Source organism: Hemiscyllium ocellatum, unplaced genomic scaffold (genome assembly GCF_020745735.1).
Source record: "Hemiscyllium ocellatum isolate sHemOce1 unplaced genomic scaffold, sHemOce1.pat.X.cur. scaffold_585_pat_ctg1, whole genome shotgun sequence".
Taxonomy (NCBI): Eukaryota; Metazoa; Chordata; class Chondrichthyes; order Orectolobiformes; family Hemiscylliidae; genus Hemiscyllium; species Hemiscyllium ocellatum.
The window spans coordinates 198,282-258,028 of record NW_026869124.1 but is presented as its reverse complement, the minus strand read 5'-3'; the positions used below and the strand labels follow the sequence as shown (position 1 = coordinate 258,028).

Sequence of the window (59,747 nt, the reverse complement as noted above, 5' to 3'; positions counted from 1 at the left end):
ATTGGCCTTTTCATGTGGAAGGAAAGGTGTGTATTCTGTCCGTGGGTGAATATTCCAATCTCAGTGTGACTGGAAAAAATACTGAGGTACAGCCAAGTCCATGTTAGGGTGGTGACTGTGGAGAGTGAGTTCATTTGTTTTTGAAAGTCTGAAAAATCATGGCATGTTTCCCAGGAACAATTAAGCCATAGCTTTTCTTTGTAGAAGGACAAGTCTTTAATTAACCATACAACCAGAAAGACACAGGATACCTGCACCATGGGGAAATACTATGAAAACTGGATTGTTGTAAAGGAGTTCATTCTCGATCATGGATTGTAATCCATTGGCGTTGTCACGTTGGTTCCAGTGCCGTGGGAGCACTGGAAATATGATGAATGCAGTGTAGGTTTCAGTTATTAAACTGTAAGAAGTGCAGAACAATTTTAAAAAGGATGTTCTCAGGGCTCAGGGGTCTGAGTTATAGGGAGAGGTTGGACAAGCGAGGATTGTTTTGTTTAGAGCAGAGGAAACTGAGTGGGTACTGTTCTAGAAGTGTATAAGACCATGAGGGCATGGATAAGGTGAATGCATTCAGTCTTTTTCCCAGGGAATCCAGGACTGGAGGGCATCAGTTGGAGGTTAGGAGGGGGGAAAGAATAAAAGGGAAGCTGTGAGACACCTGTTTTACACAATGGGTGGTATGGATATGAATGAGCTGCCAGTGGAAGTGGTTGAGGCGGGTACATTAACAACAGGTAAAAGACATTTGGACAAATACATGGATAGCAAAGGGTCAGAAGCAGATGGGCCAAGTGCAGGGAAATGGGGTTAGTGTGGATGGACATTCTGGTCGGCATGGCCAGTTTGGGCCAAAGGGCCTGTCTCTGCTGCAGGATGCTATGACTCTAAGTGCATCTGCTATTTCTCCCACTAACTCTGTTGGTATCCTGGGATGTATTCCATCAGGGCAAGGAGACTTATCTACCTTTAGCTCCATTAGCTTGCCCAGCTCTAACTCTTTCATGATAATGGTTGTTTCTAGGTCCTCACCTTCCTCAGTTTCCTTATCAATTACTGGCATGTTCTTAGTATCCTCCACTGTGAAGACTGACTGCTGTGTACTCATATTCCTGAACCCTGCTGGATAGGAATAACTAGGCACAGAACTCTGAGAGGTCTTCTTAGAGTCTTTATTGATGAGACATGGCAGTTACCTGGATAGTGTACATGCAGAACACCACCAGGCAGCAACAGGTAAAGCCCCACCTGTCTGGTGTAAAGCTCCCATTCTTATACCTTTTGTGGTTTGGGACTTTGAATAGATTCTGTCTCTCAGTATTATCTCCACGGCAACGGTCAGTTAGAAAGTCTAGTTCAGTTTCGCACTTTGCCGTTAAAACATACCCCCTGTGGCTCCCTCAAGTATCTGACACGCACTTCAGTTTCAGTGGGGATGTCTATCAGGATTCAGATATGGAGGAGCTGGTGTTGGGATGGGGTGGACAAACTTATAAATCACACAACACTAGGTTATAGTCCAACAGGTTTATTTGGAAGTACAAGCTTTTGGAGTGTGCTGTGATTTGTAACATGATCAGGATTATCTCTATGGTAACAGTTAAGTGCTTCAACAATGAGAGGCCACATTTCCCCACACAATAGGTTCCCCTTACCAGTGTAAACTGCTATTTCGGCCCTGGGGACAGCTACTCATCACTTTTCTCCCCCAATCCATCTAGCTTTCTGTTGATCTTTAAAGTTTCTCTAATCTCCTAGTTTCTCCTTGGTCTTTGCCAATCTGTATGCCTTCTATTTCAATTTGATAGACTCCTTATTTCCTGAGCCACTCATGGCAGATTACTCCTTTTTCCTACAGTCCTTCCTTTTCACTGATATATACTTTTGCTGAGCACTTCGAAAAATTCCCCCGTTGTCTGTCAACTTTCCCACGGTAAAGTCTTTGCTTCCAGTCTACATTAGCCAACTCCTGCCTCATCCTATTGTAGTCTCCTTTGTTTAAGCACTCGATCTTGGGATTGGATTTAATCTTCCAGCTTTCCAGCTGTGTTCGAAGTTCAACCAGATTTATCAGAAGTCTTTTATCAGATTACGAGGTGAGGCAATGTTTCCTGGGTGTTTTGTGTTACATTGTCGAAGACCTTGGCTTTGTATTAAAGTACAGGATAGATATTCACAACAGAGTATTCTGGACGGTATGAATGTCCTCACAGTCTAAAACCATAAATCACTGTCTCCCCTGAGTTTAAAATTGCAAAATCATTATCTCCTACACGCTTCCTTACTATCTAGGTTTGGAACGCTAATCCACCTGACTATCCTGCTTTTTCCAAAAGATGAAGGTGGTGAGTTTTGGATGCAGCTTTCCAGTTATTACCGTAAGAAGATGAGCACTGGGCACAGGAGAGGCAATGCAGCACTTCGAACCAGCCCCACCATTTAATACGGTGATGATTGAGCTCACCTCAGTCTCAGCTGGGTTTTCCACCTGCTCTCTCTCACCCTTCATCTCATTGCAAATTCAACATCTGTATCTCTTCATTAAATCTGCTCATTGTCCTGGCATCCACCGCATTTTGAATAGGGAATTCCACAGATTCACAACACATCGAGATAATCATCCATGGAGTCCACACCAATACTCTAATGAGCATCCCATTCAGACTCACCCATTCCCTGTATTTCCCATGGTTAACAGTTTAACCGGCACATGCATGGATACTGTGGGCAATGTAGCATAGCCGATCCACTTAACCTGCACATCTTTCGACTGTGGGATGAAACTGGAGCAGCCAGAGGAAACTCGCACAGACACGGGGAGAACGTGTAAACTCCACACAGTCACCGAAGGCTGGAATCAAATCCAGGTCCCTGACGCTGAGAGTCAGCAATGCTAACCATTGAACCACCTCTGCTTAAAATCTGCTCCTCCTATTCACTTCCCACGCCCCAGTTGGCTGAATCTATATTCCTTACATCAGAAAATCAGGTTGTGGAAGCAGGTGTCTCAGTAAAACCCAGTGACAGCCCACAGGTCCTGTCTGTCTGAATGGGGATCCTATACACAACATCCTCCAGCCTATACTTTTCATTCACATTCCAGAGACAGGCTCCAGTGACTTCATGGGGGCTACAACTCCCACAGTACCTGTGGCAGGGACCGCACGTGTGTGGGGAAACCCTGCACGCTACATGTGCAGAATGTGAGCGGGTTTTGGAACATGTGCTTTGGGTAAGTATACTTTGAGGACGAACATATCGGTTGGGGGGCAGGAGGTCAAAGTGTCATTACACCCATGTGGGGCCAAAGGCCATCCTCAACTCGTCATAACACTGGGCATCGACCAATGGGAAACAAGGAAGGATCTGACCCATTCTCCCAGACTGAAGGTTCCTCTTCTGTCTAGGATCTGCCATCTCCCTTTCTGTTTACTTTTGTTTCATTCTGCTGTTACATTATTGACTTGCAGCAACTGAAGGGAAAGGAAGTGAACCCAGAAAGGGTGTAGTCTAACCAGGGACGGGAAGTGGTGGAATGGATCTGTTTATCAGTAACTCCATGAGAATGGGGAGGGTGTACATTAGGGGGTAGCAGAGTCAGAATGGTGGGAGAGAGAAAGTGGGTTGGCGGGTTACAGCTTCGGGGGAAGAAAGGGGTAAAAGATATTCCAGAGAAACTAGAATTGTCTGTTCTGAATTTCTAATCTGTACATATTCCTTTATACAGGGTGCTAGATGGTGAAGATTTGCAGACTGAAATCTCAAAGTCATGTGCAGATTGTGATTAAGTTAACCAGCATTTGAAGAACCAAAGATAGAGAATCACTCCACCAAAATCCTGCAACACTCTCCCTCCAGCATTGTCGGTCTCTCTGCACCAAATGGACTGTGAATGGTACAAGACAGCAGCTCACTACCATCTTCTCAAGGGTAACTAGAGATGGGGAATAAATGCTGGCTGAGCCAGTGATGCTCATATCCTGGAAATGGTTTCTATCTCTAGTTGCTGAAACCCGGTTGATGTTACTGCAGGATGATGAGGGATGCTGAGTGTATCCTCCAGGAGGCAGCACCATCACATTACCCCTGCCTACACCCACACAGTAACACCACAACGTCACTGGAACAAAAGGCAGTAAAACCAAAGGAGGACTTAGATATAGTTCTTGAGGTAGAGTCATGAAAGGGGATTGGAACACAGCAGAAACAGGAGACTGAGCTGGATGGTCAGCTGTTTCCCATTGAATGGTGGAGCAGGATTGAAAGGCCGAATGGCCTCCTGCTGCTATCTCCCAGGTATGTATATAGCCATGGAGCCCGGGAAGGAAGGAGTGCGCAGGGATTCTCCAAGAGATTGCACTTCCACAACAGGTTTTAGTGAGCGATGGTTTGATGGATTTTATTTAACATTTACAAACCTTGTGTTAAAGATAAATTTTGGTTTTAAAATGTTGTGAAAGTTTTTTGAACAGCAAATAAAATTAAAGAAAATAATTTGTCTGAATATAACAGTTTTAAAACTTTCAACCTCTGTAAAACAAAATCCTGTCTATTCCTGGACACCACCACTTTCCAGCTACTCAAGCTCCAGGGAAATATTCCCCCCTGTCTGAACCTTTGGTTTGATTTAACTGCTTTTCAGTTCTCATTCTGTGAGCTGTGAAGCGTTCTTTTTCCCCATTTCTCTGACCAGAAATATTATCACAGCAACCTTCCCACCATCAAAATCATCATTACGCCATTTTGCTTTTGATTAACATATAATCACCAGCAGTGCAAAAGTGAGGGCTGCAGATGCTGGAAACCAGAGCCTAGATTAGAGTGGTGCTGGAAAAGGGCTTTTGCCACAATGTTGATTTTCCGGCTCCTGACCTGCTGTGATTTTCCAACGTCACTCTAATCTAGACATATAATCATCTGCAGTAAACCATTTGTGTAACCAATTGAATATTTCCAAACAAAGCCCATTACGGGCCAAGCAAACCATTACAAGTGACAGAGTGAGAAAAGGACGAAATCAGAGTTGTGGGGAGGGGGCAGCGGTGGAGATAAAGCACTGTATCCCCTGCGGTGCCCACCTCTATCTAAAGGCATCAAGAGCATTGATACACACCACATGCTCCTTCTCCAAGGACACCCGGCTGTGTAGCCTTTATCCTCAATCATGGAATAGAATCCCGACAGTGTGGAAGGAGAGCATTGGCCCATCAAACCCCACCGACCATCCGAAGAACATCACGCCCAGAGCACTCCATCCCTGTAACACTGCATTTCCCATGGCTGGTCCACCTAGTCTGCACAATCCTGGACACTGTGGACAAGGTAGCACGACCGATCCACCTAACCTGCACATCTTTGGACTGTGGGAGGAAACCAGAGCACCTGGAGGGGACCCACACTATCATTGGGAGAATGTGGGGACTCCAACCTTGTAACTAGTGCTGTGAAGCAGGAGTGCTATTATCACAATTTAAAATAAAACAGATGATCCCTGCTCATTGTCCCATTGCTGTTTGTAGAGACATCCTGCCCAGAGGGACATCCTGAGGTTTAGACAGTGGCAATGTAAGTTCAGTCAACACCAGCCCAGTTAATGTGGTTAACAACAACAACATCAATACTGCAACAGTGTCATCATGTACAAGGGCCGCTCCTGAGTCTGATGAACAGTAACATCAGAATCAGAGTCCTGCAGTCCACGCGGAGCAGGTGGATGACCACTTCCCTGTGAGCACTCACTGGGCTCTCAATCGTGTTGAAGACGCAGCAAATCCATTGTCACACAGAGGGGTGAACAGCTCCTACCCAGTGTGAACCCGCTGGGGTCTCGGGGGCAGGATGAATCACTGAATCACTTCTCTCACACAGCATCTGAATGGCCTCTCCCCTGTGTGGGCTCACTGGGGACTCCGCAGGTGCTGCATTTGAGTGAATCTCCCCACACACTGGGAACAAGTGAATGATCTTTCCCCAGAGTGAGCTCGCTGGTGTTTAAGCAGGTCAGAGGACAGAGTGAATGCTTTCCCACACACTGAGCAGGTGAATGGCCTCTCCCCAGTGAGAATGCACTGATGTCTCTGCTGGTGAGAGATTTGAATGAATCCTTTCTCACACATGGAACAGGTGAAGGGTCTAAACCCACTGTGCCATCTCTGGTGCCTCAGCAGATTGTGAGATCGAGTAAATCCCTCCCCATACGTGGGGCAGGTGAACAGCCTCTCCGCAGTGTGACTGTGTCGGTGAGTGTCCCATTGGGAGGGTAAGTAAATTCCTAATTCTAATTGAGTGCATCCTACTGTTTGTCTCAGTTGTCATTGACAATCTCATTCCTCCCGCACCAGAACCTGTTCCAGAGAGGGTTCCAGAACAGGCAGAATGGTCAGCTGCAGTTGGTCACCTGACCGGTCACTGGACACGACCGGTTCACTCTCCACAGATGCTGCCAGACCTACTGAATTTTTCCAGCAATTTCTGTTTTTATTTCTGATTTCCCAACATTTGCAGATGTTTAGTTTTCCAATGCTCATCTTGCCTGTTGCAGATGAAATTAAAGGGTTTCAAAAATTGTACGTTAGGTCACACATCAGCTATGATCATCCTGAATGGCAGAGCAAAGTTGAGGGGCTGAATGGCCTCCTCCTGTTCCAATGAAAGTTGTCCATCTGCGGCTTTCGGCAACATTTCCCCTCACTGCTCACTTCACCCTCATATCGAACACACTGTTACTGACTGAACAAACCTCCTGTGTTTGAACTAAACCTGCTAATGCTCAGTGGCTCCCTCTCCTGCCACCCGGGTTTAACTCTCATCATCGAGTGCTGTCTCATATTACTGCAGGAATGCCGACAAGGATTAATCCTGGAGTCTGTATCCGCTGGGATTCACAATCACCGTTTATTTCCTTCTTCCTCTTTCATTGTGTCGATTGAACTCTCGGTTTCAATCCAATCTCCTGTTAAGCTCTTCAACATGTCCATGTGGGTGGACTAGAGGCAGCTGGGATTTAATGAAGGGAAGTGGGGATTAGGCGGAATCCCGAGGAGAGGTGACAGCAAAGATAGTTCTCATTGTAATGGCAGAGTTTCTCCGTGACACAGAGTGTGGTGAGGCACCTGAGTTTGTTGGGGGAGACAGATTCAATCAGGGATTTGGAAAAACACACAGACACTGACCTGTTCGTCTGATTGTTAACTCAGACAGATAGTAAGCAAGATGCACATTTAGATCGCACCTTTGATGATCTGGAACAATGAAGCATGCTTTCAACCCAATGATTTCAACCTCAAATCTCTGAAAACACAGACACAAAGCTTTCTACTCGTTTTCTCTGAGCCTCCTCTTTCCTTGAGAAAAGCGTTTTGAGCTGTTCAGCCTTTCCTGGTGATTATAACCGCTATGTTCCTGTAAGATTTGTGACTGAACCTTTATTTTCCTGTTCCTTGTGAGTGATGAAAGTAGCAAAAACAGTTCCTGACCTGTGAGGGGTTTCGGTTGGAGTATTTATATTTACAAATTCATTCCCACCCTCACAGTCAGTGTGAAATTGATGTAAAACTGAAGGAAGTGAGTGAGTGAGCACCCACAGAACCATAAAGGAAGCATATGTATCTGAGTTGAATAACCTACTCTAAGATCAAACTAACCAACACGCCCTTCATTTCCTATCATCCATGTGCCTATCCAAGAGTCGCTGATGGATCTGAATCTACTGCCACCACTGGCAGGGCATTCCACGCACCCGCCACTATCTATAAAGAAACTATCTCTGACATCTCCCCACAACTTCCCCCATTCACCTTAAAATTATGCCACTTTGTGGGGGGAAAACTCTTTCATTATCTACTCTATCTATGCCTCTCATCATCTTATAAAAATCTATCAAGCAAACTCTCACCCTCTTTCACCTCAATGACCAAAGCCCCAGCTCCCTCAACCTTTTTTTTCATAAGACAAGCCTTCTAGTCCAGGCAGCATCTTGGTAAATCTCATCTGCACCTTTTCTAAAGCTTCCTCATTCTATGTAAAATGAGGTGATCAGAACTGAACACAATATTCCAAGTGTAGTCTCACCAGGGATCCATAGAGCTGCAGCATAACCTCGTGTCTCTTAAACTCAATTTTCCTGCGAATGAAAGCCAACACAGCATATACCGTCTCAATAAACCTATCACCTTGGATGTCAGCCATGAGGGATGTATGGACGTGCACCCCACGATCCCTCTGTTCCTCCACATTGTCATGAATCCTGCATTTAATCCGAAAATATGCACTCAAATTTGAAATTCCAAAATGAATAACTTCACACTTTCCCAGGTTGAACTCCATCTGCCACTTCTCAGCCCAGCTCTGCCAATGTCCTCTAGCAACCTACAAAAGCCCTCCACACTATCGACAACTCCACCAACCCTCGTGTCATTGGCAAACTTCCTAACCCACCCTTCCACTTCCTCATCCAAGTCATTTATAAAAATCACAAAAAGCAGAGGTCCCAGAACTAATCCCTTCAGAATACTACTGGTCACTGTGCTCCAAGCTGAAAACTATCCATGTAATCTCACCCTGTCTTCTATGGGCCATCCAATTTATTTTCTAACTAGGCAGGTTTTCCTGTATCCCATGCTTCATTACTTTCTAAATGAGCCTACCATGGGGAACCTAATCAAACACCTTGCTAAAATCAATATACACCACATCCACTACTCTGTCTTCATCAATGTGTTTGTCACATCCTCAAATAATTCAGTAAGGTTTGTGAGGTATAACCTGCCGCTCGCAAAGCCATGCTGACCATCTCTAATCAATCAATACTTTTCCAAATAATCATAAATTCTGTCTTTCAGAATCCTCTCCAATAATTTTCCCACAACTGATGTAAGACTGACTCATTGATGATTCCCAGGATTATCTCAATTGCTTTTCTTGAATAAGGGAGTAATGTTTGCCACCCTCCAATCATCTGGTATGACTCCAGTGGACAGTGAGGATGCAAAGATCATTGCCAAAACACAGTAATCATTTGCCTCCCTTGCCATAACAACCTAAGTTATATCCTTTCTGGCCCAGGGGACATCTATCCCTGTGATTTTTCAATATGCTCAGCACATTCTCCGCCTTAGCATCGACCTGTTCCACCATATCAGCCTGTTTCACGCTGTCCTCACAGGAACAAGGTCCCACTCACTCGTGAATACTGAAGCCAAGTACTCATTAAGGACATCCCCTATCCCCTCTGACTCCTGGCACAAGTTTGCTTCACTATATGGGGTATAAATGTGGAATTATGTCTCAGCACTGAATTAATGTAAAGATATTGCAGTGTACAATCACTCGATTACTTTGAATATTGAGCTGTATTTTAACTGAGAAAACACAGTTGAATTGATTTGATTATATTTCATTTCACGCTAACATTTATTGTATTTCGAAGCACAATAAGAGCTTTCTTTTTACATATATATAACTTACTTAAAATTCCTCGCACGTTTATGTACAGAAAATAGAATTAACATCTGTTTGTTCCTTTCTTTATCGATGACTGTTCATTTTGAATTTGTGGAAGTTATACATTGTTGAAAGGAAGGGAAATTGCATTTTTAAATCAAAGTACAATGATCATGCAGTTTTATCAATCTGTCTTTCAAAGAATTGTCATGAGATTCCTCTTTATTTAAGACCACCATTGTAATGTTATTGTAAAATATTATTTAATTTCCAGTCCATTACACACAGAAACTACCTAATTAATTCCCATTCGAATACTGCAATAAACAGCTGATTAGTTTTCATTTGTGTAACCACATTAAACATAATATTACAATCCTGCCCGTCCTGGGTGGGAACATTATGAAAGGAGCTTGTGGAGCTGTGGCAGTGTCTATATTACTGGACTCGAGGGAAGGTTTCAAATCACACCTTCACCAGAAATATATCAAGAGCTATCTGAATGGTGATTAGAGAGCACCTAAGCACAGACTGAACTGCTTTTCAATTCAACATTAGATCTGCTTTTATCTATTACATCAATAATCACAAAATCTGATACTTATTTGTGTCAGGTTATCAAGAAATATGTGTTGGAAACTTCACTTTAGCCACATTGCTTTTACAAAAGACTTACATCTGTCCCTGTTTTCTCTAACTGAAAGAAATCTGAAGAGGATTTTCACTTTTACGAAAAAAAGGGGAGATGGTTCCCATTTAAATTAATGCTTCTTCGATTTGCCCCTTTTCAGCTTCTGTAAGGTTTCATAATAACGCTCTACTTTCGGATAGTGGGGATACCTGTATCTAATTCTGTTACTTATAAGTTCCTGGAGAAATTTGAAAATGTTGCAGAATTAAAGATAACGATGTCTAAGTAATGTGATCGATCTTTTTTTGTTACAAAGAGGCAAGTCCAAACAATTGAAACACATTAAACATTATTCTCTCATGCTATAAATTTGAAATAAAGTTGATATCTTCTTCAGTAAACTAACAAATGCAACCACTAATTACATGTCAGCCAGCTGGTTACCTACTTTGTAACTAAATGTTGTGATTCATCTCAATATTACTCTGTCCTTTTATCAAAGTGAACTTGTATTTGTTCGGTTTATGAATTGTCAGAAACTTGTTTTTATTTTTCCATTCACCTGTTCATTTTGACCGATAGATTGAAATGTTTTGAAAATATTGGGGTTTGTTCATTTAAAAATAAGGTTTGCACGTCTCTCACATATCTCATTTCTTGTATTATGATTCAAGAACGTTTCCTGGTGGAATTCGAGTAAATTCCAAACATTTGTTGACTTCAAATAAAATCTGTAACACCCAGTTATCAATCTGTTGTTAATGTTTCAGCTGGTTACATTGACATTGATTAGGTACTCATTCAGAGAGATCAATTAACAATTATAAACTATTTGCAGGACTATTGAATTGAAAGAGAGATACAGATGGGCAAACATTTTTTTGGAAGGAATTGCTTTTTCATTTGAATGTGTAAACTGTTCAAGAATTCTATATTGCCTTCCATTGGTTTTCTTGTCGAGAATGCAGATTTAAAGTTCATGTGAATTTTAATGTGTTCTGTATTTTGAGATTTGTATCAGATTTAAGAAGAAAAGGAGAAACAATTAACAGGAAAACTTTAGTGAATAGAAAGCAAAGTAAATTAAATTGACAGAGGCAACTTTTAGTATAATCTCTGAATATTCAGTCAAATTTTTCTAATGTCAAGAGCGTGGTGCCAGAAAAGTGCAGCAGGTCAGGCAGCATTCGAGGAGAAGCAGAATCAACGTTTTGGGCATAAGCCCTTCATCAGGAATATTTTCTGATTATGGCCTCAAGCCCAAAGTGTCGATCCTTCTGCTCTTTGGACGTGCCTGCCCTTGTCCAATGCCACACTCTTGGCTCTGATCTTCAGCTTCAGCTTTCTCACTCTCTCCAAATATGTTTAATGAACATGAACTGAAAAGGTTAGCATCAGCACTTGAACAAGACCAAGTTAACACATTTTTTGCAATATTTATAGAGAAAACCTGTTTGAGAACATGCAACAAATCAGATCCAACAACACTCTTGTCGTTGGAACCCTTGGCCATTCATAATAAAGAATAACCATGCTTTGAACAACCAGTGTGGTGTATAACGACTGAACTGAAATACCAGAGGACAACGATTGCATTTATTGGAGGGAATGATAACCAGATCCTTTCGGTGATAGTGGTGATTAATCTCAGAAACAAAAAGATATTTATTGTGATTATTCCACTGAACAGCAATTAGCTGGTCTTGAACATCTTTGTGTGGCTTCATGTGCAGTGTTCTGTTTGAACATTGATTTCAGTAACATTGAGATATTTTACAAGATTGACAATTGACGGTTAAAGATAAGTTTTAAAGGCAACATTTTTTTAAATGTCAGTTTTGTTTAGCGAAACACAATTCTATTTATACGGATTTCCTACTGTGTGGAAACAGGCCATTTGGCCCAACAAGTCTACACTGACGTTCCAAAGAATACTCCACTCAGCACCATTCTGTTCTCAGATTACTGGACATTTACCCCTGACTAATGCACCCAACCTACACATCCCTGAACAGATTGTGCAGCTTAGCATGGCCAATTTACCTAATCTGCACATCTTTGAATTGTGGGGAAAACCAGAACATGCAAACTCCACACAAACATGTGGCCGAGAATGGAATCAAACATATTTGCATAACACTGTAAGACACAAGTGCTAACCACGGATCCTCTGTTCTAATGCCCAGCCCCCTTGCAAGAAGTGAAATATGTAAGAGACGTGCAAAACAAAAAATAAAAAGCTCTAACAAATCACGAATGAACAATAATTAGAAAATTAATATGATCAAAGGACACAACAATATTCAGGTCAATTGCATTGTTTAATTACAAATTTGGAATGAGCTAACTAATGAATAACGGGAATTGACATTTGTTTATTTCACTGATGAAGAAATTGCCTTGCTTTTCATCTTTGTAACACTGTAGAATAGGATTTATGTGCCTGAAATGTTTGAATTAAGTTCTTTCTATCAAAAGAAATCAGTACAATCACATTGTTTTTTTCATCTTTAAGACTCAAACATTATCAAATACTTTCCAGGAATTTAGAACCAGTAAAATTAGTTAATTTGGTTACTTGGGAACTCGAAGCGAATAAACAGCAGATTCTGTGAATTATTCATTCAATGTGATTATTCAGCTGAAGACAACATCCCTTCTTTGCAAAAATGCTCAACTTCGAAAAATTCAAAATGCATTGTTTAATGAAACAATACAGACATGTTAACTCTTTTTCATTTGACTTATCAAAACGCGTGAATTTTACATGATTTTGTTGCATGAAAAATACTTAAATCTTATTGTGATTAGAAGTACAATAAATGTTTGCATTCAACTATGTTTCTTTGGGTAAAATAAGAGGAAATTCCACATTTACAGCAAATACTGGATTGAATGATTATTACGTATGAGCAACCTGATGAAGGAGCGTCGCTCCGAAAACTAGTGTGTTTCCAATTAAACCTGTTGGACTATAACCTGGTGTTGTGAGATTTTTAACTTTGTACACCCGACTCCAAACACCAGCATTTCCAAATCAGATCAACCATGAGTTCGTTGAATGGTTTGCAGACTCCTTGCGCTGAATAGCATACTTCCACTTGGTTTAACATTTCGTCTAACGCCTTATTTTATTCATAAGTTCAGAATTGTGAGGGGATGGGATGAAGTGACAGAAAAGGTTCATTAAACCGATCAGACAGAGCAGGAACAAGGCTCATAAACTCAGGAAGAAGAAATGTGCTGTGACCTGGGGGCAACAAATGACACTGGGCACAGCACAGGCGGCTGTGTACAGAAGCTGTGATTGCTGAAGGAAGTTGCTAGATCTTTTACAGTTGGCAAGTCAGTGATCACGCTGGATGTTGGATCGTTGTATAATTCACAGACAGCAGAAATTTCTGAAAGAATGAAATGTTTGTTTCATTGGAGAAATTTTCTGTGGCTCCAATGCCGACTGACTGTTTGAAATACTGATCAGATCTTTGCGTGAAGTGTTAGATTAAAATACTCATGAACAACCCAACTGGATAAACCTGTGCTCCCGATCTGTAGTATGTGAACGCATGTGATGAAAGCAGGAAGTCGTTCTCCAAGCAACTGGTCACTTCCTATTCATTATGTAATATCTTCCCTTCACAATAAATAAAAATCCACTCAGTTCAATTTACAATGCTTTAGGTGGAATATTAAGCCAAATCTTTCAAAATGCAGACTTTTGGAACCGAATCTTATTCAGCTGCACACATTAAAAAAATTTCTTTACATTTAAAGTCAACTAATTTAGACATTGTTTCCCTGCAACTTCCGACCGACTACACCCCATCCCTACACCTTTACCTACCCACACGCTGTGTCTCTCCTTGTGAAATTTATTCCTTGCATATCAACAAATGTGTCTTTCAAAATATTTTGAAAACCAGATTCTCGGAGTGACAGCGATTCTGCTCTCATCATTTCTTTCTCCTTCAAAGGTTTGATTAAAGGCATTGAACACCTGATATCTAGATGTTTACTTACTTGAAAGATGGAATTTTCCACCTATTTACTCTGACCAAACATTTCATAACCTACAAAAAAAAACATTAAGTCTTCCTTGATTAAAGGATAACTGTTCTCAGTTTTCCAAGAAGACAAGTGAATAAAATCTCATCTTCAGTACACCCCCATCAGCATCTTCTCTAATGGCTTTACACCCCAGTAAACCCCGTCATTATCAATTCATGGAATCACAGAACCCTACAGTGCGTAAAGAGCATTTCAGTTAATCGGGCCGGTATCGACTCTCTGAAGAGCATCTCACCTAGACCCACCTCCCTCCCTATTTCCATATATTTCACCTGAAGAAGGGGAATCCCTCCCCCCTTATGATTTCAAATAAACCTTTTGGAGTATAATCTGACGTCCTGTGATTTCTGACCTTATCCCCACATTTCCCATGGCTAATTCACTTAACTTACTTAATTCACTCCCTGGACAGGAGAGGGCAACTTGCCAATCAACCCAACCCTCCCTCTGAACACCAGTGCGAATTACTGAGACAATGTTCCATCATACTGATTAAATGCTGTATCATTTTGTAATGGTTTTATACCCTGGTAACAGCCTCATCAGAATAAATGAACCCAAATTCAATGTATCGAAACGGTACTCTGTCCTTTACAATTTCATTCGTGCTGCGGGAAATGCTTCTGCACTCATATTTGAATGTGTTTACGTTGTTTCTTCCTCAGCTTCCTGCTTCTAGTAAACACTTGAATCCGGAAGAAGTCTGTCAAATACTTTTCATTCCAACACAGTCACAAGGTGAAGTTTGCAGAAGGCACGTGTTTGGCCGTTCACTGACACACAGCCTTCCTGAGAGCTGCAGTCCTTCCCCACCTTCATTCAGGCAGCACTGTCCTTCCTGTGACATGCCCCATCTAGAATAGAAGGACAGGTATCAATACCCACACTTGGGAATGGAACGACAGTTTTAAAATATTTACACTGTCCCCAGTGGAGAATTGAGCCCTGTGACAGGCGGGGATACTAACTACTATACTACCGAGAACAAGAGTGTCAAAGGAGGCCCTTCAACCAAATGTGGCCACACTTCTCAAATACAACTGCCTAATGAACTGAATCACATTTCACAATTCTTACTCCACAGACTTATATGTCTTGGCATCACAAGCTCACATCTGAATATTTATTCAGGTTGTAAGGGTTTCTGTCGCTCTGAACAATGCAGATAGTATATTCCAAATTCCAACCACCCACTGGCTGATAAAGCTTTTTTGTACATCTTCGCGACTGCGCTACTCAGTTCCTCTGAATCTGTGGCTGGGAATTGGGACTATGTGGCAGCAGTGGTTACTGCCTTGTGTGGGGAAACTGGTGAAGTAGCCAATGTTAAACTGCATTACGATTGAAGCATACATTTCAACAACACCTGTACTGTCCCCGGAGTTTTTGATGTTTTGGAGAAATCTACTTATCTCAGCCTTCAGCATATTAATGATTGAATCACCACAGCTTCTGGGGGAACCGATATTAAACGGTCAGCCCATTCTGAGTTCCCACATATCTGCCACTGTTCGCTTAGCACTAATATTGTGCATTTGGTGCGCTGCCTGATATGTCCTATGAGACTGTACTTATTGCGCACTGTCAGCGCTCTCATCTGTGGGGTGCCGTGATCGTATAGTGGTTAGTACTCTGCGTTGTGGCCGCAGCAACCTCGGTTCGAATCCGAGTCACGGCAATAATTGCTCTATCTGCTCCAGCCCTTGGGAAACACAAATAAATCAGTTGTTTGAATAAGGTAATTTTTTCCAAGGTGATGATCTTTTCCCTTCAAATTCTGCTCGCTCACATCTCTGTATTTCATATGTCAGAATTCAAATCCACCCGCTCTCAGAGATTTCACTCCCTCCTACGATCACTAACTGAACTTTTCATCCCACACCCCCATTACATTAATTTAGAGATGCCGGTGTTGGACTATGGTGTAAAAAGTTAAAAACCACAAAACACCAGGTTAGAGTCTAACAGATTTGACTGAGCACTAGTTTTCAGAACGCTGGTCTTTCATCACGTGGTTGTGGAGTCATTTCCTATTTCATTAAGGCACTGCGGAATCGAACACAGTCTCTCACATTGATAGTGTTCAGTCTGTGCTGCTGCGGTCACCGTTGCTGGGTGAACGTGCCCCAACCCCACCATCGGGACCTGCAGATCAGTTGATCCATTTGGTTACGGCTGTTGTGAGGCGAGTCCTCAGGTAGCAGCTTTTACTGATATGGACTTGCGATTATGGGCAGTCAAGCTCAGGAAAATGATACAGGACAATATCGAGGAAAAGCGACTTCTTTCAGACAGATCAGTTTCATGGGTTTTCCGCAATGGCCGAGCACTGTTACCACTGGACCGTTTACTCAGATACCAAGCAAATGGACCAGGGACCCGGGTTTGACTCCAACCATGTTAGAATTGGGATACAATACATATCTGGAATTACGAATCTAATAACACTTATAAATACATGGCCAATTGTTGAAAAAACAAAACCATCGTGTTCACTGACGTGCTTTGAGGAAGGAACCCGCTATTCTTACCTGGTCAGGCCTCGATGCGACTCCAGACTCACTGCAATGCGGTTGAGTCTCGACTACCCGCTGTGCAATTAGGGATCGCAATCAATACTGCCGAGACAGCGCCGCCCTCATTCTGTAACAGAATAGGAAAAAAGTTAATTTAGCTCTCGCTAGATTACTGTGTGCAGTTCGGCAATTCACAGTATAGTAATGATGTGATGGCACTGGGATCGTTGCAGGAGAGATTGAATGGGATATTGTCTGGGCTGAACAGTTTCAGTTATGAGGAAAGGTTGGACAGACTGGGGTTGTTTGTCACCGAGCAGAGCAGATTGGAGAAGACATGAATGAGATGTACAAAATAGTGAGGGATATGGATAGGATAGACTGAAAGAAGCGTTTGTTATTGATGGATGGATGGAACACTGGGGCCAAGCGATTTCGGGAAAAGGCAGAAATTTTTGAGTAGATGTGCTGAAAGCGTCAGAGAAGTGGAAACCCTTCCAACCTGAAAAAAAAACTGAGACGTTAATTTGCGATGCCAAAACATAAAAGACTATGGGATGAACAATGGAAAACTTTATTCAGGTTGTTGAGCAGTTGTGTCGGACAAGTGCGGCCGCAACAGGCTGAAGGGCTTCCTTCAATGTTGTTGTCCTCCACAGTATCGTGGTCAGTGTCCCCTCCTGTCACAGGGTTCAATTCTCCGCTGGGGGCATCGTAAAGGTTTTAAACCTGTGGCTCTGTTCCCCAGTGAAGGTTATTCATGCCTGGCCTTCCATTCTCGATTTGATATGTGACAGAAAGGACAGTGCTGTCTGAATCAGCGCGGGGAAGGACTGCATCTCCTGGGGAGAGAGAGTGTCAGTGAAAGTGCAAACACGTAACTTCTGCAAACTGCACATTGTGTTTGTGTTGGAATGAAAACCATGATATAGAGTTGTTCCTGACTGATATGTTTATTTAAAGCAGGAATCTGAGGAAGAAAAACAGAGTAAACCCATTCAGATCTGAGCGCAGAAACATTTCCAGCAGAACTAGTGATGTTGTACAGCGTAGAACCACGTTTGGATGCATTGTGCTCGGTTTGAGGGCGCAGCTTGCTTTCACTCGGCTGAGTTACCAGTGTGTAAATGATACAGATAGTGTTCAATGTGATGGTACATTTGCTCAGTGGTTCGCATTGCTGTTACGTCTGTAGGTTAGGTGGATTGGCCATGTTAAATTGCGCTGATGTGTCCAGAGAGTGAATTCAGTAAGTTAAGTGAATTACCCATGGGTAACACAGTGATAAGGTCAGCAGTCACACGATGCCAGATTTTATTCCAGTGGGTTAGTTTGAAATCACAAGCCAGAGGCTTGTGGGGATAGAGACGGTAACTAGGTCTGGTTGAGGTTCTGTTCAGAGTGTCCCTACAGACGCGACTGGCTGAACTGTACTTTCTGTATTGTAGGGAATATGTGATTCTATCAGAGTGGACACTGCCAGCGCTTACTGGGCTGCTAAGACATTAGAGACGATGCTGGTGGCGTTTACTGGGGATGGGATTTTATTTATTTGTGTGATGGGAAATTTGAAGCTGAACCAAGGAAAACCGAATGGAAATTTTGAACAGCAATTGAGGTTTGGATAGAGTAAATAGGTATTAAATTCACTCTTTCAAGTTCGTAATTTTCTGAACGTCAGGCTTTCAAAACCATCGATGTCGGACAAAGAAATAATGGGAGCTGAATTTCTGTCACTCAGAGAATCCGCTTCCAAAATATTTGGAAAGGCACATTTAGAGACACAGAAGCAGTGAGTTTCACCAGGAGAGAGACAACCTGTGGCCAGGTAAGAGTGTAAAAGTAGATTGTGGGGAGTGGAAGGTGCGAGGAAACAATGTCTAATTTGGACGACTTTAGATGTAAAGATAGCTCAGAAACGTATGCAGCTGATTAAGATTCAGCAAAAACTCAGAGTTTTGAAACACTTCCGTTAATATTCCACATGAAGCATTATAAATGGAACTGAGCAGATTTTGTATATTGTAAAGGAAAGATATTCCATAATGAATAGGGAGTGATCCGTCTCTTGGAGATCGATTTCCTGCTTTAATCCCATGACTTAAAGATGGGAGAAAAATCGCCATGATGTTGGGTTCATTTGATACCACGAAAATCTGCCAAAGTAACTGAGCATCAAAACTGGCATCTTGTTTTGTAGTTTAACCTTCTGTTTTTCTCACCAATATTTTATTTAAGCTGAAATAAATTCGGAGCAAAATGGAATACAATATTAAAAGTCCCAATGTTATAAATCCATTTCACTTCCGATCATTGCAATGAACAGAGTGAGGTTGCAGCAAAATTAATAAAATGAAATAAACAAAAAGCATTTCCGGGAATTTTACCCAGTTCAGGTTCAGCCATATGAGAAAGCCCATCGAGCTAAAACATCACCTTCACTTCTCTCTCCATATATACTTCTTCATGTGAGAGAGAAACTATCTGAAGAAATTATGCATCAAGACTAAATGTGCGTGTGAATGTGACAGGAATTTCATGTTTGCTGGTTCATTCTGAGACAGTTCCGACGCGGAATGAATCAAGGACAGGTATTCCTTCCAAGGACGAGGTCAATTCCTTGGATTTTGCTGGTATTATTATTCCGTTGAAAGCAGAAACGTAATGGTGTGCATTCGATTCATCTCAGGGAATTTCTTATCCCCTCGGTGCACCATATGTAATCCTGATGTGATCAAATGTGAGCCCCTTTGCAATGGGCTGAAGTGACCCAGAGGCTAAGCCGACGGGTTGGTCTTACATTGTGCATGTATGGATGTGAATCCTACTCTGGCTGTTACTTCTATCAAACGAAGCTGTGGATTTCCTTTGTGCCTCGTATCTTTAGTATACATTGGATGGGGAATCTTGCTCTTGCCCTTCATTGCACCGGAGATTTGTGATAAATCGAAACCTCAACCAGGTCGAAATGAAGCAATTTTATTCTGTTGTAAGTTAAATTGGGATAATGAAAAGGAGTGCAACATTTCTTTCCTCCTTTCATTCCCTCTCGACTTTCTCTAAATTTACTTCGCCTGACAGAGAAACAAATAAGGAGAGATCGAGAGCAATAGATTATCCAATGGGATTGTAAATGAGTATTTTGGTGTAACACTCCACACAAAGGTCTGAGCAATATTTCAAATAATCAATTGTAATTGGAGCAACAGAATACTTCTCCAATGAAACAAACCTTTCATTCTTTCACAAACTGTTGCTGTGTGAATCACACTGCGATCCATTATCTAGCATGATCACCAAGTTGCCAACAGTATTAGATCCACCAATTTTCTTTAGCAATCACAGCTTCTGCACCTACCCATCTGTGGTGTACTCAGTGTCATTTGTTGTCTACAGGCCATGGCATATTTCTTGTTCACAAGCTTATGAGCCGAGTTCCTGACCCATCTGATCAGTTTGAGAAAACTTTTCTATCACTTCATCCCATCACCTCAGAATTCTAAACTTATCAATAAAATAATACGTTCGACAAAATTATGTAGGATTGGAAGTCTGCTGAAAATGTGTTGTTGGTTAAAGCACAGCAGTTAGGCAGCATCTCAGGAATAGGAAATTCCGGCTTATGCTCGAAACGTCGAATTTCCTATTCCTGAGATGCTGCCTAACCTGCTGTGCTTTAACCAGCAACACATTTTCAGCTGTGATCTCCAGCATCTGCAGACCTCATTTTTTACTCGAGGATTGGAAGTCGACCATTCAGTCCATCGATTCTGCTTCACCATTCAACGAACTCATGGCTGATCTGATAATCCTCTACTCCATTTTCCTGCATTACCTCGACAAAGCTTCATCATCTTTCTGATTAAATATCTGTCTGGCACAGTTTGAAAATACACAACAACTCAGCCTCAACAGCAGTTTCGATAAGGAGTTCCATCAATTCACTGGCCCCTGAGCACAGAAATTACTCCTAATTTCTGAATTAAATTGGCAATAACTAATTCTGAGTTCATGTCCTATGGTGCTCCTCATACCAGAGGGTAAACCACCTGCCCATATCTACCCTGTCCAGATCCCATGAATATTGGACGTTTATAAATGTTAATATGTGATTATAGAGCTCCCCTCCGCCTCCTCTGTTTCAAGGAGAATAATCCCAGCCTAACCAATCATTCCACGAACCTCCATATTCTCCAGTGTTGACAACATGTTTGTAAATCCCTGCTGTCCCCTGCAGCGTCCTTGCATATTATTAAGGCAGCTGGAGAAATTTCTGTGAGGCAACGGTTGAAATTTCAAGCACAGAAGGGCAGTGGAACTTGAAATCAGACAGCGACTGGAATCAGATTGGTCCACACAAGGACGAAATGCAGTAACGATAAATTTGACAAATGAGAATCTGATCATACCGTATTGATATTCAATAGCTTTAATGTCACCCATTTCCCCTGTGTAATCGTCCACGGAGCAAGTATGTAAAACGGATTGAGACTGGTTATATAAATATTTTGAGAGCAAACACATGTCCGTTAGTAGACAGTTTTTGATTATAAACTCAACTCATTGCGCCGTGAATCCTACACCGTTTGCAAGGCACAAATGGGATGTGGTACAGAACTCTGTCCATTTGTCTTGATGGGTGTAACTTCAATAATACTTAAGGGACTGGACACCATCCACGACACTGCAGTCACTTGATTGTACCCTATTTATTACCTGAATATTTATTCACTTCACCGCTGAGGCACAATTGCAGCAGAGTGCACCAAATACACGATGCACTGGAGTAAGTCATTCGGGCATTTTTGACAGAACCTTCCACGCTCAACAGCTATACTGACTATAAGGACAAGGTTGGAAGATGCAATGAAACACCACCATTTGCAAGTTCCCCTCCAAGGCCCATAGCACCCTGACTTGGAAATGAATCAGTGATAAACTCATTGAGTGGTGAAGCAGTCTTGTTGGGCAAAGTTTCATACTTCAGCCCCCCATCTTTTATCTTAAATTTAGTAAATGTTGATTTATGCGGTGACCAGACTTGGGCTCAGTCCTTCAGCTGCGCCCTAAACTGGTGATTGCTAAAGTTCTACTGTCAGTCACAGCCTCTGGTCAGCAATAGATAATATCCAAAAATCCTCTCAATAAACTGATACCCCTCAAGTTGAAAGTGATGCTGGGGAAGCACAGCAGGTCCGTCATCAGCTGAGGAAAAATCAATGTTTCAGACAAAAGTCCTTCACCAGGAATGAGACTGGGAGCACATGGGATAGAGAGATAAATGGGAGGGGGTTGGATCTTGGGAGAAGGTAGCTGAGGGTGCAGTAGGTGGATGGAGGAGGGTGCGAAGGGGATATATCAGAGCGGAGGATGGAGCGGATAGGTGGGAATGAAGATACACAGGTGGGACAGTTCAGGAGGACGGTGCTGAGCTGGAAGGTTAGAACTGGAGTAAGATGAGGGAGTGGGCTTGACGAAACTGAGGAAGTCCACATTGATGCCATGGGGTTGAAGGGTCCCGAGGAAGAAGATGTGGTGTTCTTCCCCCAGGCGTTGGGTGGTAAGGGATTGATGACGGAGATAGGCCAGGACCTGCCTGTCCTCGGGAGAGTGAGAGGGGGAGTTGAAATCTTTGACCATGGGACAGTGGAGTTGATTCTTGCAGTAGTCTTGGATATCTTCTCTGAAGTGCTCTGTCAGAAGACATCCGGTCTCCCCAATTTAGCAGAGACCACATCTCCTCTATAGATTCATAGCAGATACAACAAATGACATGTGTGGAACTGCAGGACAACCTTTGATGGATGTGGAAGGCTCCAATTGAGCCTTAGACAGAGGTGAGGGGGTAATGTGGGCGCAGATTTTGCATTTCCTGCGGTGGCAGAGGAAGGTGCCATGAGGGAATTGACGCCCATTGGAGGTTGTGGACTTGATTAGGGAGTCACGGAGGGAAAGGTCTTTGATGAAAGCGGATAGGTTTGGGGAGGGAAATATATCCCTGGTGGTGTGGTCAATTTAGAGGTGGCAAAAATGTCGGCGGATGATGTGATTTATGCAGTGGTGGGTGGAATGGAAGATGAGGACCTTCCTCTCTCCATTTTCTGCCGTTGTTGTGTTTGGAGGTGTGGGGTTAATGGATAGGGGTGCGGGACATGAATGAGATGCGTTAGAGGGTAATTGAATCCCTTGCTGCACTCACCCCATGGCCCTGACTTCTTGGCGCTGCGGGTATCCTTGTGTCGATTAAGTTTGACAATCAGTTGAATTCCAGTCCACACGCACTATTCCCATTTTCCCCGTTGTTCAACTATTTTGATTCTTCCTTATTCTCCCATGGAATGTTGTCATCATTGGTCTGAAGAGCATTTGTTGTTCATTCTAAATTCACCTTGAACTGAGTCAGAGGGCATTCATGGGTGAATCACGTTGTTGTGGGTCTGGAGTCACATATTGACAGGACACGTTATGGTTCGAAGGGACATGAAAGAATGAGTGTTCAGTAAACTAAAGTTATTGTCTCTGTTCCTGAGATTGGGTTTATTTTTCAGATTTTATTCATCGAATTTAAATAACAGCAGCTGCCACGTTCCAGTCACCAAAGATTACAAGCCCAATATATCGCCGCTGCACTGACAACTCCCTGATATATTTCTCCATTCAAAGAATGACATTGTCAATTCAGATTATCCCAGAGAGAATACGACGCATTTCTGTGTTGGAATGCAAGCAATGTACGCTGTATTAGGGTGTTTACTGAAGCAAGAGACTGATGTGAAGACGATGTGAGCAAAAGCAGTTCTTACTGTCAAAGTAACAAAATACCACTGTGTTAAGGAAAATCTCTGAGAATGCTTTCGATTCACCAGCCTCTCACTGAAGGCTCCAGAAGTCTCCCTCTGAGCCAGTCCTCAGTGGAGGTTAATGGAGGATCTGGGAAAATTTCACGAAGCATGGTCAGTCGGAGCAAAAATAAGGAAGACGTTCGTTTCAGCAGTGTTTAACAATACTACCTTTCCCGTGTGCAGTCGAACAGACTAAATGATTGTGCTACAGACTGCGACAGCAAGTTCCGCTGAAAAGTAATCCTTAAAAACCGGTGTAAGCAACACAACGTTATTGGGGTACACCGCGTGGACACAGATACTTCGGTGTATCTCATCCATGCTCACCACATCACCAAAATTAAAGAAGTCCCATCCCCCAGCATTTGGCCTCAATCCCTCTAAACCCATCCTATCCAGAAACTCATCCGATTACCATTGCAATTTTCTGAGTGCAATAGCCTCCTGCACTTCCTCTGGTAGCTCATTCCTTACACGCACACTCTTGTGTGTGGGAAATGTGCCTCAGGTCCTTTGTCAATTTCAGACCACTCACCCTAAACCTATGCTCGAGTTTCCAAATCACCCCGTGTGACTTTGCACCTTTTGTTATGCAGGAGACATTTGCTGACGCCGGAAAAGTGTGATCGAGCCGTCTATCGCGATACGTCCAGGTTCCCATTTCGACAGTGACGTTGTTTCGTGTACAGCTGCTGCCGTTTCTGCTGGTCACCTCCAACAGCTTGTTGAAATGCTGGTTTCGTGCCCGCCTTGTTGATATTCAATGCAAACTGAAAATGTGTTTGGTTCCCGGGGAATTAACTGTGGTGTGGGAAAGTGCCGAGCTTCTCAAAATGTCTGTGCTGGTGCTCTAAGGCTGCAGCATGTTTGAAAGAGTAGGTTGGAATTACCCTGCTATTAGTTATGAGATTACTTTATAACTCATGCCCTTGGACTGTCTCACGTTTAGCATCGAGAACACAGAGCACTCAGATACAGTTAGCACCTCTTTGACGTCTTCTGGGTTGTGGGGTGGCGTAATCACCTTTTGACATCTGTTAATATACTCTGAAACTGCCTTTTAGATTGACGTGAACAGAAACTGCATCTCTAATGAAGACGAGAGAATTTCATAAACTTTCTGAGTCGCTTCCCATCGATTCCCACACTGGTGTCCACCTCAGCTGCCCGCCGTGTGGCTCATGCACAGGTGTAGACATCTCTGCAGCAAGCCGCATGGTTCATGTCAAAGACAAGGAAAACGCCAACTCGTACTGGCCCCGAGGTGTGTGCTTCCTCACAATGTGATCTGTCCTTCTCGGATAGTAATACTACCTTCACTTTTCAGCTCGAGAACATTCTTTGGGATGTTTAATCTTCAAAACAGACTTCGATCCCGTAAGTCTGCTGCACGATCTGTTCGGCTTTGTGCATTTTCCCTGTAGTCCGGTGTGTTTCATGTTCCGTGTAAACGTGAAAGTTGCCCTGTTTTGAGCAACGGGTGCAATCATTTCCCAAGGCAAGAATCGAAATCCCAGTCATGTCACACAGCTCTTGGTTTCTTTGTTGAATCAGATTCGAATTTCCATTCTCTCACACAGACCTTAGATTTGTGGCTCAAACGAGTCTCTGAAGGCAGATCAGCTTCCCATGGTTTTTGTGTGGCTTGATGGGTTATCATTATTTGCTGCAAAATTGATATTGTAGCTGGGCAGATCCCAGCAGCAGCGCGAACAGGGCAGGGATCTGGAACTCTTTCCCCGGGACTGTGATTCTGTTGTTTTGCAGGCGCACCATTGAAAGTGTACGAAAATGTCCGATTGTGGGTGGCTTGTCTTGTGGCCGATTGGTCGGAGGTGCTGTGTTGAGTTTATATTTCTAATGAGGATTGTGTTCGAATCGCACCATTTGTGTGCTTTACTGGTTTTACTGCAGCGTGTTAATGTTCAGTATTAAAATTCCAACACGATAGCTTACTTTGCTTATTGGAAATGTATCTCCGATTTGAGAGAATGCACCCTCTCCAATGTGCCAGTGTCCATGCCGTAGTGATCGCATTCGCCTCCCACAGGAAAAGCCCGGACCTCAAGCAGATCCACTGCTGCATCATGTTCCGGCCAAGTTGTGTTGTTCACTATTCCACTGAAATCGAACGGATATTGGGATTTCATCACTGGTGTGAAACAAAATCCTGCAGTGACTTTAGTTATCATTATTTGGTGTTCTAGTGCATGGAAAAATAATTCCAGTTAATTGCAATGTCATATGGTCTTAAATTTCTCTAATTTCCTTCACTTGTGTCCTGGAGATGTGAGCTGCAAGCAATGCTGCATTGTTGATCGGATGAGCAAACTAATGTAATCGAGACTGTCTTTGGGAATCTTCACTTTTCATGGCTCGTTCATGTTCGGTTCTTTGTTTTCCCTCATTTCAAAGTTTTTCGGGAGGTGGCGGTGCACTAAGTTTCCAATATATGTTGGGAGCGCAGTTTGGAATTGTTCTGAAGGATCTGGGAACCGTTTATGGCTTATTGCCCTCGGACTGACCCCAGAACAGCATTTATGCTTCGAAATCTCTGGAAATGCATTTTAAACAAACTCCCATTTCCCAGCATCTGGCCCCTATCCCACTAAACCCTTCCCATCCAGAAACTCATCCGGTTGCCTTTGAAATCTTCTGAGTGTACGAGCCTCCTCCACTTCCTCTGGTCGCTGATTCCATCCCGCACAACCTTCTGTGTGGGAAAGGTGCCTCAATCCCTTTTATATTTTACCGTCTCACCTTACACCTATGCTCTCCAGTTTTCAACTCACCCCACATTGCCGAAGACAAAAACTGAAGTATTCAGTTTACAAACCTTCCTTAATGTCATGCCCACATTCAGACTTGCCCAAACTGTGCATCCCTGACAACATCCTTATCTATATTTTGTGAGCAATTTCACATGATTTTCTTAATTTTTCAATGATGGCAATTACGCTGGAGAGCATCCAGCTCCTGGAAACGGAAAGGTGAAGCGTTGAACTGTAAATTTTAGTGCTGGCCGACTCTGAACACCAGCTGTTGACGGAGATGCTTCCTGTATTGTAGTGTGGATTGGAGTCACCTTATACACGAAAACTCCCCGCTTCAAAATCCCCGCTTCAAAATCCGACAATAACAGCCCTTATTCCCGATGGCAGCCTTTCAGACTGTGGTGAGCAGAGCTTTCTAACTTGCTGTTCACGTCAGCAAACCTGGCTTTGAATTTGCTCGCTCATACATGCTCGTGTGGTGAAAAGGAATACAATCCCATTTCATTACTGTGTGAAACATTGTTACAGTTTTCTCCAATCTGGTTCTGAATAAGCACAGATGTGTACAGCACTGATGGTCATTCTGTTTCAGAGTGGGGTCACCGTGGTCTGATCCTTCCACTAAAAGAAATACCGCATTTGTTTTTCTTGAGCAGGCGGCCCGGTTCAAAGTCAAGGAGCAAAGGTTCCCAGCAACAATCCTCAACTGAGAACCTGGGCATTTTTCATGGGGAATCGTCAGTGGGAGTAACGTTGTGGAAGCACCCGGTTCTGCAGTGTTTCTAAACACTAAATCGAAGCGCGATTGGATTTTAGTATTCAGAGGCACAATTTAAATTGATTGGTAAAACTGGAATTGTTTCTTAATTAGCAAACAAAACTGACTTGTTTCACAACCAACCGTTGCATTTTTCCAATTTTTCAGTAAACGCTGAGACTGCGAGCTTGTCATCACAGGTATTTGTCAGCTCTCAGTTCCGAACAGCATTCACTCTCATTTAAAGTTGGAGAGCACGCCTTCAACATCTTAACGCTGTTCTCATCACAAAATCCTGCAACTTCTAATCTCGGGGACAGGGGTTGGATTGCAGCCGTTACCATGTGAATGTAAAGATTTTCACACGAGAAGCACCATTCATGAGGAGAGAGTTTCTGTAAGCTGTGTCCCAGGGCTGTGCAGAGAGCTGCAGTGGCCACTTTCTGTTGACAGCAGGTGTATGGAGAGAACAATGTTTGTCCCTGTCTTACTCCGTGTGGGGTCACGGAACACAGAACCATCAATGGTTTGGGCTGCAATTCAACCTTGCCATGGATTTTCCGGTTTAAATGGAGCTAGGGTGGTATTCCCATTGTCTGATCTAGAACAACCAAGGTCTCAAACTACCAACCATTATCTTGCAGCCTCCTGCTGCCAATTTGAGCCTCACAGCCTGTCATCAACCAGGCGTGCCGATTTCCCTAAAGCAGGAAGGTTAGCGGGAATCTGAAGGGCGGTGGAACAGCTGGAGCTCTCACTGTTTTCAGAGTCTGTCACCAATTTTCCTGCTTTCATGACCAAGAGTGTCAGAGAGCTTGAGGGGTCTGCAAACACCCAGAGGGAAAGGAACCATCACAAACTGGAAGATATCCAGACTCTTCATTGTGACTTCCTGAGCTACATCACTATGACTCTGGTACTGGGATAATTCAAGCGCACGGCTTGACAGAATCTGGAAATTAAATACAGAACTACGGGCTGTTCAGTCCAAATGCAATCCATTAAGATACAGTGGATAGTGAATCTATTCCAAATAACCACTTCATCAAATCCTCCCTGTCAATCTATCCACAAACTTTTTTTTGTATTTCTTCATCCATTTACCCCAACTAATGTGAACATCTTGTTTTCATCTTCCTTATCTATACCAGTTATTAGCCAATAAGCTCTGTCGCATCTCGCTTCAACTCCAGTTGCTCCATCGCATCATAAATCACTCCTGAAACTTTCTGGTAAATGAATGAGTCTATCCCCTCTCTGGACCCTCCCATCCTTCACAATATATGATGATCTCTGTTGTGAGTATACTGATCACACCTGGAGGAGGGATATTGTGAGTTTCTGAAATTATAGAGAGGGTGCAGGAGGAACCCAATAAGACTGGCACGTTTTGGGAGAGAGAAATAATGTTCATGTTTAGAGACAATTTCTTACTTTATTTTGATTATTCTTTTCTCTCTGCCCTAATAGTGATGGATCTCGGAAGCTTCTTTCTCTGAGGATTTCAAGGAAAGTATCAAACAAAGGGAATTATTTGTCTCTCTGATTTCTCACCTGGACTGACACTGCCTTTATTAAACCTCTTTGAATATTTGAAGAAGATTCACAGACAGGAAACACCAAAGAAACATTTAATCAAAATCTGACATGAGATCAATCGATTCATCAGAAACTGGAAATAATTGGCGTTTGAGTGTTGCATCCTCAGTCATTACCAATCACTGCATATAATTTCTCCATCATATCCTCCCTGACGGATCTGTACCAAAGTCTTAGGTGATAGTTGATGTATCCCATACCTGAGGGAGGTAGAGGAGGTTGGGAGCTGACAGGATGAACTAGGTTGGGGAGTAGATGGTGTTTGTGTGACAGACGCTGGGAGTATTTGATCCTCGCTCAGTCAGCCATTACCCTCACGCCATGCGGGCTGACCGGGGGAGTATTGACCTGTTACTGTCTCTGTCTGTCTGTGACAGAGTGTGGGCTGGGGGTCACTTGTTCCCTTTTTGCCTTTTCTATCTCTCTCACTCTCATTCTCTCTTTCTCTTCTCTCTCCTCTCTCGTTTTCTCTCTCACACTCTCATACTTCTGCTCTGTCTTCTCCACCTCTTCTTCACTTCTCTTCTCCTCCTCTTCTCTTCTCCCTCTTTCTCCTCCTCTCTCTCTTCTCTCTTCTCTCTCCCATCTCTCTACTCTCTCCCATCTCTCTTCCCTCACACTTCTCTCCCACTCTCTCTCCCCCGACTCTCTCTTCATTTCTCTCTCTCTTGTTAGGGTCGTACGGTGGCTCAGTGTTGACCACTGCTGTCTCACAGTGCCAGAGACCCTGTCCAAATTGTGCCCAAGGTGACCGTCTGTGTGGAGTCAGCACATTCTCCCCAGTGTCTGCGTGGGTTTCCTCACCCGGCCCAATGGTGTGCAGTTCAGGGTGGACTGGTCATGGGGGAGTTGCCCAAAGGGTTAGGTGAACTGTTCAGACAGAGAAAGGTCTGGGTGGGTTACTCTCCTACCCATCTTCCCACCCTTCTCTTTCCCCCAATCTCCTACACCCCTCTTCTCTGCCACCCTGCCCTCACCCGTCTTCACGATTCTCTCCTCTCTTTCCTCCCCCACTTTCACCGTCCTACCCATCTGCACTTCTGTCTTTCACCCAATCTCCTCCTCCCCACCTCCCACCGCTCTGTCCTCCTGAACTCTCCTCGCCACCTCCTTCTGCTCCCACGCCTCCTGCTGCCTATTCCCTCTCTCCACGCCACCACCTCCTCCCCCTCACCTCTTCTCTCCCCGCTAACATCCCCCCGCTCTCCTCCTCCTCGCCCCGACACCTCACCCACTCTCCCCCTCCCCCTCTCAGAAACCCTCCTTTGCCCCTGCTGCTCTCTGCTTCATTCTCCCTGCCCCTCTCTCCTCCACTTCTCTCTCCTCTCCCTCTCTCTCTTTCACCCCTCTTTTCTGCGCCCTCTCTCCTCTCCTCTCCTCCCCCTCCATCCTCCCAAACTCCTCCCCTCTCTCTCCTCCCCCTCTCTGTCCTACCCCTCTCTCCTCCCACTCCATCCCCTCCCCTCCCTGTCGTCCCCCTCTCTCCTCCCCTCTCTCTCCTCGCCCCTCATTCTCCTACCCCCCTCTCCTCCCCCTCTTCGTCCTCCCCCTAACTTCCACTCTCTCTCTCTCCTTCCCCTCTCCATCCTCCCCCTCTCCACCCACTCTCTCTCCCCTTTCCTTTCTCTCCTCCCCTCTCTCTCCTCTCTCTCTCATCCCCCTCTCTCTCCCACTCTCTCCTCCCCATGCTCCCCCTCCCATCTCTCCTCCCACCTCTCTCTTCCCACCCTCCCCTCTCTCTTATCCCCCTCCCCTCTCTCCTCATCCCCACCCCCTCCTCCTCCTTCTCTCTTCTCTCCTCTCCCCTCCCCTCTTCCCTCTCTCCTCTCCTCTCTCCCCTCTCCTCTCACTCCTCACTACTCTCTCCTCCTTCTCTCCTCACCACTGTCTCCTCTCCCCTTCCCTCTCTCCTCTCTCCTGTCCCCTCTCTCCTCCCCCTCACCTCTCCCTTCTACTCTTTCTCCCCTCTCCTGCTCACCACTCCACTCTCCCTTCTCTCATCTCTCCTCATCCCCTCTCCTCACCCCTTCTGTTCTTCCACCCTCTCCTTTCTTCACCTCCACTCCTCTCCTCTCTCAGTTCCCCACCGTCTCATCCCCCTCTTCTCCACACTCACTTCTTCCCCTGTCCCGTCCCACTCTTCTTCACCCCCTCTCCAAAAATCCTTCCCTACTGCCTCGTATACTCTCCTCCAACCTCTACTCTCCCATCTCTCCTGCCCCCTCCTCCCTGGCTCTCCTCCCTGTCTATGCTGCATTTCCCTGCTCACCTTCCCCCTCCTTCCCCGACTTCTGCCTCTCCTCCTCACTCTCTCCTCCCCTTCATCTCCCACCGTGCTCCCCTCCTGCTCATCTTCACCTCTTTCCTTCCCAATCCTCCACACATCCTCTACCCCTCATGTCCCTCTCTCCTCCACCTCCCACCCCCTTCTCCACCCTGTCTATCCTACTCCACCCCAGACTCCCCCTCACCTCACACCCCAAACTCCCCCTACGTCCTCGCTTCCTCCTCTGTCTCCTTCCCTCGCTCCTAACCACTCTCCCTCTTCCCCATCACTCGTCCCCCCCACTTCATTCGCTGTCTCCTCCCAGTTCTCCACCTTCCACTTCCTCCCACGTCTACTCCTCTCCTTCATTCCTCCCCTTCTCTCCTACAACCGCCTTCCCATACACCCTCCACCCCTCTACTCCCCCTCACGCCATCCACCCCCCTCACCCTCTGTCCTCCTGTTCCCTCTCCTATCCAACTCTTCCCACCCTCTCCTCCCATCTCTACTCCTACTCTCGACAACCGTTCCCAGCTCTCTCCTACCGCCCTCTCTCCACCCCTTCTTTCCTCTGCTCTGCCTCTTTCCCCAATCCACTTATCCCCGCACCTCCCCCTCCTCCATACTCTCTTCTTCCCTTCCCTCCTCGCCTCTCCCTCCCGTCCCCACCCCACTCTCCCTCCCCATCTCTCACATTGAAAGGTGAGGCATACAAAGTGGTCAAAAGCAACAGGAAATCGGAAGGTTGGGAAAGCGTTAAAGATCAAAAGAAAGTCACAAAAAGAGTGAGAAAGAACCGTAGGAAAGAACAGGAGAGAAAATATGTACCACAGAATTTAAAAACAGATAGCAGAATTTTCTATGAAAACTTTAAATGAAAATGAGTGGCTAAGGTAAATGTTGGTCCTTCAGGGGACGAGGAGGGGCATTTAGTTATGGGATGTGATGAAATGGCTGAGGCACTGAACAGGTATTTTGCATCGGCCTTCTCTGTGGAGGGCACTAATACCATGCCAGAGATTGACAAAGTGGTGGAGTCAGTGAGGATCTGGAAACAAACGTTATTACGGAACGCGAGTGTTGGGCCAGCTTATGGAGCTAAGTACAGACAAGTCTCCTGTCCTGGTGTAATGCATCCCAGCGTGCTAAAAGAGCCAGCGGGGTATAGAACAGGTGCACTGTCAGTAATTTTCCTAGTTTGCTGGACTCTGAGGCAGTTCCAGCAGATTGGAATACAATGGCGCCGCTGTTTAAAAAGGATGGTAGACAAAAGATGGGGAAGTATAGATCAGTTAGCGCAACATCTGTAGTGGGGAAAATGCTTGCGTCTCTTATCAAGGAAGAAAGAGCAAGGCATTGCTGGATTCCCCGGGTGAATTCCTTCCCACACATAGAACAGCTGAACGACTTCTACCCCATGTGAATAGGATGATGTTAAATAAAGACCATTGAATTTAAGAACTTTACAGATCTTAACTTTTTTTTCCCCACAGTCAGGGAAAAGCCCTCTTGTCAGTGTAAAGCCACTGGTGTGACATGAAGCTGGATGACAAAATAAATCTGTTCACACAGAATGTCTGTGTCAATGAGTCTCCAGTTGGTCTGGGAATTTGCAATTCTTCTCAGAGTCCAAATATTTCCATGGTGCTGATCTCTTCACATATCGCCAAGTTGGATGATCTGGTGAACCCTTTCCCAGAAACACAACATATTTATGGCTTCTCTGTCTGTGAATGTTTTTATATTGTTAACTGGATAATGTTAAATAATTTCTGCAGTCAGTTCACTGGAACACTCACGTTCTTAGGTGTGTGTGTGTGTGTGTGTGTGGGGCTTGACCACACACAATGTTGTTTGAAACCTTTGCTCACTGACATACAAGATAATCATGTTCCCTTTATGGCCAAATGCATATCGTGACTCTGTTGGATCTTTACATCATGTTTGATTTCTCTCACTTCTTGCGAGAGGTGCAAGTGGAGTTCAATGCAGCTAAATGTGAGATGAGGCACTTTGGGAACAATAACAGGAAGGCGGAATGTTGGGTTCTTGGTGGTCATGTGGATGTGCAGAGGGATCTTGGAGTCCATGTACATAATCCCTGAAAGTTGCCACCAGATGGATAGTCCTGTTAAGGCGGCATCCGGTGTGATGGTTTCATTGATAGGGGGATTGAGTTCTGGAACCGCAATATCATGCTACAACTATGCAAAATGCTGGTGTTGTCACAGTTGGAATATTGTGTACAGTTCTCGTTGCCCCATTACAGAAAGAATGTGGAAGCATTGGAAAAGGTGCAGAGGAGATTTATCAGGATGGTGCCTGGTCTGGAGGGAAGGTCGTATGAGGAAAGGCTGAGAGACTTGGATCTGTTCTCATTGGAAAGAAGGCGGCTAAGGGGGATTTGATAGAGACGTATAAGATAAGCAGAGGATTAGACAGGGTCGACAGTGAAAGTGTTTTTCCTAGGGTGATGACGTCAGCATGTACGAGAGGGCTCAACTACAAATTGAGGGGTGATAGATTTAAGACAGATGTCAGAGGCAATTCTTTACATACAGAGAGAGTGGTAAGTGTGTGGAATGCCCTACCTACTAAGGTAGTCAACTCAGCCACATTAGGGAGATTTAAATAATCCTTAGATAAGCTCATGGATGATTTTGGGATAGCGTAGGGGGACGAGTTGAGAAAATTCCACAGGTCGGTGCAACATTGAGGGCTGAACGGCCTGTTCTGTGCTTTATTGTTCTATGTTCTATAATCTGAATCTTGTTCCAAGGTAGAAATGACAAATTCTAGAGGCCACAGATTTCAGGGGATAGGGGGAAATTTAATGAAAATAAAAACTGAAAGAACAGAAGATGCGGTAAGTCAGAAACAAAAACAGGAGTTTCTGGAAATACACAACAAGTCTGGAAGCATTTGTGAAGAGAAATTAGAGTTCACTGATGAAGGACCCGAAACATAAAGGGATTTTTTTTTTCTGACACTGCAAGACCTGCTGAGCATTTCCAACAACACGTGAAAGTTTAAAGGTAATTATGTCAGGCAATTTTCTAATGCAAAAGGTGGTAGATGACGAGAATGTACTCTCTTGGGAGGTGGTAAAAGCAGAAACAATCACGATGCTTAAGACGCATTTGAGCACACTCATAAGTCGACAGGGGTTGGCAGGGATATGGATCATGTCCAGGCAGATGGAATTAGTTTGGAATGGCATCATGGTCTGCACAGACATGATGGGCCAATTATTCCAGTGCTGTACTGTTCTGTTTTCCAGGGGGTACAATGTGTGGAGCGAGAGTTACTACTTTTTGGACCACACAGTAGTTGATACATTTTGAGACAGGAAATATATATTTGGATGGCACAGACACAAAGAGTAGAGACTGAAGGAAGGGGGGGGGGGGGGGGGTGGGACAATGTGTACAATTCTTTAAAGGAGATAGGACATAATCAAAGTGTTGTGATCAAAAGATATGGGACCCTGGGTTTCATTAAACAATTTCATTGATGGGTTCGGTCACAGTCAATCATTGTATCCAATTCAGGTCAACAGATTCCTGCTCAGGAAGGATCTAAGTGATTGTCAGGGTGTGGAGTGCAGACTTACTGGTGTGGTGCACTGATCAAGAAAGTGCAGTCACTGGATTCATTTGGAAAAAAAATGCTATTTTCTTTGAAGAAATCAAGTTGAATATATCTTGATAGAATAAAATGGATAAGCATTCCTGATGAAGGGCTTATGCTCGAAACGTCGAATTCTCTATTCCTGAGATGCTGCCTGGCCTGCTGTGCTTTGACCAGCAACACATTTTCAGCTGTGATCTCCAGCATCTGCAGACCTCATTTTTTACTCGAAGATTATAACACATCCAGATACAGCAGACAATAAAATAAATCGCACTTGATAGGTGATGGCTCAAAATTTAAGATTAGATATAACGTTTTCAGAAAGTGGGAGATGAGCAAGTGTTCCCATTGACTGTATTGGCTGGAAATATGCAGAACATGCTGCCTATTATGGTGGTGCAAGTAGAGATGGTCAATGATTAACAAATACGATTATATCAGATCTGAGAGAAATAAACTTTCTGGATTTTGGGGCCAGTTGGAGAATGAGAATAAGGGATTCTGCTACAGAGAGCCAGCTTGGCTTTGATGAGCCCCTTTCTATGCCATAACACATTTTTTTTGTACTTGCTTAACTTGTTCTGGTTATTTGTCTTCAGGGGTTAAATTATCGTTAAGGTGAATCTACTCTGTGTTCATGCTCAGACCGACACAGGTTCCACATCAGGAGATAATGTTCATTGCTTTATATATGGTTGTAGGGGAGTCCCCTGGTAGGATACACAGAACTGAAAATCTGCTCTAGGGTGTTTTCACCAGGATTGTGAATACCTTGGAACATCTAGTACCACACCAATACCTGAAATGCTTTCCGACTGACTGACTAAATGAAAAATGTTCCTTCCACAGCATGATGCTGGCTGGAGTACTGTGGTCAGTGTTGTTTCACAAGGATCCGAAATGCAATATCTATTGTCTGTAACACATATCAATGATTAGCATGGAAATGTAAACGATTTAATTAGCAAGTTTCTAGATAGTACAAAGTGATGAAGTTGTGAATGTTGTCAAAGAATACAGCAAGAATGAGATCAGTTGGAAAACCCATACAAAAATAGATTTTAATCTAGACAAGTGTAAGGTGATGTATTTTGGGAGACTCATTGCAAGAGGAATGTATTCACTAAACCTAAGGGCTCTCAGCAGCATTGATATACAGAGGGATCTTCAGGGGCAAGTTCACAGCTCCCTGAAAGTGGTGAAGGAGGTGGATGGCAGGCTTGCCTTCTTCTGTCGGGGAGTGAATATAAACCTGTCATTAGGACACCTTTGGAGTATTGTGTGCTGTTTTGATCACCACATACAAAGGAGGATGTGCAGGCTTTGGACCGCGTGAGAAAAGGTTTACCAGGATGTTGCCTGGATTGGGAGAGGTTGGAAAGACTTGGATTTTTGTCTTGGGGAAGTCAGTGGCTGCGGGGGATCCGAAAGGCTCAGACAGAGTGAAAAATCTGAATTTTTTTTCCAAGTTGAAATGGCAAATTCTACAGGCCATAGATTTAAGGGGAGTGGGGGCAAGTTTAAAGGAAATGAAAACTGAAACAACTGCAGATGCTGTAAAACAGAAGCAGAAACATTTTCGGGAAATGTTCAGCAGGTCTAGCAGCTTCTATGAAGAAAAATTAAAGTTAAAGTTTCTGAGGAAGGGTGACCAGACCCGAAACATGAACTGATTTTTCTTCACAGATGCTGCATGATCTGCTGAGCATTTCCAACAACATGTGCAAGTTTAAAGGCAGTTGTGTCAGACAAGTTTCTTATGCAGAAGGCGGTAAGTGACAAGAATGTACTTTCCTGAGAGATAGGAAAAGCAGAAAAAAAAATCACAACTTTTAAGAGGCATTTGGGCGGGCACATAATCAGGCATGGGTTGGCAGGGATATGGACCATGTACAGGCAGGTGGAATTAGTTTGGAATGGCATCATGATCCGCACAGACATGTTGGGCCAATTATTCCGGTGCTGCACTGTTCTGTTTTCCAGGAAGTAGAATATGTGGAGCGAGAGATAATATTTTGAGTGAAATATGTCCCTTCTTTAGAACACACAGTAAGTTGATGCATTTTGAGAGAAGCAATGTCAAAACGGAATATATATTTGAATGGCACAGATACAGACAGCAGGACAGCAAATATGGGGGACAATGTGTACCAATCATTAAAGGAGAGAAAACATAAACTGGTTTGAGTAAAACAAATAGATGCTTGGCTTCCTTAGTGGGGGAACGATAATAAACTCACAGAAAAGATGCTGACCCTTGACAAGACTCTAGTTAGGTCGCAGTCAATCATTACATTCAATTCTGGTCAACAGATTCCTGATCAGAATGAGGAAGTTAAACTACCACAGAGGGGCCAGTTCCATACCTTTTGCTTCTCTTTCAGGACACTGTGGGGTCTCAAGGGTTAAACATTCCTTGCCAAAGGCCTTATTTCATCAACTGAAGGCCTGTACTCTTAGAATACAGACAGAACACCACAGAAAGGGGGAGGCTGACTGTATCTCAAAATAGAACCTCTTGCAGCCACACATGTGGATTTCCCCGTAACCCTAGACAGAGGAATTTGCCCTTTCCAGACAAGACTGAGAACCCTGGGCACAACCCTATTAAACTGCCTCCCGCTCCCATTGTGTTACCTCTCCTCCATATTAGCATAGGTAAGTGAATCCCCCGTTTACTGAAGGAAGAACCCTTCTGCCGTAATCTCTTCCCATCAACACATAATCATGAACAATATGATAATCAATTTCTGTAATCCATTCACATGTTATAACAGGACATAGACATTCATCAAGCTTTGCAAATTCATAATTCCCTACTTTAAACTGTGTAATGACATTCGCCCATGTGACTGACATGCCTTTGTCTAATTCCTATTAAATATACTGTCTCTGTGGGTAAGGCAGAGATTCGTGAAGACGAGTTTCTACAAGTAGGCACTCGGCTACTTTAGAGACACTTTGAAACTCTCGCCGGCTGTCCAATAATAAAGCTATTGCTGTTGTGCAGAAAACTTGCATCGTCCGGATTTGTGGAACAATATAGTCATCAACAATGAAGGATATAAGTGATCTTCAGAGTGTGGAGTACAGACTTACTGGAGTGGTTCACTGATGAAAATGGTCAAAGCACAGCAGGCCAGGCAGCATCTCAGGAATAGAGAATTCGACGTTTCGAGCATAAGCCCTTCATCAGGAATAAGAGAGAGAGAGCCAAGCAGGCAAAGATAAATGGTAGGGAGGAGGGACTAGGGGGCGGGGCGATGGAGGTGGGATAGGTGGAAGGAGGTCAAGGTGAGGGTGATAGGCCGGAGTAGGGTGGGGGCGGAGAGGTCAGGAAGAGGATTGCAGGTTAGGAGGGCGGTGCTGAGTTGAGGGAACCGACTGAGACAAGGTGGGGGGAGGGGAAGTGAGGAAACTGGAGAAATCTGAATTCATACCTTGTGGTTGGAGGGTTCCTCCTCCAGTCGTCGTGTAGTTGTGTTCTGCCGGTGGAGGAGTCCAAGGACCTGCATGTCCTCGGTGGAGTGGGAGGGAGAGTTAAAGTGTTGAGCCACGGGGTGATTGGGTTGGTTGGTTCGGGCGGCCCGGAGGTGTTCTCTGAAGCGTTCCGCAAGTAAGCGGTCTGTCTCACCAATATAGAGGAGGCCACATCGGGTGCAGCGGATGCAATAGATGATGTGTGTGGAGGTACAGGTGAACTTGTGGCGAATATGGAAGGATCCCTTGGGGCCTTGGAGGGAAGTGAGTGAGGTCCTTGGACTCCTCCACCGGCAGAACACAACTACATGACGACTGGAGGAGGAGCGCCTCATCTTCCGCCTGGGAACCCTCCAACCACAAGGTATGAATTCAGATTTCTCCAGTTTCCTCACTTCCCCTCCCCCCACTTTGTCTCAGTCGGTTCTCTCAACTCAGCACCGCCCTCCTAACCTGCAATCCTCTTCCTGACCTCTCCGCCCCCACCCCACTCCGGCCTATCACCCTCACCTTGACCTTCTTCACCTATCCCACCTCCATCGCCCCTCCCCTAGTCCCTCCTCCCTACCATTTATCTTAGCCTGCTTGGCTCTCTCTCTCTTATTCCTGATGAAGGGCTTATGCTCGAAACGTCGAATTCTCTATTCCTGAGATGCTGCCTGGCCTGCTGTGCTTTGACCAGCAACACATTTGCAGCTGTGATCTCCAGCATTTGCAGACCTCATTTTTTACTTGGTTCACTGATGAAGACAATGCAGTCACTGGATTGATTTGAATAAATTGCGATTTTCTTTGAAGTGAAGAAGTTGGATATAGTTTTGATGGAGCTGTATAAGATTATAACAGACCTAGATATAGCAGACAAAAATATCTGTATTCGATAGATGATGGCACAAGAATTAAGGTGAGATGTAAGGTTTTGAGATGGGGGAGATGAGCAAGTGTTTCTACTGACTGTATTGGCTGGAAAAATGCAGAACATGTTGCTTATTATGGTGGTGCAAGTAGAGAAGATCAATGATTAATAAAAACAATTATATCAGATCTGAGGGAAATAAACTTGCAGAGTTTGGGGTACATATGGAGAATGAGAATATTGGATTCTGCTACAGAGAGCCAGCTTGGATTTGTTGGGCCTCTTTCTGTCCTATAATGCATTTTATTTGGACTTGCTTAAATTGCTCTGCTCACCGATAAAGTTGTCATTTAGGGAAATCTACTCAGACCAATGCAGGCTGTCCCTCCACAGCAGGAGATAATGTTTACTGCCTTATACTGGGTCCCTGATGGGTGGGGGGAGGGGGGGGGGGGTGAATGGTGGGGGGGCTAACGGTGCATGTAACAGTCTGTAGCATTTATCTGAAATGGTAGAACACCAGTGCAGCCACACTAGGGACCGACTCTAAAAATGTGGGGAATGCCAGAAGGGAATTCTTTAACTATCCCACCTGGAAACTGGCCAAACCAGTCAGACTGGGGATCTGTTCACCTGCTCTGTGCGTGTGTGGGGGGAAGGGATTCACTCAGGCATCCATCCTGCTGAGACACCAGTCAATTTACTGATAGCCACAGTTGAAGGATATTTTTCCCCTCTTTCTCACGCCAAGTGATGTACAATGGTTTTGGCAGCTCATAAAGTTTTGCACACAGAGAACTTAGGTTTGGAAATGTTTATGACATGTTCCAAGATGTTCAGATTCACACTGGGTAGAGACTTTTATTTTCCTTTATTCATTCACAGGATGAGGGTGTCGCTGGCCCGGCAGCATTTCCTGCCCATCCCTAATTGCCCAGAGGGCAGGGAAGAGGGTCTGAAGTCACAATGTAGGCCAGACCAAGTAAGGATGGCAGCTTCCTTCCTGAAAGGGTAGATGGGTTTTTCTGACAATCTATTAATGGTCATCATTAGACTCTAAATTCACAAGTTATTTTTATTGAATTGAAATTGCCCCATCTGCTGCAGCAGGCTTTGAACCCAGGTCTCCAGAACACTATCTGGGATTTTAGATTAACTGTCTCACGACAATACCACATGGCCAATCCTTCCCCACATCGCTGTCCATCTGCACAGAGTGAACAGTGGTTTTCTGGTTCATCAGAACTGGTTCATCACATGTACGTTTGCTCAATAATTGCAGGAGTTGGATGTTGATTGGCAATTGACATCCATCTCCGAACCATGTATTCTGGGGTTTGTTTCTGGTGATGATTGGAAGCACCATCAGTCTTGTTATCTTTTAGCGATAAAAAGAGTTTCAATTAGCTTTCTGTTAAATGCATGGCAATCAATTCTATTTCACAACGCTCAGGCAGATTAATTTCTTTTGAAGGGCTCTCCATCTCCCCAACCTCGTCCATCCTTACCACCAAGAATGCAATAATCTCATAGAGTCTCTTTATGACAATGAAGGAGACAATCTGATCAGCTGCTTCTTTCCCTACTCCTATGTCGGGTTGGGTCTTAAACTCCCCTTGCCGCAGTTGTGATCCTGCATCATTGTACAGTGTTGCTCATATTTCATGTCTTGGCCTATCAGTGTTCATGATACTGCATGTAGTATATGGGACCAACAGTGTAAGAGTTTAGCTCTTTCCTTCCAACAACAGCAGTAGAATTGTACTCCAACAAAACTTACAGAATCATGGCCCAGCATATCCCCCAATTTACCTCTTACCATCGAATCAGAGGATCAATCCTCGTTCAACTGAGAGAATTCAGGAGGGCATGCCAGTAACAGCAGCATGAATACCTAAAAATGAGGTGTTAACCTGATGAGGTTACCAAAGAGGATTACTTGTGTTCCAAACAGCATAAGTGGCAAGTGATAGACAGAGCGAAGCAATCTGGGAAACAACAGATCTAAGATTTGCCGTCCAGCCACATCCTGTTGTGAATGAAATCAGAGCACAGCTGGAGTTCTGAGGACAGTTCTCTTCAAGATATTAACCAACAAGAACATCAGACTGGATTAATTATCATAAAACTCAAGTCCGTTTAATATTCTTATATTTACAATCAATGTTCAATTCACCAATGTAGCTGAAGGTAAAGACAATCTTCAAGTGATTGTAACAGTGGAGACATCTGAATACTTGATCAGCAAATTTAAGCCTGTTGTGTTTAGATAGTAATAATTTTAAAGACATTTTAAAAAAGTAAGGTGACTTGAGTATAATGGAAGTCATTGATTGGTGGGTAGCTGATAATCTTGTCTTAATCTGAAATTAATTTAGGATTATTCAACAAATAAACACTTTGTGGGAACCCCAGTCCCATGGAATGCACATCCAGTTCCATGTGGGAAAACCAGGACACTTCTTGTCTGAGCGACAACCATAAGAACACAGAGGTGACACTGGAAATGTCATGAACACTCGTTAAAGTACTGCACACACTTCTGATCCCCACATTCCAGGGTTGATGTGATCACACCAGAGAGGGTACAGAGGAGATTGATCAGAATGTTTCTACAATTGGAAAATTTCTGCTCTGAGGAGAAGTTGGATAGGCTGGGGATGATTTCCGAGGAGGATGAGCTGAGATTTAATTGAAGTGATAAAATACTGAGGAATCCAGATCGAGTGGATAGGAAGGAGCTATTCATTAACTGAGAGGTCAGTAACTGGAGGTTTTAGATTGAAACTAATTGTCAGAAAGAAGGGGAGGGGAGAATTCGTTTCACTCGGAGATGGTGGGGAACAGGAACTCACTGATGGGGTGGCAGAGGCAGTAACCAGCATCACATTAGAATAAAAGGACATGGATGTAACTGAGATGCTGGAGCACGCAGGGCTGCGGACTAAAGTTTGCAGAATGGGATCATTGTGATTTATTTAACATTTCTCCAGAATATTAAACTCAAGTCCAATTTGAGAATTTATGAACATCATCTGACCTGAATTCCAAATGTCAGAATAAATTTAGCAGAAAGTTACAGCACAGATTGAGGCCACTTGGCCTATCCTGCATGTCTTGGCTGTAATAGAATGACCCAGGCTTTACAGCGTTCTGTACTCACCAATGAGAGCAACAATTTCAGACTGTGTACTCTGCCCTCTATGTTGTTATAATCTGCTTTTTCAATGTATTTCCTTGACAGCTGCTCACTTTACTTCCTGGTTTCTTTCCCAGCCCTAACTCCATTCCTCATGGCCTTGAGGGACTACCATTTCTGCAATATAATCTCTCCTGCCTGCCCCCGTGAGACACTGTCTTTTTGTCCTTGTCTCACCCCCACCTTGCTCACAACTTGTTAAATTTCTGATGGTTCCCAGACCTCTGTGACTTCACTGCGCCCCCTGGGTCAGTGGCAGGAGTTTTGAATTCTCTTCCTCATGAGATAATCGGAAATCTTTCTGGCTGCAGTTTCCCCCAGATTTCATTTGGAAAACAAAGAGGGTTTGTGTCAGAGTCTGTTATTTGTGAGCCTTCCTCAACAATCCTGAGCACTTAGACATCATCTATGACCCTCCCACAGATGTGCAGGTTTGCTGGATTGGCCGTGCTAACATGGTCTGTAGTGTGTAGGTTAGGTGGGTTGGTTTAGCCATGGTAAATGTGGGGTTATGGAGTTAGGGTGGGACAGCAGGTCATTGCAGATTCAATGGACCGAATAGTCTCTTTGTGCGCCTAAGGGATTCTGTAATTCTAACTATTTGTGATTGTTGTCACATTTTCCTAAGGCCAGGTTCATTCAGCTCAGGTACACATGCTGCCTTGGTGTTTCTGTAGGTGCTCACTCAATCCTTTACTTCTGTTTTACATCAATTTCACACTGTATGTGAGGGTGGGAATGAACGTGTAAGTATAAATACTCCAACCGAAACCCCTCACAAGTTAGGAACTGTTTCTGCTACTAGCATCACTCACAAGGAACAGAAAAATAAACTTTCAGTCACAAATCTGACAGAAACAGAGGTTATAATCTCCAGGAAAGGCTGAACAGCTTAAAACTCTTTTCTTAAGAAAAGAGGCTCAGAGACAACCTGGTACAAGTAGGAAGCGTTGTATCTGTATTTTCAGAGATTTGAGTTTGAAATAATTGGGTTGGAAGCATGCTTCATTGCCCCAGGTCAACAAAGGTGCTATCTCAATGTGCATCTTTCTATCTGCCGATCTGTCTGAGTCAACAATCAGATGGATATGTCATTGTCTGAGTATTTTCCCGAATTCCTGATTGATTCTGCCTCCCCCTACAATCTCAGGTGCCAGTTGCCTCTAGTCCACAAGGACATGTCGAAGAGCATGACAGGAGAATGGATTGAAACCAAGAGTTCAATAGCCAGAATGAAATAGGAAGAAGGAAATAAACGGGATTTTTGGATCCCAGGGGATACAGATTCCAGGATTAATCCTTGTAGGCATTCTCGCAGTTAAATGAAACAGCATTCCATGATGAGAGTTAAATCCGGGTGGCAGTAGAGGGAGCCACAGAACATTAGCAGGTTTAGTTCAAACACAGGAGGTTTGTTCAGTCAGTTAACAGTGTGTTCAACATGGAGGTGAAGTGAGGAGCGAGGGGAAATGTTACCACAAGCTGCAGATGGATAACTTTCATTGGAACAGGAGGAAGCCATTCAGCCCTTCAACCCTGCACTGCCATTCAATAGATCATGGCTGATTTGTGGCCTAAGTTGCAATGTTCAAAACTCTCCAAACTCATCAGTAAACTCCTCTGAAACAGACAAGATTAATATTCAAAAACAAAACATCTGCAAATGCTGGGAAATCAGGAACTAAAACAGAAATTGCTGGAAAAAGTCAACAGATGGGTCAGGTGACCAGCTGCAGCTGACCATTCTGCCTGTTCTGTAACACTCTCTGGAACAGGTTCTGGTGCGGGGGGAATGAGACTGTCAATAATAACTGAGAAAACAGGAGGATGTGCTCAATCAGAATAAAACCCATTTTGGTCTTGCACTTTTAATCAAAGGCAAACATTGTTCATTATCATTTCAGAAATAAGCTGGTAGGCCAGAAATCAACTCTTCATGTCATTGGGCCTGGGAGACTGTGTTAATTCTGACCTGGTTCAGCCGCCATGTGAATCCTGAATAATGGGGTTGACTCTGAACCATCTCCTGGGCAGTCAGAATGGATGACAAATGCTGCTCCAACAAGTGATGCCATGATCTCACGAACAAACGAAACAAATCCGATCACTATGGTTACTTGTGAACATGCCGGTGTTATTGGAAGAGGATGAATGGGAAGTTTTATGGGATAAAGGGAGAAGAACGGCATTCGGTGAGGTGATCCTTTGGAGAGCTGATCAGCCAATCAGTAACAATTCTGGGAATAATTAATTCTGAGCCCTCTAAGGAAATATCAGAGCAGGGTTTGTAAAGAGGTCAGATTGATTGAGCATCTCGGTGAACACAAGTGAGACACAGGTACAGAGAGGTTTTGGGATGGATTAAATTAAATTTTATACATTTGCACAGTCATCAACATTACAGCAGTGAAAAATGGGAGTGATGGAGAGAGTGGAATTAGAGCAGCAAATAAATCTTCAACATTGATGCAGCTAAAGGGGATGCTGGGTAAAGATACCATAGTTAGTGCTTATTTTATTCTAGACACACCAGCCTAGGAGCACATCCTTCCTGAATCTGTCCTATCGAGCTCTTGAAGATTTTTGTTCATTTGAAGGGTTTCATGTTTAGATACTCCAGAGAAGACAGCTTCAAGCTCCTCAATCTCTCCTGCCAGGGCATGCTGCTGTTAGAATTCAATTCACTGGCATGTTACTGGCTGCTTCATGGACTGGAACTGGCAACTGAGACCGAAAGGCTCCTGTATAAAATACCTTCAATGGTATTGCCAGACATGAGTGGTTTTAGGAAAATGACCTTGACTTACGGGCATTGAGTGTCAGAGCACTTCCTGTTGTGTGGCATCCTGTTTAGATACAATCTATTGATAACTATTAGAACTGACTTGCACTGGCTCTGTCAAAGTGGTCAGAGCATTATGGCTGTCATCGAAGCTGGTAACAAACTTCCCATGGGTTAAAAATTGTAAATGACAGAGTAGGTAGAAGTCTGATGACACTGTTGGAGTATTGATGTTGTTGTTAATCACATTAACTCGGCAGGAGTTGGTTGAATTCATATTGTCTCTTTCTGAATCTCAGGATGTCTCTCTGGGCAAGGAGTCTCCACAAACAGCAATGAACAGGGGTCATCTGTTTTGATTTAAAGCACTGCTGCTTCACAGCACTAGGTACAAGGTTGGAATCCAGCCTTGGTCAACAGCCTGTGTGGAGTTTGCACATTCTCCCCAGAATAGTGTGGGTCCACTCCAGGTGCTCTGGTTTCCTCCAAAGATTTGCGGCTTAGGTGGATCAGTCGTGCTAAATTGTCCACAGTGTCCAGGATTGTGCAGACTCGGTGGATCAGCCATGGGAAATGCAGTGTTACAGGGGTGGAGTGCTCCAGATGGGATGCTCTTTGGATAGTTAGTGGGGTTTGATGGGCCAATGCTCGCCTTCCACACTGTCGGGATTCTAGTCTATGATTGACGATAAAGGCTCCAGAGCCGGGTGCCCTTGAAGAAGGAGCATGTAGTGTACATCAATGCTCTCGATGCCTTCAGATAGAGGTGGGCACCGCAGTGGATACAGTGCTTTATCTCCATTGCTCCCTCCTCTCACCCAACTCTACTCTGATTTGGTCCCTTCCCACTTTGTCATTTGTAATAGTTTGCTTTGCCTGTAAGGAGCATTGTTTATAAATATTCAATTGGTTACACGGGTGGTTTACTGCTGGTGATTAGATGTTAACCAAAACCCAAATAGCTTAATGATGATGTTGATTGTGGGAAGGTTGCTGGGATCACATTTCTGGCTTGGTGAAGTGGAGAAAAAAAGAACGCTTCACTGCTCACAAAATGAGAACTAAACATCAGTTAAATCACAGAAAAGGTTCAGACAGAGAGGGAATATTTCCCTGGAGATTGAGTAACTGGAAAGTGATGATGTCCGGGAGTAGACAGGATTTGTTTTACAGGGCGTTTGAAATTTTTAAAAACTGTTATATTCAGATAGTTTCATTTCATTTCTTTTAGTTTTATTTATTGTGGAATAAACAGCTACAACATTTTAACACTAAACTCACAAACCTTGTGTTAAAGATAAATGTTGAATAAAATCCATCATACCATCTCTCACTGAAAACTGATGTGGAAGTGCAATCTCCTGGAGAATCCCTGCCCACTCCTTCCTACCCGGGCTCCGTGGCTATATACATACCTGGGATATAGCAGCAGGAGGCGGCCATTCGGCCTTTCAATCCTGCTCCACCTTTCAATGGGAAACAGCTGACCATCCAGCTCAGTCTCCTGTTCCTGCTGTGTTCCAATCCCCTTTCATGACTTTACCTCGAAGAACTATATCTAAGTCCTCCTTTGGGTTCACTGCCTTTTGTTCCAGTAACGTTGCTGTGTTACTGTGTGGGTGTAGGAAGGGGTAATGTGATGGCGATGCCTTCTGGAGGATGCACTCAGCGTCCCTCATCATCCTGCACTAACATCAACTGGGTTTCAGCAACTAGAGATAGAAACCATTTCCAGAATATGGGCATCACTGGCTCGGCCAGCATTTATTCCCCATCTCTAGTTACCCTTGAGAAGATGGTAGTGAGCTGCTGTCTTGAATCATTCGCAGTCCATTTGGTGCAGATAGACCGACAATGCTGTGAGCGAGAGTGTTGCAGAATTTTGGCCAAGTCATTCTCTATCTTTGGTTCTTCAAATGCTGGTTAACATAATCAGGATCTGCATATGACTTTGAGATTTCAGTCTGCAAATCTTCACCATCTAGCACACTGCATAAAGGAATATGTACAGGTTAGAAATTCAGAGCAGACAATTCTAGTTTTTCCCCTTTCTTCCCCCAAAGCTGTAACCCTCCAGCCCACTTACTCTCTCCCACAATTCTGCCTCTGCTGTCCCTAATGTACCCGCCCCCATTCTCATGGAGTTACCGGTAAACAGATCCATACCACCACTTCCTGTCCTCGTTAGACTCTGCACCCTTTCTGGGTTTACTCCATTTCTCTTCAGTTACTGCAAGTCAATAATGTTACAGCAGAATAAATCAAAAGGAGACAGAAATAGTGGTAGCAGATCCTGGACAGAAGAGGGTCCTTCAGTCTGGGAGAATGGGTCAGATCCTTCTTTGTTTCCCATTGGTCGATTCCCAGCATTATGACAAGTTGGGGATGGAACTTGGGCCTATGTGGGTGTGGTGACACTTTGACCCCCCAACCCGCCAATATTACAAGCTGATGCGTTCCTCCTCTAGCCAATCACAACGTCAAATGCTTTTCGCTCATTACCCCAAAGCACATGCTCCAAAATCTGCCCATATTCTGTACATGTGCAGTTCTGGGCTTCCCCTCACACGCGTAGTCCCTGCCTCAGGGATTGTGGGAGTTGTAGCCCCATGAAGCTACTGGAGACATGCTTCTGGATAGTGAATGAAAAGTGTGGACTGGAGGGTGTTGTGTACAGGATCCCCATTCAGACACACAGGACATGTGGGCTGTCACTGGATTTTACTGAGACATCTGCTTCCACATCCTGATTTCTGATGTAAGGAACATAGATTGCGGGGAGGGGAGGTCAATAAGGGGTAGCAGATTTTAAGCAGATGTAGCTGAGTGGTTAGCACTGCTGCCACACAGCATCAGGGACCTGGGTTTGATTTCAGCCAGATGTGACTGTGTGGAGTTTACACGTTCTCACCATGTCTGCGTAGGTTTCCTAGGGTGCGCGAGCTTCCTCCCACAGTCCAAAGGTTAGTGGAATTGCCTAAGCTAAATTGCCCACAGTGTCCATGTATGTGCGGTCCAGAATACTCTGTTGTGAATATGTATCCTATACTTTAATACAAAGCCAAGGTCTTTGACAATGAAACGCAAAGCACCCAGGAAACTTCGCCTCACCTCGTAATCTGATAAAATTCTTCTGATAAATCTGGTTGAACTTAGAACACAGCTGGAAAGCTGGAAGATTAAATCCAATCCCAAGATTCAGTGCTTAAACAAAGGAGACTACAATAGGATGAGGCAGGAGTTGGCTAATGTAAACTGGAAGCAAAGACTTTACCGTGGGAAAGTTGACAGACAGTGGGGGAATTTTTCGAAGTGCTCAGCAAAAGTATATATCAGGGAAAAGGAAGGACTGTACGAAAAGGAGTAATCTGCCATGGGTGGCTCAGGAAATAAGGGAGTCTACCAAATTGAAATAGAAGGCATACAAATTGGCAATAACCAAGGAGAAACTAGGAGATTAGAAAAAACTTTAAAGATCAACAGAAAGCTAGACAGGACTGGGGGAGAAAAGTGATGAGTAGTTGTCCCCAGGGCCAGAATAGCAGTTTACACTGATGGAGGGGAACCTATTGTGTGGGGAACATATGGCCTCTGTAATTGTTCAAGCACTTAACTGTTACCATAGAGATAATCCTGATCACGTTAAAAATCACAACACACTCCAAAAGCTTGTACTTCCAAATAAACCTGTTGGACTATAACCTAGTGTTGTGTGATTTATAAGTTTGTCCACCCCACCCCAACACCGGCTCCTCCATATCAGAATCCTGATAGACAGCCCCACTGAAACTGAAGTGCCTGTCAGATACTTGAGGGAGCCACAGGGGTGTATGTTTTAAGCACAAAGTGCGAAAATGAACTAGACTTCCTAACTGACCGTTGCCATGGAGATAATACTGAGAGAGAGAGAGTCTCTATTCAAAGTCCCAAACCACAAAAGGTATAAGAATGGGAGCTTTACATTGGACAGGCGGGGAGTTACCTGATCCTGCCTGGAGGTGTTTTGCATGTACACTATCCAGGTAACTGCCATGTCTCATCAATAAAGACTCAAAGAAGACCTCTCAGAATTCTGTACCTAGTTATTGCTATCCAGTAGAGTTTAGGAATGTGAGTACACAGCAGTCAGTCTTCACAGTGGAGGATACGAAGAACATGCCAGTAATTGATAAGGAGACTGAGGAAGGTGAGGACCTGGATATAACCATTATCATGAAAGAGTTAGAGCTGGGCAAGCTAATGGAGCTAAATGTACACAAGTCTCATTGCCCTGATGGAATACATCCCAGGATACCAGCAGAGTTAGTGGGAGAAATAGCAGATTCACTTAGAGTCATAGCATCCTGCAGCAGAGACAGGCCCTTTGGCCCAAATTGGCCTATCGCGATCCGGAATGTCCATCCACACTAACCCCATTTCCCTGCACTTAGCTCATCTGCTTCTGACCCTTTCCTATCTATGTATTTGTGCAAATGTCTTTTACCTGTTGTGAGAGTGTACCCACCTCAACCACTTCCACTGGCAGCTCATTCCATATACATACCACCCTCTGTGTAAAACAGATGCCCATCAACTTCCCTTTTATTCTTTCCCCTCTAACCTTCAACTGATGCCCTCCAGTCCTTGATTCCCTGGGAAAAAGACTGAATGCATTCACCTTATACATGCCCCTCATGGTCTTGTACACTTCTAGAACAGTGCCCACTCAGTTTCCTCTGCTCTAAACAAAAAAACTCCTCGCTCGTCCAACCTTTCCCTATAACTCAGACCCCTGAGCCCTGACAACATCCTTTTTTAAATTGTTCTGCACTTTTTACAGTTTAATAACTGAAACCTACACTGCATTCATCATATTTCCAGTGTTTCCCCACGGCACTGGAACCGACGGGACAACAATCCATGATCGAGAATGAACTCCTTTACAACAATCCCGTTTTCATAGTATTTCCCATGGTGCAGGTATCCTTGTGTCTTTCTGGTTGTATGGTTAATTAAAGACTTGTCCTTCTACAAAGCAAATCTGTGGCTTAATTGTTCCTGGAAGATGTGCCATGATTTTTCAGACTTTCAAAGACAAATGAACTCTCTCTCCACAGTCACCACACTAACATGGACTTGGCTGTACCTCAGTATTTTTTTCCAGTCACACAGATTTGAATAGTTCGCCCACGGACAGAATACACACCTTTCCTTACACATGAAAAGGCCAATGAATATTCAGACCAGCACGGATCAAGTAACTATCAGATCTGAACAGGAAGTTCAATTTGAATTTCTCATCCACAAATCCGCCCTTTCAGCACCCTACAACTGAGAAAACAACTCACCACATTAATTCAGGATGGATCTTTAGAAAACAATTATAGTATTAAATTGTAGTTTCATGTTTCTCAAAGTTTTAACTCTCAGTCTAACAATTTCTTTCTTCTGTGAACTGAAATCCAAACCAATCTCTTCGCTCCTTCCCTCCACACCCAGTTCTCACACTCTCTGTCCTCTCTTTGAATTCAGTTTCCTAGCTCTTGTCTGCGGACTAAGAACCAAATCAATGAGTCTGACTCTGAGTCCACCAGGGTGGGGGGGGGGGGGGGGCAGGGGGGGTGAGGGGGGGATGCTGTTGCTGAATCCTCTGAAGACAACCATCCTGCATACCCTGCTTCCTGCACACTCTGGCCAAAACCCGTCTTACTAAAATGAACCAAATTAGAACTCAAATTGCAGGTCCATCCTTGTCACTTTCCACATAAACTCTGAATCTTCACAAAAAAAAGAGTTCTGATAACTTTCTGCAAAATGCTGCACCACTAATAGTCTGATCACATGTCAGGGTACCAGGAAACAGGCCATTCCCCTGGGTCCTGCTCCCAGAGGGAGGAAGATGCCAATGGCAGATTAATCCCTCACAACCGCAGCCTCCTTCCCAGGCACTGTGCATACTCCCACAATTGGCTAGCACTGCGCCCATACACTGGTCTCCCCTCCTACAGCACGTGCTCCCGATCATACAGGAGCCCGGGTGATTGACAGCAGCTGCTGCCCAATATGTCAGAATCCCGACAGTATGGAAACTGGCCCTTCTGCCAAACAAGTCCATACCGACCCTCCAAACATTAACTTACACAGACCCATTTCCCTACCCTATATTTACCCCTGACTAATGTAACTAATATTATGGGCAATTTAAAATGACCAATTCACCTGTCCTGCCCATCTTTGGATTGTGGGAGGAAACTGGAGCAGCCAGAGGAAACCCGCTCAGACACAGGAAGAATGCACAAACTCCGAGTTTGGCCGGAATCGAACCAGAGTACCTGGTGCTGTGAGGCAGCAGTGCTAACCACTGAGCCATCTCTATGGACGGGAAGGGGCGGGGCTGGAGAACTGGGGTAATGAGATTGTAAACAATGAATGAATGTGGACGACACTGGGGGAATGGACAGGTCAGTGAGGGACAGGAGCAGCAGCAGGACGGGACCCTGGACAAACTGAGCAATGGGAGAGTCTGACAGGAGAGAAACTACAGGAAGGTTCTGTTTGGAGACTCAGGCAGGGACAGCTGGGAGACAGCATGGCCTGGTGGCTTGGGCAGGTTTTCTAATCATCCTCTTCAAAGATGCTGTTCCTCAACTCTGAGCCCGATCCTCCTGGTCCAGAGGTAAGGACACTGCCACTATTTCCTGGTGGGCAAGGGATACGGGGACTGCCTTTCAAAAGGAACTCAACTGTGTTGGTGACATTAACAAGACTCAATACACAGTCACTGACAAAATGCTGGCGTACATGAACTTCATCCAGAATATTAACACCTATAACTGGGTAACGCAGACCCCGGTATACAGAGTTAAATCCTGGATATTAATAGCAGTTTTGTGCATGGGAAATCATGTCTCATGAATCTGACTCAGTTTTTTTTAAGAAGTAACAAAGAGGATTGCTGAGGTCAGAGCATGGACATGATCTACATGGACTTCAGTAACGTGTTTGACAAGGTTCCTCATGGGAGACTGGTCAGCAAGGTTAGATCGTATGGAGTACAGAACTGGCCCAAAGGTAGAAGGCAGAGGGTGCTTTTCAGGCTCGAGGCCTGTGATCAGTGAAGTGTCACAAGGATCGTGCTGGATCCACTACTTTTCACCATTTACATTCATGATTTGGATGTGAACATAAGAGGTATTGTAAATAAGTTTGCGGATGACACCAAAATGGTAGGTGTGGTAGACAGGGAAAAAGATTACCTCAGAGTACAAGGGGATCTGGATCCGATGTGTGATGGGCTGAGGAGTTCAGTTTAGAAGAATGCGAGCTGCTGCATTTTGGAAAAGCAAACTTTAGCAGGACTTAGTTTATAATAACTTCCAGGGGAGTGCTGCTAAACAAAGAGTCCTTGGAGTGCAGGTTCATAGTTCCTTGAAGGTAGAGAAGAAAGTAGATAGGATAGTGAAGAAGGCAGTTGGTCTACTTGTCTTTATTGGTCAGAGCATTGAGTAGAGGGGTTGGGAGGTCATATTGCGGCTGTACAGGACATTGATTCGGCAACTTTGTAATATTCCATGCAATTCTGGTCTCCTTCCTATCAGATGGATGTTCTCAAACTTGAAAGGGGTCAGAAAAGTCATCCAGGATGTTGCCAGGGTTGGATAGGCTGTTTTCCCTGGACCGTCAGAGGCTGAACAGTGACCTGAAAGAGATTTTTAAAATCAGGCCGGGCATGGATAGGGTAAATAGACAAGATATTTTCCTTGCGGAGGGGGGAATACAGAACTAGGGGACTGGGAGGGGAGGGTAGACAGAGAGGGGGTGGGCGGAGGGTCAGAGGGTGGGTTGATCGAGAGGTTTGGGACGGAAATGGGTGGGGGCAGAGAGGGGAATAGAGAGGGGAGGCACAGAAATGGATGGGGACAGAAAGCAAGATTAGAGAGGAGGGGAACAGACGGGAGGGGTACAGAGGGGGCGACCGACGGAGGGGTAAAGAGACAGGTGTGCGACTGACAGAGGGGGGACAGACCAACAGATTGATGGACAGACCAACGGGGGAGTGCGACCGATGAGGTGTGGGGGCGACAAAGGACTGACCGACAGAGAGCGGGGGGAGGGAACCAGACAGAGTGGGGGGAGACGGGGGAACAGAGAGGGGGAAGATGGAGAGTTATTTTATAGATCTACAACTCAACCCTGTTTGTGTTTTCTTCTCCTCACCTTAATTCCTTCTGAATGGTCCAGAACAACTGCATAGTTCCTGGAAAGTAGGAGATCAGATGCTGAATGTGGCATTTGGGACACTGACCTTTAATAGAATGCACTGGTCAATAAATGGACTCTGGTTTGATTCCACAGTCTGTGTGGTGTTTGCACATTCTCCCTGTGTGTCTGCGTGGACTCCCTCTGGGTGCTCTCAATTTCCTCCCACAAATCCAAAGCCATGCAGGTTAGCTGGATTAGCTTTGGGTAATGGTAGTATACTGAATTAGGGTGGAATGCTGTTCCGATGGTTGGTATGGTCTCATGGGCCGAAAGGCCTGCTTCCACACTGTGGGGATTCTGTCACTGAGTATAGGGATTAGGAGGTCACGGTGTGGCTGAGTAGGGCATTGGTGAGGCCACTTTTAGAATACTGCATTTTTAATTGTGGTCTCCCTGATTTCAGAAAGATGTTACCAGAATAGGACTCAACCTCTTAATGACAAGTTCCTGGGAAGTATTGACAAACAAATAGAACGTGCAGTGTGGGTTGATAGTTCCTTGAAAGTGGGGTTGAAGGTAGACAGGGCAGTGAAGGTGGTGTTTGGTATGCTAGCTGTTATTGGGCAGTGCATTGAGGATAGGAGTTGAGAGATCAGGTTTCGGTTGTACAGTTTTTTGGCTTGGCCACTTTTGGAATCCCCCGACTGCTTTCAATTCCAGTCTCCCTGCTATAGGATGGATGTTGGGAAACTTGCATGAGTTCAGAAAAGTTTTACTAGGGTGTTGCCAGTATTGGAACATTTGAACCATAGGGAGAGGCTGAATAGGCTGAGGCTATTTCCCTGCAGCACTGGACACATTAGGTGGCTTTATTGAACTTTACAAAATTATGAGGGAGCAATGATAGGGTGACTAGTCATGGTTTCTTTTTCCCTAGGGTAGGGGAGACCAAATAAATGTGAATCTTTTTTCCAAGATGGAAATGGCAAATTCTAGAGGAGAGATGGCAAGTTTAAAGGAGATGAAAACCGAACCAACTGCAGATGCTGTAAACCAGGAAGAGAAACAGAAGTTTCTGGAAAAGCTCAGCAGGTCTAGCAGCATCTGTGAAAAGAAATTAGAGTTAACGTATCTGAGGAAGGGTGACCAGACCCGAAACTTTAACTGATTTTTCTTCACAGATGCTGCATGACCTGCTGAGCATTTTCAACAACATCTGTGCAAGTTTAAAGGGAGTGGTTTGTAGTATATACCTGAGAGGAACTTTATAAAGTGCGAGTGAGACCACATCTGGAGTAACGACAGAAGTTTTGGTCCCTTTATTTAAGGAAATACATCATTTCATCAGAGGCATTTCACAGAAAATTGACTGGGATGAACCCTGGTTTGCAGGGATTATCTTTTAAGAAAAGGCTGAAGATGTTGGGATTCTACTCACTGGATTTGGGAAGAATGAAAGGGGATCTCATTGTAACATGTAGGATTCTCAAGGAGTTTGACAGGGTAAATACTGAGAGGATGTTTCCCATCATGAGGGAATTTGGAACCAGATTCTGGGATAGTCGTGGAATCACGTGTTCTGTTTTGCATTCGTCAAGTTTAAGGCAACACCGACACAGGTAAGGGGTTTCAGTAGCAATGGAGCTGGGGTGAGGTGGAGACAAGCAACATTTTAGAGATTGGAATTCCTGGTGTTTGTGATTGTGTAGATGTCTGATCAGAAGGTCAACTTGGGGTTACAGATATGACAGCAATATTGTGAAGAGTGTGGTTCTGCCTCAGACAGTTCCCAGAGAGAAGGAGGGGCTCAGCAGTTAGGGAAATGAATTTGTAATAGCAACTGAAGGCAATGGGTTTAACCATTGCAATGTTCCATTGCAGGAAATTGCAGCTAATCGAGTAGTGGGAGTGTGATGAGCAGTTTGATAACTGAGTAATGGAGAGGGATGATGGGGAGGGAGAGCTGGGCATTGTCAGTGTACATGTGAAACCTTACACGGTGCTTTTGAACGGTGTCACCGCCTGGGAGTATGTAGGTGAGAAACAGGAGGGACCAAGGAGAGATCCTTAAGGGACACCAAATACAAGGAATTCAGAAAGGCAAGGGAGAGTGGGGATGGAGCAGGTTTTTGCAACAATGGTGAAGTCAAAATATTAGTTTGTAGCAGAATGGGGGAGAAGGACATAACCAGAAAAGACAGACAGAACAAGGAACAATATCTGTGATTTGGTGAGGGGGAGTGATGAGAAGGAGGAGTCCAACTCCAAAAACACGATTCCTACATTAGTGACATCACCCAACTCCACCCTAGACTCAGCTCATTTGCTGAAATACTCGTCCATCCCTGTGTTATCTCCAGACTTCATTACCCAAACACATTCCTGGCCAGCCTCCTACATTCAACTTACATGCAATCTCAAGAGTATCTAAAACCCTCCTGCCCAAGTGCTCACTTGTACCAAAACTTGTTGATTCATCAAATAGGCTCCTATTAACAAGAAACAATTTAAAATTTTGTCCCTTGATGTAATTCCTGGCTGTGAACATCCCTGTCTCCCTGCACCGCACAACCTGTGAGATCCCGACAACTCATTTTCTTTCAGACTCCCAACGATGTGTTTATTCATTGCTTCACCGGATTGGCTGTTTCTACTGTTGCCAAGGCAACACCGTCTGGAATTCCTACCCTAACCCCCTCAGACCTGCTTTCCTCCTTTAAGGTATTCCTGAAAACCTGCCTATTTGGTAATTCTTTTGATCACCTGATCTAATATGCCCATCTATGGCCTTATGTCAGAAGTTCTCAATAGTATTTCTTTGGAATTATAAACATGATAAAAAAAAACTGTTGTTGATTTGCACACACAATGTCAACTCTTCACAGTCGCTGAGTGAATAATCTATAACAGCACTTACCCAACCACATTGTGGGAGCACCTTAAACACACAAACTGCAGCAGTACAAGGAATTCAAACATCACCTTCTCCACAGGCAATGGGGCTTTGGCATTAATCACTGGCATCTGCGGAGGGAGAAGTACACAGTTGATTTTCAGGGAGTGCAAAATGCATTATAGGGAGGGAAATGGTGCAGAATTTGGGATTTGCAAATTTGTGTTTTACAATGTGCACTAAATTCTGTAAAACCTCTCATCCCATACCATGAAAGTTTGTTTCTCTTCCTGGTCAATATGGGTCTTTCCTTTCCCCTGCCCTGCACCTTCACACATTTCCAATGCCTTGGTCACAACAACACTGTCCTGTCAGTGAAGCTTATCACGTGGTTGAGTATTGTCCCGCCCCTCATTCACTCCGATTGGTTGAAGGAACAACTAGCACCTCTAGCCCCCGTTCCCCGACTGACATCAATAATCCGAGGCCCATTGTGGGCTGGAGCATTCTCAGTGCTTCCTGCTTTTGCTGCTGTTCATCAGGTGAGAGAGAGAGAGGACTCATCCCTGTTTCTCCTGATGTCAGACAATAACAACAACTACCTGCATTGTATGGAGCCTTCCACATTAACAAATCTCCTAAAATGCTTCACGAATGATGGAAACGTTGATTAAAGAGAACGATTTTTAGATACGTCTTTAAGGTGGACAGAGGGGGTGAGGGAGGATATTCCAAAGGTTTGTGTCCTCAGCAGCTCCAATTGTGGAGTGATATAGGTGGGCAACAGCTTACAACGGAGACAGTTAGTGGCTAACCATAGCTTACCAACCCCATGTTGTAGCCCCCTACCCCACATACCAGGCCTTGTTCTCACAGCCTGTCATTACACACTACCTATGGTTAGCCACTAACAGTCTCCAACAACAGCTAGTCACCCTCCCCCAGCCAGATCGTTATCCACTCCTTTATCCAACTGTCCTTCTCACTCGATCCCCACCTATTCTTTACTCCTTATATCCTCCCCCCACACTATCTTCTGCAAATAAACTGACTTTTTTTTCCTCAGTAACATCTGTTCTGTGGAAGGGACATCGGATCTTAAACTTTAACTCTGATTTCTCTTCACAGATGCTGCCAGACCTTCTCCAGAACCCCCTGGTTGTTGTTTCTAATTTACATCTTTCACAGTTCTTTTGGTTTTAATTTACCGGGAGTTTGTAATTCAGGTCCAACAGCCTCTGTCCCAGTCCCTGCTGTCTCTCCCACCCCCACCCAGTGACACTGGACCTGCACAGCTCATGGACAGGTGTTGTCTTTCTGGCCAAACCCCTCATTCACTCCCATTGGCTGCAGGACCACACAGACTCTCCTCCCATTGGTCTGGAGCTGCCGTTAATCAGCCGGGCACAATTGTCATGAGAGTGGAGGGCTAATCCCTCTCTCTGCCCTGGGATGAGCTTCATCATTCACAGTGAATGGGGCAGTATCACAGAGCACAGGGCCTGGAGGCTATTCAGCCCATTGGGGCTGTACTTTCCCCCTCTGGACATGCTGCAAATCTGTCCCAAGTCCCCTCCCATGTGCCCACAGCCCCCCAAATCTCTCCTTAAAAAGTAAAATTCCAAGTCTTTTTGAGAATGCCTGCTGAATCTGTGTCGTTCAGACTGTTCCAGATGCTTAGAACTTACTGAGTAAAATAGTGTTCACATTTTCACCTTGTATTATTTGCCAATTACTTGAAAGTAGTTACTAAAAATTGTGAGTGTTAACAATTCCTCTCTCTCTGCAAATTCAAAACTTTGGAATCAAATCTGCACCAGATCGAAATCACTGCTTCACCTTCTCAGCTCCAAGGATAATTATCTATGCTTCAGCTAGCTCTCCACAAAAGAGAGGAATGCATCTTAATTTATTAACATCAAAGAAACAGACCTTCAGTCCAATTCATCCGTGCCAACAAGGAATCCTAAACTAATGGATTCCCATTTACCATCTATTGGCCTGCATCCATCAAAACCCTTCCTATTCATGTACCCAATTGGAAGCCTTTTAAATGTTGTGATTTTATCAGCCTCCACTATTTCATCTGGTAGCCCCTCCCATACACACACCACACTCAGCTTGAAAACATCGCCACTTAGATCCCTTTTAAAGCTTTGCCCTCTCAACTTAAACCCATGTGCTCTAGTTTTGGACCCACCTAACCTGAGGAAATAGGACCCCGGCTGCTCACCTTTTCCACACCCCTCGTGATTTTATAAATCTCTATGAAGTCACCTTCAGTCTTTGACTCTCCAGTGAAAATAGCCTCAGCCTCCTCAGCCTCTCCCTGTAGCTCAAATCCTCCAATCCTGGTAACGTTTTTGTAAATCTTGTCCAAATCTTTTCAAGTTTCACAAGATCCTTCCCAGAACAGGGAAATTCAAACTGAAAACAAAATTCCAGAAGTGGCTTAATCATTGTCCTGTCCAGCCACAATATGACATCCCAGCTTCTATATTCAATGCATTGACGAATAACGCAGAGCGTTAATGGAGTCCCATTTGCCAACGGTTCACCCTTATCCCTCTAAAACCTCCCTCTTCATGTACCCAATCAGACACCTTTTAAATGCTGCAATTGTACCAGCCTCCACCCCTTCCTCTGGCAGTACATTCCAGACTTGCAATGCCCTCAACATGAATAAGATGCCCCTTAGATCCCTTGTAAATCTTTTCCATCTCACTTTAAGCCTGTCCCCTCTAGTTCTGGACCCACCGAACTTGGGAAAAAGTCCCTGACTGCTCACCTTATCCACGCCATTCATGATTTTATTAGACCACCTCTCAGCCTCCAACTCTCCAGCGAAAATATTCCCAGCCTATTCAGCCTTTCCCAATAGCTCAAATCGTCCAACCCTGGCAAAGTCCTTGCAAACGTTTTCTTAACCTTTTCAAGTTTCTCAACATTATTCCAAGAACAGGGAGATTGGAACTAAAAACAGAATTCCAGAAGGACCTTAATCAGTGTCCTGTCCAGCCACAATATGACGTTACAACAGCTGCATTCAATGCATTGACCAATAACGGGGAGCATACCAAATGCTGCATTCACTCCACCACCTCCCTGTGACTCTACTTTCAAGGAACTATGAACCTGCATTCCAAGGTCCCTTTGTTCAGCAACGTTCCCCAGGAGTTTACCATTATGTGTATAAGTCCTGCCCTGATTTGCCTTTCCAAAATACAACAGCTCACATTTATCTAAATTCAACTCCATCTGCCATTCCTTGCTCCAATGGCCCATCTGATCAAGATCCTGTTGTATTCTGAACTAACCTTCTTCACTGTCCACTACACCTCCAATTTTGGTGTCTTCTGTAAACCTACTGACCATACCTCATATATTCACATCCAAGTCATTTATTTAAGGGCCCAATATACATCCTTGAAGCACATTACTGATCCCAGGCCTCGAGTACACAAAGCAACCCTCCGTCATTCTCTGTCTCCTACCTTCAAGGTACTTTTGTAATGGCTTGCTCTCCCTGCATTCCACGTTATCTAACCCTGCTAACCAGTCTGCTTTGTGGAACATGGTTGAATGTCCATATAAACAATATTCACCGCCTGGCTTCATCAATTTTCTTTGTCACTTCAAAGCACTCACTCAAGTTAGTGAGACACAATTGTGCATGTACGAAGCCACATGGACTCTCCCTGATCATTCCTTACCTTTCTAAGTAGATGGATATCTGTCCCCCAGAATCCCTTCCAACAACTTGCGTGCCACTGACTTCAGGCTCACTGTTCTCTTGTTCCATGGCCTCTCCTTACTACATTTTAAAATA

General features: G+C 44.2%; 1 long non-coding RNA gene and 1 other non-coding gene across 2 annotated transcripts; one reads left to right on the top strand and one right to left on the bottom strand.

Annotated features, from left to right (window-relative positions):
- Nucleotides 1-15,746: 15,746 nt before the first annotated feature.
- On the top strand, nucleotides 15,747-15,818 carry trnah-gug (transfer RNA histidin (anticodon GUG)). Its single transcript has one exon. It is a non-coding gene; the product is annotated as a tRNA-His (tRNA).
- Nucleotides 15,819-46,055: 30,237 nt separating this feature from the next.
- On the bottom strand, nucleotides 46,056-55,970 carry LOC132813966 (uncharacterized). Its single transcript, XR_009644245.1, has 2 exons — nucleotides 55,943-55,970; nucleotides 46,056-46,833 (listed from the first exon to the last, which is right to left on the bottom strand). It is a non-coding gene; the product is annotated as an uncharacterized LOC132813966 (long non-coding RNA).
- Nucleotides 55,971-59,747: the final 3,777 nt, after the last annotated feature.